Raw genomic sequence first — 72089 nt, 5'->3', positions numbered from 1 at the left:
CAAAAAAAAATCTTCTAAATTAAATACCTCTGTTCCAGGTTTACTGCATCGTGCCTTTAGCGTATTCCTGTTCAACAGTGAGGACAAGCTTCTTTTACAACAGAGGTCGGATGCGAAGATCACCTTTCCAGGTGAGAAAATAACCTCAATTAAAAAAAAAAAGCCGCGATTGTTATCTGAAATATCAACTGTGAAAAGGTAATTTATGACTCGTTTAAGCCTTGGTGGTGAAACGACCTGTGTGTATGTGTGTGTAGGGTGTTTTACCAACACCTGCTGCAGCCATCCTTTACATACAGTAAGTGAATTGGAGGAGCGGGACGCTATTGGGATAAGGAGAGCGGCACAAAGACGACTTGAAGCAGAGCTGGGAATCCCCATGAATCAGGTTAGTAGTGTGCATACATGCTAACTGTATATCTGTGCTGTATCTCCTGTGTATACATTTAGAACGGTTTAAAGTCTGTCTTTATGGCTTGTTTTTATAACGGATATAATTGGGGATTTTGAGGATATGAAAACAAAATGTATTTTAGGTATTTAGCTGTTTGAGTACCTCCCCCACAAGAAGTATAATAGACCAGTAGATGTAGCCTTACTGGTCTATTATACTATGTGGGAGAGGTACTCAAACAGCTAAACACCTAAAATACCTTTTGCATCACAGCAGGATTCAGTTCTTATTTCTTCCCGCCTCCTCTCTCAGGTGCCTCCAGAGGAGATGACCTACCTGACCAGGATCCATTACAAGGCCCAGTCAGACGGGGTCTGGGGCGAGCATGAGATCGACTACATCCTGTTCATGCAGAAGGACGTGGAGGTGAACCCAGACCCCAATGAGATCCAGAGCCACTGTTACGTCACCAAGGAGGAACTGAAGGAGATGCTGGCGAAGGCCAAGAAGGGAGAGTTGCTGATCACACCCTGGTTTAGCCTGATCGCACACACTTTCCTTTTTCAGTGGTGGGACAACCTGCAGAACCTAAAGCAGTTCATGGACCATGACAAGATCCACCGCATGTGATTTTAATAATCATGTTCTCACTGTTAGTGTAGAGCCCTGTTGAAATAATGTCAACATGCATATTTCATCCAACACTTCTATGATATGAACTCACTTCAAGGATGTATTGCAAGACTTCAAACGTAGCCTACCTGTGAAGGTTTCTCTTAGTGTTGCCTCAACGTGGACTATACAGGAGCTCTTAAAAATTCAGTTTGTGTGGAGTTGGTTTTCAGTTGTCCATTAATTGATCATAATACAGGACTAAAAGTGGTTATTATGCTGTATTGGGAGATATGACATTGATAGCTTCTTGTACTATATAGCATATTTTTGTATAAAGGCTGTATAAAGTGCCCGAATCCACAAAACCTGTAAGGAATGCTATTTGTTAGTCAACTGTTAACATTATTTACACCACACTGTATAATAGTTTATATTTATGTAAAGTATTTTGCTTATTAAAACTTCAATGTGATCACATTCCAGCTGTTGCGATGTTATCATTTCTAGGAATCATGAAACACCCTTGATTAAATAAACTAACTTCTCATTGGTATGAACGCTAGGTGGCAGCAAACGCTGCGTCTCGCGTTGCAGCTGTACCAGGAAGTAAACAACAGCTAAATATTAGCGGCTGGGAAACAAGTAGTAGACCAGTTGAGCTGATAGAAGTAGTCGTGCAATCAGTTACCTATCGTTTGATGATTTGCGCTACAGCACTCAGCACATTCGCTTTTCAATAGAACGCATAAAAATGGAAACCAGCTGAGCTGAGCGGCAGTAGGATGATGATGAGGTAAGCTAGCTAGCGGTTAGCATTGTTAGCTCGCGCTGGCATGGCATATTAACTAGCTAGTCTGGTTTACACATTGCACCTATAGGATTTTGTATGTGGGAAGTAGCTAGTCAGACAATATCGCACATTGTGGACATTAGTGATTAGTGGGGAATGTTAAGATTATAAAAAAAAGAGGTAGTAAAGGTTAGAAGTATGGCATTACAGTAGCTTTTTCCACAACAACAGCCAACATCATATAGTAGAGCTATGCTAGGTACTGAACACTCGTTTTGGATCCTGGTCGTCCCACGGTGCATGAGGCGGGTGGTACACCAGTCCTGAATTTGAGTTTTCACCAAAGATTGCTTGCTTACTATGTTAACCGGCTCGTCATTTATAATCCGAGGCAAGTTCTACATGCCTTCTAAAGTTATAAGTAAAACAACATATGTGAAATACCCTACTATTTAAATCTGTTAAGTATGCTTAACACCTGTTTAATTACTGCGTTTAATATCGGTTCATTATATGGTAGTTCTCTGCAGAAACTGTCATACTCTCATCTATGTCTCTACCTCTTTTCTCACCCTGTCTACTCTAAGGCAGTGTGTTCCCCAGGGGTCCTGTGGATCATGCCTCTGATCCTGTTTGCCTTTGTGGTGCGGGTAAGGGACGGACTTCCCCTCTCGGCCTCCACGGACTTTGAGCACAACAAGGAGCTGCAGGAACGGAAACAGCAGTTGAGAACCATCTCCAAGGCTCTGAACCTGTTCCCTGAGAGAGGGGTGGTGAAGGGTCATGACCTCAACATCTAGTAAGGAAACACACACTAGACTAAAACCGTGTATCACTGTTTCAAGAGAGTGTCGAGTTTGTTGAATGGAATCTTCTCTCCAATTCCATCCCCTTCTCTCCTCTATATGCTCTTCCCTCCCCTCTTCCCTCCCCTCTCTCCTCTCCCCTTCTCTCCACTCCCTTTGCTCCCATACAGCTTAATCTCCTGCGAGGGTGTGTCCTATATGACGGTGTGTCACCAAAGCCTGCCTGTAGCCTTGGCCTTCTGCTTCCTGGAGGACCTGCGCTGGGAGTTCACAGCATGCTTCGACTCCGCCAGGGTCGCCCTGGCAGCGAGGCCTTACCCATTCCTGGAGTTTGGCAAGTTACAAAAAAGAGGAGTTGATGTCAAGCGTTTCCATGGGGATATAATGTAGAATAATCCTCTGTACATAGATGGTTGATGTAGTTGGTGTGTCTGTTCAACGTGTCAGATGTGAGCGGTTGTTTGGGAAGATTCCAAGGCTCTGTGAAAGGATGTCCTGTCATCCTCATCTTCTTCATGTGTCTTGTTTGGCAGACGGCACCATCCAGAGGCTGAAGCAACAGTACAACCTGAAGGGCTGTCCCGCCCTGGAGGTCACCCTGGCAGAGGTCCAGGAGGACCTCAGGACTCGACCCCCTCAGGTCCTTTCTCTGGAGGAGTTACAGCTCACCAACGGTGCTGCCAATGGGCACCTGGAACCAGTCCCAGCCTCTGGTGAGAGTCTTCTTGTACTGTCTAAAGACAGTTCATCAGCACGTTGGATTCTCGTCGGGTCCCTTATATTAGCAGAAGTAGTGTTGCAGGACTTGAACTTGTTTGTGTTTCCTTCAGGTCAGAATCAGAGACTGGCACCAGTAACGGCACCAGGCATCCTCTCCCTGGTCTTGAACATCATGTGTGCTTCCCTGAACCTTATCAGGGGCATCCACCTTATCGAGTATACATTTCAGGTATTGTCCTGGACCACCCACCCTTTTATAATGACTTATATTCGTTCTTTCAGGTCTTAGCTACTCCCTAATCTCCAGCTGGCCGTCTTGGTTATGCATTCGTCCTGTGTGTGTGTTCACATCAGGTCAGATTTACTACTTATTTAGAAGTATGTGTTTTTATGTTTGTTTGTTTTTTACAACCAGGATGATTATGAAGGAATATGGAATGTTGTGGCATTTCTCCTGGCATTTGTCTGCTGTGTTTGTCAGGTACGTGTTCCTTCCATGTTCAGAATATCCTCTTTACTACTTTCATCCAGTCATGATCTACGCTTGCCTTGTAAAACTTTTAAAGGTGTGAGTACACACTGTACAGCTAATTCTTTAGGGGAGCCCTTGAGATTGAGCTGGCATATTTCACTTGTCCACAAGTATCGGTGTAATAACAATATTTTTCTTTCTCTGCTGGAACAGTGTCACCTGTACCTGTTCCACTCGTCTCTGAAGAAGTTGAAGACTGTCAGTCTGCTGAGCGTGATCGTCCTATGCAACATTTTCCTGTTCGGCCTGAGGAACGTCTGGCAGCTTCTCTTTCACATGTCCGTGGCCTCCATCTCCACCCTGCTCATCCTCTCCCGCAAACTCCAGGACAGAACCAATGACTGTGGGGTCTGAGGGACAGGGGACAATTAAGGAGGCGGCACCACTTGTCTACAATCCTTCACTCTGCAAAACTAAAGAGGAAGCAGAGGAGGGGTCGATGCGAATGAAGGCTGCTGGAATGTGGGTTTTTAAGAAAGGAAGACATTTGTTTCATTTGTTTTTATATCGTTTGATATGAAGGGTTATTTTCTGACATCTAGTGGTACTTTGTTTACATAGCCTCCAAGACCAATTGGAATAGCAAAGAGTAAACGCAGACATGTTGGATCAAAATTTCAATTTAAATATTAATTCAAAAGCAAAGGCAATAAGAGTCAATGACTGAAGTACTAATGAGCTAAGGAAATTGTAAAGGGAATTTTGTTCGATTTAAGTAAGTGATTGAGCGGTGCCAGGTAGCTTGTTGAAGTATGTCCAGTACATGAAAATGTATCAAAGTTTCTCACCAAAGTTTGGTCTTACAAAAACCTTCAAAGAGGGTAATGCTTGACATACACCATGATAATGTCCTTTAAGTAGAAATGTTCTCTTCAGGTGGATCAGTGTTATGTTTTAACAGTTCAGGGTTTGTAAGAGTTTCTTAGTTAGGGATAATTATTGGTACAGAGTTGACAAGTCATAACATTTAACACTTATACTGTGTTATAAAGTGTGGGTGTTGCATCATTGCTAATTCTTTAGACCTTATGGCAATCGACTTAAAGCTACATGACATTTCATGCCTTACTGTTAATGCCTGCAATTATTATTTGTATTAATTATATGTTAACTATTCAGTTATTTTTTATTGTACTCGTTCACAGGGTGACTACAGATTTACCAGCAAGTGCTTCAGTAGTGATTTTGTAATCTGAGGACTCGATTCCTGTTGCCAGACTTAGGACATCTAGTATGGGTCACAGTAATAAGTAATAAGCACATCATGTGCTTCATTTGAGCAAAAAAGCCATGATCAGATGGACCCAGTTTTTAAAACAACCCATTTGATTGACAGCAACACTGGAGGGGCAGTTTGTGAATATTTCACACCCACTACTGACATTTACACAAGACTCGAGTCTAAGGTAAAGATGTTTTAAGACGTTTTGTTCAGAAGCACTGATTAGTAATGTGTGGGGAAATGAATTTAAAATTTCTATATTAGAATAGGACTACAATCACTTTGCACTACAGGTAGATTTTTTATTTTGTGAGCTACTGAATGAGTTCTGCAGAAATTCATTCAAAGTATTCAAATTTTTTAATTGATTGGAAAGTTATTGGATTGTGAACTTGTTTCTACTATGTACTCCTGAGGTATAGTTTGTATTGTCTGTATACGATGATAGCTGCTATAACTAATAGACATGTTCATACATTTATTTCTATTCTAATTTTTTAGCTGCTTGTGGATTTGAAATATAGGAAAGTAGTATATGTTTTCATTTCAGTGACAAAAGTACAGTATGGAAGTTTTGGTTTTTCAGACATAGCTTATCAAGAGAACAATATAACAGTTTAATACTCAAATCTAGAGTAGTTAGAGATATACTGCTGCTGTGGTTTATTTCTATAAAGAGTAGACAAATGAGAGGTGTGTATGATGTTGACCAAATGAATGACCCATTGTAGGCCGTTGCCATATATTTAGTAATGTGGTGAAGAATTTTAGAGTTCTGTTGAATTTGTGTGGTTATTTATACGATTTACAAAATGTCTTAAAATTAAGAGGTAATGTTTGCTTTATAGTACAGACAGTGTGTGGCAGCAGTAATTAAAATTTGTAAACAATTCCAATGTGTTCTGCAGGTGCACTTGATTTTCCTTTTGCTATGTCTCTCTCCAATGTCTTACTTTAACAAATGAACTACTCGTTTAGTCTACCATCACCATCATCACTTGTTTATCCTTTTCCTGGATTGTTTATGGTTTGGGACAGTTTCTTTCCCAAGTGAGAAAAACAAAAAATTGAATTAAAGCCACTGTTAAGTAAGAAATAATGATTATGAAATAATGCTTGAATACCATATTGTACATTGTACTATAGTGAGGTAACTAGTAATGTTGTACTCTGTAATTTCAAAATACACATAAACTGGTGAAATTGACACAATAAATAGTGTCTTTTTGCACGTGTGATGCATTATTTAAAACAAGGTCCTTGTGTCCACATTGTAATTGTAGTTTTCACTCACATGGCAACAAGCATCAATAATTCAAGCATTCAAACTAACTTGGTTTCATTTTCAATAAACAACAGAGGGAGCTCTAATACTGCAAATATCTGTTGGTGTCACCGTAACGGTTGCTAGAAAACAGGAGCCTGGATTGTCTTCACAACGGCCAGTTGTGCTGATCTGTTCCCATGAAAACTGTATATTGAAAAGGAGTTGTGTACCTAGTATCATGTTGGTATAAAGTCATAATTAAAAATGTAACACTCGTCTACATTATCTACAGTATTTCAGTTTTACATCCACATTTATTTAATGACTATCACTGTTATTAAAGGATGTGGACATGAGTTTTAATCATAATCGTCTTCACAGGTTATGTGGTATGTTGTAACCCATCATGTGTTTATTGTTAACCTGGTACTGCGTAAATGCACCAGCGATACTATTCAGGTTTGATGGTGTGATACAGTATCAGAGCCTTCTGGAGAAATTAAATTACTCTCTAAAGAGTAATATCAGTAACAGAATATTTTTGTTCAACTCAGCAAGTCTCCTTTTCCCCAAATACGTTTCAATAGTTCAATTTCTGGCTTAAACTATGATTTGTATGAAGTAGGTGTTGGAAATGGTTGAGCAAGTTGTTATACAGGTTGAAAAGAATGCTACTGTGTGTGTGTGTGTGTGACATCTTCACGCTCAGAAAGAGAAACCACTGCACCCAAATGTGGTTTAGCATAAGTGGAACACCCAAGGAATGTTCCTGTTTGCCTTAAACTTCAAGCCTTGCTTAAATATGCTGATTGTTGATTTTTTTCAGCGCATGTTTGAGGAGCAGGTGTCAAAAACATGTTGCAAACGAAGCATGAAACTTTCCACAAACTTTAGACTGACTAGCTGACATTCAAAGACCTCCCCCTTCACATGGGGAAGGCGAAAAGTCTTGTCTCCATCCTGTAACTTGTTCAAACCATGTATAAAAGAACTGCCTATTACTGTGAAGCTTTTAGACAACTTTGTACGGCTGACTTGTCTCTATGCTCCATGCGCATGTAAATAAAACTTCCTTGACTTCATCGACTCTGTGAACTACTTGATGAAGAGAAATATACCTAACAGTAGGGTTAGATTTCTTCAAACCTACTTCGTGGTTAACTAGGTTTGTCGTACGGTGCCACGTATTGGAAAAAAGAAAGTGTGGTAAGCTTGTGTTTTGGACTAACCCAGGTGACCACTTCAGTTTCCCTGAGGAGGTTGTACCTAGATGAGCTTGATAATTTCATCAGTTGAAAATAGGTGTATGTGTTCCAGTCAAAGAGATAGCAGTAAGCACAATCTCTCCCCTTTTGTGCTGTGGTCTTTTGAGGTTTTTTAGTGGTAAGTACACTATCAGCTATCAGGAAAAGGCTCTCTTTTATATTAGGAGAACAGCCCTCCACTGTGCAGCTATGGAAGACAGAGAAGAAGACTGACATATGGGAAGACTAAAACACACCCAAGGCTATAATCTGCTAAGGCTTCACCAAGCCTGAATGGAAGACAAGGTCTCATAAGCAAAATATGCCTCAACAAGATAGATTAAGTTCCTGAATCTGAGCCTCTAGTTAAGTCTTGTACAGCATATGTGTTTCATGTTAGTACCAGCGATAAGACATCCTCATCGCTCATCTGACTTGCAGCAAGCAGAAGGAAAGAGGCAAGTATAATCATATGAGGTTCTCTCTCAAAATGCTGTTTGATCCAGTAAGCTTTCCCCAAGTCTCTTCTTTAAAGGGTCAGGCTCTGAGTTTGACAGGATGAAATTATACTTAATGATTATGAAGACCTTTGCACCCTCTCAGGTCTGGCAGTGAGATATGGGCAGTCTGGGTTATGGTGCTGGCGATATTTCCAGAATCAATTTGCAGGTCCTCCAGGCTGTTTGCTCATCTTTTATAGCTCATTCACAATTATTCCTGAAGGGCTTCTGTGAGGTACGGGTGGTAAATGACAGAACCATCTTCATCTCTCTCTAAATTTCTGGAATTTATCCTGAATTTATCCAATTTACTCCCGACCAAAGATCTCCATGGGTCAGTGAACCTTCACTCACACTGACAGCCGCACCACAGCCACTCTCAGGTCTAACTGAGAAAGCAATTTTGAGATTTAATCAGATGAACTTCTTAATATGCTCTACTCTGTCACAAAATCATTTCGTTCCAGCGATTCTCAGTGTAATGAGTTTAGGTTGACAATATACTTGACATGGCACTTGACTGTCAAACAATCCTGTCAAGATGATATAATCATATTGTAGAAAATAACTCTTGATTGGGATCGTTTTTAAACTAATCAGTTAGTTAAATGTCAAATGAGCTTGTTTTTTTTTTTGCTTGGTGGTCTAGGTCGTTGCTATTTATAAAGAAAATAACAATATGAATAGACTTTCCCCTGGCTATAATAACCCTATAATATTTCAGAACTGATTTAGAAACCAGGTTAGATCCCTTTTACGTGATTAGCTGATATAGTTTGCAGCGATAGCAAACCATTTCAAACTGTTCCTCTATCATACATATTAATTCAACACCTGTGAAACCTTTGTCCCAGCTCTACGGCACCCCTGAGGTGTTTCAGAGAGAAACACAGAGTATAGCTGAGAGTAGCTGTCAGAGCTACAGTTAGACGTGACCTTAGTTTTGTTCTTTGAGGACCTCTTGGCCAAACCGGGTAGGTTACAGGACCAGTCTTAAAAAAAGCGTCCCACTTTCATAAAACAAGTTTCTTTGAAATTTTAAATTGGGTGAAAATAATCCCAACTGTATGAATAGTATGATCAGAAGGAGAACAGGCAAAAAATGGAACCTGTGCAGATAGGTCACATAAAACATTGCATGATATCATGAATATTTTATATGGTGCATTGAGAGAAGCCTTAGTACTGGGTAATACTACTAGAGCACTGGAGCCATGGCAAAAAGCTGAATCCTTAACTTTCTCTATAATGACCTCTAGCTGTTCTTTATGGTAGATTTCAGATTCATCCCACCACCATCACCACCACCACCACCACCCAACCTTCCATCTTCCATGTTGTTGTCTGTGTTGTGTTTTTTTTTACTTGCCCACCCACCACTCTCCTTCTACTGGCCACACATCCATTCACTACTGGCCACACATCCATTCACATTTCCATCATTTACATTTAGTCATTTAGCAGACGCTCTTATCCAGAGCGACTTACAGAAAGTACAGGGACATTCCCCCCGAGTGCCTTGCCCAAGGAGACAACGTCATCTGCCATGGCCAGGAATCGAACCAGCAACCTTCTGATTACGAGCCCGATTCCCTAACCGCTCAGCCACCTGACTCCATCACCATCCAGCTAGAGTGTCAGAGTCACTTCTATCAAAAGCCTGATGTCTGGAAGTGCCTATCGGAACAATGGTTCTGTCCTATATTATCCCAAACATACAAAATAGCTGGCTATCTGACGTGATTGCATTTAATTTCACTTCCGAACACTGGAGGAAAGAGGCATTCATTTTGATGTGCCTGTGTATAAAGTATATATTATAGTGAACCAAACTCTCCTCTGAGATCTAATTCAGCACTTTGGGCCAACTTTGGGCCAATTTTGCCTGGATATCAACATTTATCCCCCCCACCTCCGGCGATTCCTATGTTGTAACAGAGTAGGTATCCAGGCCATTCTATTTATAACAATCTATACTCAGATGTGAAATACTCGGATGTTGAATTATTCAGTTGTGAAGCTCATAGAGCCATTGTGTTGAAGCCTCTCTTGATATTGTCTGTCAAGGGACACCATTAGAGTGGATTATTCTCCAGCCAACAGCAGCTATTTAGGACAGGAGTACAGTACAGTACATATCATGAGCACGAATAGACAAAGATAACATGTCAAGTCAAGCTGCTCTTTGTGAAATGAGTTGTTCTATCGTTCATTTGCAATTAATCATTATTATGATTAGATTTGCTGAATGAAGTGGCCATTTCAGTTCGACATTCATTGCCAAAATGAACCCTTGCTGAGTCAATTAGTCACAGCTACAGAGCAGGGTGTAATTGAACAGCTCTGTTGTTTTAGGCACATTTTTGTCATAACTGGCGTGTGCGTGCCTGAGAGTATAGGCTTGACTCTACCACACATCGCCAATGCTACTTTTTACAACTATACTGGCAGAACCAGAACAAGCCTGACTGGTTCCACCCAGGTGCTCGCTGCGGGAGTTGAAGACTTCAGAAGCGGTTAGTGGGACACGATCCGGGTCTTGATGTAGCTAATCAAAGGTGAATCCTGATTGAAGGCCGATTGAATCAAAGTGGAGCACTGCAGTGTTGTCGGACCCATCTTATCCATTTAATATCCTGCTAAGCAACTAGTCGCAGTTTGCACTTTGATGACAGTTTCTAGGGGCTCATTTATCATCCTTCCCCACTGCTTCGAATGCTCCGGGTTCTCTGATGAAGCGTATCAGTCTAGACAGGACACCACCAAGGTATTAACTTCCTTCCCCCGAGCAACATCACGAAAATGTTATTGGAAAGGCTGACTGGCAGAGTTGTAACCAAGCTGAGTTATCTGACGCTGTCATTCAGAAGGACAGGACTTTATTTAAAACTGGTCTGTGCACTCAGTCAAGAGCTACAGTAGGCCTATATGTAAAGTTGATACTTTCATGTCGATGTCTTATGTGCTGGTGAGAATAGGAAAAGTCCAGCTTTTGAACATTGCCGTGGTGTTTGTTTATTCCTGCTTGATTTGTTTTCTCAAGCTATGGGGATGTTTTTACACAAACTTTTAAATCAAAGCCCAGTCCTTAGACATCTATTAAAATTGTAATTTTGAGATGTATCAAGGGCATGCCCTACTATATAGCCTATATAAAAAATAAATATATATTCGATTTATAAAGGGAACTATTAAAATGTAGATAGGAGGTTAGATTTAATAAAGGCCATGCTGGCAGGGTCCAATGTGTATGAGGATGCTTTTCTACCTGAGGGGCTTTACTCATGCCTTTCAGGACGGTCAACAATAATAAGCTGAGCATCTTTGATGTCCCATCCCTCCATACTTTACCAATATAGAAACTGCAGAGAAACCAAACACAAACCTTTCAACAGAACATTTCCCTCGCTTGCTTCTGAAGTCAGCCCTTGACATTACATTAGGAGACTACTAAGATTAATTTATTGTATTGGGAGTATGTTTTGGTTGGTCCTCAGATGTTTAAGGCCAGGAGAGAACAAGATTTAATGGTCCCAAAGACCATTCCCTGATGTAGAAACTGTTTGAAATCCAACTGAAATTAAAGCTGTTGAGGGATCTTCTCACAGAACGATTTTAATTATTCAAAAACTTTACTGCAGAGTTTTAGTGGATTGTAGATAACGAGATGGTTGACTTTGGGGATGTGGGATGATTTGTAAGCTCTCATCTTTTTGTTGCTTCACTCGGGAGATGAGTGGGACCGTTATCAAGGGGCTCCACATTCTTTAGACATACAGTACATGCACAAGCTTCTCTGCGAGGCCTGTTGATGCTCATTTTGAAAGATGTCTTCATATGGTCAAAACAGTAACAGTATCTGACCATCGCTTAGACATCTCAAACGGTACTTCTCCTCTTCTGTCATTCCTAATCAATGTTGTGCTGTCTCAATGCATTTGGATTTCGAGAACGAACTGCGACATTCTTCATGATACAAATGTTGTGAAACAGTGTTTCCTTCAGTACAAGAAGAACTTCCTTCACTTCTTGTTGTGACTACTTGATTTTAGTCATATTGTAGAAAGAACTACATGTCCCAGTTGTGAAAGTTTGATATTTTCTTTTGCCAATTTTATGTGAGGGCATTGGTTGGCCATAAGTTTATTCAATTTACTGCAAGAGGTCAGCTTCCTTTGAAGACAAGTATGTCATGAATGAATTAAATGTTTTCCTTTCATTTCAAACCTATTTTAGGCAACTGTACCTGTTTGGGAAAGCTATCTATAAAGAGGAGGGTGGGAGTGGGGCTGGATCAAAAGCAGAGAAAAGCCAAAGCAATTTCCAAAACCTATGGCTAAATCCAAGGTTTGTTTGGGGGTCTCTATTCAGCATGAATTAAAAGACAAATAATTCATTTGGTGTTAATGACTATATTACAATGTATTGTTTTATATAGCATACTAGTACTAGTAGCATTCTGAAATATGTACCTGCTTAAAAAGAGTAAAATATAGTACCTTCTTAGAGTACCTGCTTAGAAATAGAGAATTTGAAAAACAAAGACTATCGTTTGAAGACAGCAGGCACAGATAAGCAACCCTCTAATACCCACCACCCACAGCTAATCCACTTTGACATGTATCCCAGATGCTGCTATGGTATCATGGGGGGAAACTATAAAGCCTTGCCCAGCGCTGTTCTACCACAGGCATTGATACACACTAGGCACCATATAACACAAGTATATAACCTAAACATGCAGTATGTCTGAGACGGGACAATTTACTCAATATATGTTGTGAAGATTCAGTGAGTACCTGGCACATGAATGTTTAACCAATGATATAAATGTTGAAAGATGCTCTCAGGCGAAACATCTGCCATGCATTTTAGTCTCACTGGGAAACAGCCAATTAGCTGACATTTCTCCCAAAACATTTTTAACACAGAATTACAAATGCCTAATGCTTAAGTAGGCCCTTCCAGGCCCTTACAAACATCAACGTTGTGTGTAAGAAATGTGGTATTGGTGAGACATTTTTATCAGGGTACTATTTTGTTTACCTTCTATTGATGGCTTGGCTCAGTGGACGCCCAGTGGGACTGCAACAAACTTTGCTCATGACTCATTTATTGAGAACCCCAAAACCGTGTCTCTCCTGCATAGCGATCAAACATCAACTGTGGCTACCACAGGATAGAGCGCAGTAGGTTACTGTACCCAGAAATGGCTACTGCCCCTAGTGGTCAGATGTAAGTATCCCACTCTACAACAACAATCAATTAGTAAAATGTACAAACATGTATCGATTCGTTTGCCTTTCGAAACATAGCTTGTGTTGATACTGAAACGTCAAGACTACTTTGAATGTTAGATCGCATTATGTGGTTCCCTATGGGAGCTCATAAAATATCGAACCCAAAGGCATGGGATCAGTGAAGCTTGCTATGGCAGAGTCTGTTTAATTGGTTTACCGTGCAGGGAGTCTCAGCCTCGAGAGGTTTTCTTGTTATTCAAGGTGTTGAGCTCAGCCAGTCCTCGCGATCAGCTGACTTTGGGCGACAGTGTTGTCAGATAATCAGGCGAGCCTGTGACACGACAGCGATTCACATGTTGAGGGTAAATTTCATAAAAACAACGCATCGGATTTATCCAGATTACACCTTAAAACACGTCAACCCTTGAGTAGAGAGAGATTGAAGCAGTCGGAATCATTGAGAGAATGAAACACTGTCTAAAACATGAAAAAACGGTGAAAAAGGTTGTAGTGGGTTAAGTTAAAATATAGTAGGGTATCTGGGCTATTCCTCGTATTTTCTCGAGCAGACTTGGAACTACTGCAGTGAAACCCACTATACCATGTCAACAGTTGGGAGATTAGAAAAAACAAGTATAGGCTATGATGGTTGAACGGCAGGCTAATTGTTTTAAAAGTAGGCTATCCTGTTGTTTATGCTGTCATAATTGCCAACTCGACTGAAAACTGGGGCTACCACATGCAGCTTTCATCAAAAAACAAAAAATCAGCCAAAATACAAAGGGCGAAATTAACAGAGACTTTGGGAATACTTCGAATCTAATTAGACAGCTACTGTATGGATCAGCAAGGGAACATACTAATAACATACATGGATGATTCAGTGTCTCTACTGGGCATGCGATATGAAGAATCACTTAAAAGCCCTCTGCCAGCTGGGTTTAATTAATTACAGCTTCAGTTACTGTTACTGTTGCAACAACTGGATTCCACTTGGGGAAAAAGATCTCTTGTTATAATTAAATTTCAATGTAAGCACATTTTGGAGGTCCGTGGACAGCTTATTAAAGTGCAGTTTCATACCGTGATAAAGTCCACTCTTGTATCTTAATAAGCATGCCTTGAGCTGTTTATTTAACAGAAATTAGGACAGTTTACGCTCTTACCACCGCGATCAATTTCTTTTTTACAGATCTTTTTTTTAACGTCCCCAAATTCCATTATCAAACTATTTCAATGTGGTTCTTAAAATGTTTATTTCTATTGGTTTGAATTGTAAATCATAACAATATAACACAAATATTAACATATTTTGTACATTCAAATGAAAGGAGAAAAATACATGATATAAAAATATATTGGCTTGTTTTGTATGTGGGCATGAGCATTACATTAAGTTACAATAACCACTTCTGGTACACTTCTATTTTCAGTGAGAAACATCTTCATGGCATGTACAGTACATAACACATAATTTTACAGTTGCTGCATGCTTTGAACTGAGTATACATTACCCAGAGTCCTGTATATAAATAGACATATACGTATAAATATATTAAATTACAACATCCAGTTCCTACACAACAAATTGTAAACAACATATCAACATATCACGTGAGAATATATCTACGTAATATTGTACACTGTACATCTTACTACACATTTACAATTATTGATAACTAAATATAGTATTGAATTACGTACAGTCTCATTTTACATATTACACAATAACCATACCAGAGGACATCACTGCAATCCATAAATTGTTTAATAAACAGAGATAAAACATCATTTTTGTTTGAACATTGAAAAACAAGGTACATTCTTCATCATGACACCAGAGGTACTTTGGCTGACACACGACATAAAAGAGAAACCAGCCACCAAACTGTGAATTTTCTCATCATCAATATCCCAAAAAGGAAATGGACATTGTACAACATCCACATCGGAAAATATCACATCTCCGAGTTTCAGAATCGGCAGAAAGACACCTGCTCTGAGTATCCTGGTGGGTCTAGCACGGGGTGGGTAATCCTGGTCTTCAGGGGCCACTGTCCTGCATGTTTTAGATGTTTCCCTGCTCCAACACACCTGATTCAAATGAATGGTCATTACCCGGCTTCCACAGAGCTTGATAACAACCCAAACATCTAAAACATGCAGGAGAGTGGCCCGTGAGGACCAGGATTACCCACCCCTGGTCTAGCACGTCCAACCCCTGAGGATTACACACAGGGTAGGAGTTGACCTCCTTTGAGGAACAAAAGGGAGTTATAGCTACAAGTCTAACCATGTGAGCTGGAAAGCACAACAAGAACATCACCATGACAGGACAGCTAAACACTTTGTCGCTTCTCCACCCTTTACATAACTCCCATCGTCTCTCCTGACTCAGCAGGTTAAAAAGCCAACCCTTATCCTCAGCAGAAATAGACATACTGCCACAGCGCTTTAGCAAAGACACAAACGCTTCCTCTCCTAACAGAGCAAGTCTGACTCCTCATTAACCCTTGTGTTATCTTCGGGTCATTCTGACCCATCAGTCATTGTGACCCACCGTCGTATTGCGACAAATTTACCTCCTACAAAAACAAAGTGAAGCATTTTCTTTTAACTGTCGGGCTGTCTCAGACCCCCCACATTGCAATGGTTAAAAGAAAATAATTGTTATTTGTTTTTGTATTGGGTAAAATTGGGTAAACACAACAGTGGTTCGTTATGAACCTTTGGGTCATGTGACCCGAAGGCAGCACAAGGGTTAAGGAAGTGATGGCTTCAGTAAACCGTGTAGCCCCATGTAGGCATTCTGCTTAGTAAGGACGTGTCAGTCGTGTCCACGTCAGATGACAGCGTGCAGCAACGCATGTCGATGGAAACCCGTACAGCATGTAGAGTTGTCCTATTCGACGGGAAAATCTGCTGCTGTAGGTTAGGGGAAATGTCCAGAATCATAATAGCATCTAGCGTCTACCAGTGTATCAGGAAATCCTGTCAATGCTGTGATTGTTGAGTGTTATTGAAGACTAGTGAAATCCAGGGATAGAAAAAGCGAATCCTTTTGCTTCTAGCTAAAATGACCCAGATTGATGCACCTTGTGAAACCACAAACACTGTTTTTGAACAGTGTTCTGTACTGTACACTTCCTGTACAATATCCAATCAATGTAAGGCATTCTTACAGTAGCGCTTGTCACACCCACAGATAGCAGGCACTCATTAGCAAGACAGTCACGTAGGGTCCAGAGAGCCAGAAATGATGCAAAGTGACACAGATGCACAATCACACAGTAGAAGAGACAGGGAAAGAGAAGTGAAAGGCAAAGGCAATGGTCTTGTACAAGAATTATAGTGCAGAAAAGGGCATTTGAACTTCAAACCAATCATTTTGACTCAGTCACACTGGCTGGTCTAAAGACTCGTCTCTATAAACATTGCTAGAAATACTGCTGGGGTCCCAGGCACACATATGTTCTGTCTCAAGTTTTTTTTTTTTATAACCTCTGATTTTTTACAATCAATTATCGTTTTGTTCTTATTCAATTACTTATGGCAAGGCATATCTTTAACATAATCTTGTTCCAATCTATGACTCAAAATGAAAATGACACTTAACAGTTAATTAAAAATATTTTGGGCTGCAGTGCTGTACCCGAACTTGACTGAGGGAATAAAAAAAGATTATTGGTTTCTGGAAAGTGGTTGAAGATTTTCAGCGTTTTGTGTCTTAGTTTTGTGTGAGCTAAAGAGATTGTGTTCTGGGGTTCAATAAAAAAAATCCCATTTACTAGTTCTTAAATCAATCTATTATTGACTCCAACCACATGGTTTCAAAAACAACGTCCTTGAGACAAATCAGATTTCACAGCTATGTGCCACAACTTGAACAATATTTGATCCCACTTTGTGCTGTCAAACATCATTGTCTCCCTTAAGACATCTTATGACAGATTTGGGGCCATCATAACTGGGGTGTTGAGAAACGCACTGTCACTCAAGTAGGGAATATAACACACAGCCAGAGTTGACCTAGGAATGATCTGGGAGTCAGTTGGCTGAGCGGTGAGGGAGTCGGGCTAGTAATCAGAAGGTTGCCAGTTGACAACTGACGTTGTGTCCTTGGGCAAGGCACTTCACCCTACTTGCCTCGGGGGAATGTCCCTGTACTTACTGTAAGTCGCTCTGGATAAGAGCGACTTACGACTTACAGTACATTTAGTCAGCTAAATGACTAAATGTAAATGTAAATCTGTAGAGGGAAAGCAAAGGGGGAGGGACCATAATAGATAACATACCATAACAGAGCACACTGCATCATGGGGACAGATAATAAGAGCAGATCATTTACATATTTCACAGATTAATATCCTTCCAGACATAAAACAGATATGAGCTCTTGTCCTTGTCCTGGATTGGGTTGGCTTTGTCCTCCGCTCGTTTGTGAATTTCAGCAGTCCTTCTAATGTCCTCCAGCCACGGGCCCAGGGAACCAAAACTGAGAGTGTTCTAGTCCCTTGTTTTCTTGGTATGAAATACCACATTCTAGGTACTCCGACAAGAAGGGTTCCTAAGATGTTACCCTGCCTGCACAGTCAAGTAACCAACTAGCAAGACTTTTAAACAGAGAGAAGATACTCATTGGTTTAGTCTGGAATAGTATCTCTTAGCTCTCTAGTGAAAGCACTAGTTCAGGGAACTAGTGCTTTCACATTCTTTATAAGTCATTCGTGTGTGTGTGTGTGTGTGTGTGTGTGTGTGTGTGTGTGTGAGGAGACAGAGAGAGAGAGTGAACGTGAGATGGAGAAAGAGAGAGATGGTATATCTGCGCGTGTGCTTGTCAGCATTTCTGTGTGCGTGTGAGTCCTGCGTGTGCGTTCAGATGATGGAGGAATCATCCTGGCAGTACGAGGAGGCGTGCTGTGTTTTGGGACTGGAGCGTGTCAGCATGGAGATCTGGGTGCTGAAATTGGTGCCGTTGCTGCCCATGGAAGGATGCTGGTACTTGGTGTCCGAAGAGCTCATGTACCTCTGCAGGTGCCACCTTCTCCACTTCCTCTTGATTTCAGCCTGAACCTGGGAAACGGAAAAAAAGACTCTGCATCATCATCATCATCATCATCAAAGATGTTGTTTGTTGAGGTAGCCAGACATGTTTCAAATCCTATTTGCAAAGACATTCAAGCACTTGTGTACAGTGTAGGCATCTAATAAAGGTCAGGCAGCATGGAGATGCTGGGATCAGATCAAGCTTGGTTTGAAGTTTATGCAGTATCCTCAAGTTATGTAAACCAAACAGGAAAGAACTCTCGATCTGACATAAACTTCCGCTGCAACTCTACACACGGTTTTCACGGTTTATTCATCTGTAGACGTAGAAATATTTTCAAGGACATACTGTACAAGTGCAGTCTTTTCAAGGCTTAGAACACATGTTAGACCTTATATGTCCTTGGAATTGAGTCATGATGAAGGAGCCATGATTTCAGTGCAACCTACACAACACCCAAACATGAACAGACATCTGTACATCATTGACCCTGTCAATACCATACTGCATACGCATATTAACTTGAGCTATGGTTACATAGATTTTTGGAATCTTTTCAGGTCAAACGGGTGACCTTGTACCTTTGAAACAACAAATCATTGGCCATATAAAGGAATCTAGACTTACGACTGCACATTAATATTCAGCCAAGCACACACAACAACTAAGCATGGCATCTCTTGTGATTTAATCTGGGCCAGCGCTAGGCACATAACTCACATCCCCACAGGCAGACTCAGTAGGAATATCGGAGTAAAAGATGGACAAGGAGGAAGTGCTTTTTACAGGCCTCTCATCCTGCAGGGTGTGAGGGGGAAGTATGGAGCAGGGGATGACCATTGAAGAAGGGGGTGAGGAGGATGGGCATTCAAGTCGATGACTCATTCCATTAAGACCTCCTCCCCTCGTGCAATATTAGCAGTGTGTGTGTGTGTGTGTGTGTATGTCTAGGACTCTGCCAGGGGGTGGTCAGAGACAAACCGCAGGGCCCTGTCACCCAGAGTGATGGACGCCAGCGTGCCCGGCCTCCCCTCCCTGATGAAGGAGGTAAAGAGTGTTTCCAGACACGGTGTTGGGGGCAGTGCTGATGTAGCGCTGACGGGGCCTACCTCTCCATTAAGGAAGCAGTACAAGACGGCCACCACGCAGCCCTGGAGACACACGGAGAGAGACATCGGCATTAGGGTTTTTGGCGTTACACCGCTGCAAGAAGAAAATGAAGCAAGACTTGACTAATTAGTCATTTTGGGAGGAAGGATGATAGGAACAATGGGCTGGAGGAGATTGGCTTCCTAGGCTCTGTGTTGTTGGCAGCTAAGCTAGTGGGCCAGTCTGGCTGATTCCCCAATCATTTCTCATTACGTGATGGACCGAAATAACATCAGGGTCTTAAACAGTAACACAGGCTATATTAGCCAGGAAAATGTGCCGGGAGTCCCGGCCATTAGAGTAATGCGATATAGAAACACTCTAACAGCACTGCTGCTGAAAGTGAGCAGAAAACTGGAGATATCAACCAGGAACTAACCCTCTTAAAACTTGTTTAAACAAATTGATCAACACATGAACAAAGTAATTTGTTTCAATTACACCACTTCCACCAAGATAAATTACTACATTTGATGGAGAAAAAGAACACTAGGTAAACTTGAAAAAAATACTAATAATAACACAAGTAGTGGAGGAAACAGTTTATTCAACTTCAAAACGTTGTGTTGAATACTTTGACACTGAAGAAACTCATCTCTCACACACAGTACCTGGAAGGATCCTAGTATCAGGTCAAACACCAGGCGCAGCTCAGTCTTCACCTGCTCTGGGATGAAGGCAAACACGATGAAATTGATCCCAAATAGGGGAATCAACAGAAGAGTTGATTTAGCCAACCGCCTGCGCAAGAGAATGACATAAAAAGAACAGTAAATCATTACATACAAGGCTCTTTCTCTGCACTTAACATTCCATCCAACCTTCCAAGACCACAGCAGGTTTTCCTTAGTCTTACTTCTTCCTGGAGTTAAAACTCCAGGATCCAGGTAGTCAAACCATCAAAAGCGTATGACTGCAAACAAACCAAAAACCTGATGCTGAACCAGTATGGCTGTGTTACTATCACCTCCATTAAAGGGAGGCACTTACAGACGCAGAGCACACAATTAAAGCCTAATATAAAGTCAGTCACCGCCTGAGGTTTCTCTGCGATGGGATTTAGCGTGGCAAGTTGCCTATCAGCGGCCTGAAAGGTTCTGCAGCCGTATTTGCTCTGAGCATAAAAGCCCACCCCCAAGTGTGGTTGGAGGTTGGCACATCTAACAGGGTAGAGAATGTTAATGTAATATTAGATCTGGCTTAAATGGTGCCCAAGAGGTCCAGGTATGTTGCTCAGACTCTGCTATGCTAGAGAGGGAGAGAGTGATTGGACTGACAGAATCATTTAGCTTCAATAGAATGCTGAGAGCACAAAAACTCCATTAGCAAAAACAAAATAAACAAACAGAAATGAAATGAAAGGCACCAAGGCAAGAACAATCTCCCGGCTCGGTTTCTGATGCCACGCGTGTACTCACGAGTACTGGTTAGACTCGTTCCTTCCGATGTCTGGGCAGTTAATCTTCTGGCGAAGTATCCGGATGATGCAGATGAAGAGGATGAAGTTCATCTGTGGGCAGAAGAGCCAGTGTAACCTTTAGCTGAGTGAGTTCTAAATATTTCCAACGATCCCCACTAGTTATTTTTTCCGAAACGGTACTGTAGCTAGCTAGCTTTAGTTAGCTTCCGGGCTAAGTTACCTAGCATGATACTCGTAAGAATGCTACTACCATGCTAGTGTTACTTGTTAGCCTTCTCATTATAGTACGTTTTGAAGCCATACTAAACCGTTTCTCGCATAGTTTTTGTTTATCTGCAAATATTCAATTGAAATAGTTCGAAATCACATATTTAGGAAGTTGTGGAACCCACATTTCAACGATCACATATTTGTGACGCTATTCATTAACGGTTAAGCATGTTTTTGGGATAGATAACATGTTTCAAGGAAAATTAACTAATATTTTCATTATTTAAGTTATATGAATTGACAAATTGTTTAATTTGACACTGAACTAGCCTGAATTACTGTAGTAGAAGTACCTGCCATAGCAATATGAGTTCATACATTTAGTTTATACTTGTTATTTCTACTGCCGCATAGCTGTTTAGCTGCTTCAAAAGCTCTTCAACACCCCCTTAGCCAGGCCCAACAGAGAACCTGGGACTTGGTAATCCCAGCTCATCTCTAAGCTCTGTAGTAACCCCAAAGGCAGCAGCCAGCAAGCAGGTATGTAACAACACTGAAAGAAAACCGTAGTGCTTTTTCGACATTTTGCAGCCCTGTCGGTGCCAAGGAAACAACAGCACACATCAATAATGGAGTGCTGGACTACACTTTTTCTCTGATATGTCGTTGCTCAACAACGACTTAAGAGAAATGCTACCAACCTTCATTACAAATGAAAGTGCCAAGCTTAAGAAGACAGTTCATTCACAGTAGGTGCAGGCCTGGGAAACCTTCATCGTCTACGCCTGAGGTCTCTCGTTTTCATAATTTTTTCATAGTCCAACACCTCTTATCCTTCCTTGTCCTCTCTCCCTCTCTCTCTGTCACATCTGCCAACGCCAATCGCTCGGTGACTTTCTCAGTCGCTGTGTCTGGATATAAAAGGCTGCTGATGTGTGATCTTGAGTGAAAGTGTTCTTCACACCTTCGACTTTATTGATATTTTGTTCCTGATCTGCGCCACAGAGAGGAAAATTCATCTTGCTCACATGTGGGGAGTCAGGTGGTTGAGCGGTGAGGGAATCGGGCTAGTAATCCGAAGGTTGCCAGTTCGATTCCCGGTCATGCCAACTGACGTTGTGTCCTTGGGCAAGGCATTTCACCCTACTTGCCTCGGGGGAATGTCCCTGTACTTACTGTAAGTCGCTCTGGATAAGAGCGTCTGCTAAATGACTAAATGTAAATGTAAATGTGGGAGGGAGAGAGAGAGGCGACTGTTTGTACGACAACAAAGACGTTTCTAAGGTGCTACACAGAAAACCACAACCTCCCACGATCTCCTGGGGTTTTAATCCACAAACATACACCAAGGTGCACAAAGATGTATTATTAAGAAAACATTTTCATCTCTGTGTTATGATCAAACTGATTTCAATGTTTAAACAGAGGTGTTTCCATTAAAAGCTTCAACTATCGTATCAAAACTCGATGAAAAGAACAAATAGTCAGCCAGTGATGAACCTGACAAGTTATGAGTCAGTAGACCGTAGATTATCATACATAGGTATCATCCATTCTTACTCTAATCAAACACTAATATTAGGAAGAGCTCTCGTGTCTGGGTGCACTAGGATGGAGGTCGCTGTAACCTACAGCAGGTTCCAGGGTAACACAGAGTTCAATCACCCTCCAAGTGAAGATAACTGACACCGGGCTGTGATCGGCTGTCTGACCTGACAGCCAACTACCTTGAGAAAAAATTCATATTGACAGATAGATCTGCTTTCCTTTTGGGGAATTTCAATTTCAAATCACACTGTGTCAATCTATCACTGCCTATCAAGATACTGAAGTCATGAAATTCGAATCACACTTTGATTCTAGGGCCAGAAACTTACCAGAATTGATGCCAGTATGGGCGTTTTAATGATCCACCAGAACATATCGGTATTCTCAATGATATCCCAGCACCTGCCAAGGAGAATCAATCACGATTAGAATGCATTAGACTTGCAAAGTCTGCTGTACTCATAGAAAGGTTTTTCCTTACCCGACATCATTATAGTAAGCCTTGGCAAAGCTCCAAGCCGTGATAAAAATCATTGGTCCTCCTGCAGACAAATGGGGAAAAAATAAAGGGGTTAATAAAAACACAGAATACCTGCCACAGACCATCACGTTTCTGTCAGTACTCACCCCAGCCAATCAGAATGTAGCACCAGAAGTACTTCCTCTCCGAGAAGAAAGACACAGCCAACAGGGCGTGGAGATAAAGGCCCTCAACCAGGAGCCAGAAAAAGCTGGCCATGATGCAGTACTGGAAGAAGACTATCACTGCCTTGCAGCCCATCTGACAAAATAGGACACAAAAACAAAATGTCCTCTGGGTGTACAGGAAAATGGATATGTCACAACGGATTCTGAAGAGTAGCTAGAACAGTGTGCCCCTGTTGTATTATGTTCAAACATTGCATATCGCTGTCAAAGTCACTCCCATTTGAGGCTTAGGACAGGAAGGATGAAGTTGTTAATTGCACAAAGAACGGTTTAAAGACGGTCGCAATTATTTGTTATACTCCAGACAAATACAGAGTGAAATAAACACACATTACACATCACCCAGGAAAAATGAGCAAGGGCATGTCTTTGGTTTGGTGACAAGGCTCAGCTGGGTTTTGTGTAGAGGTTTTAATAATGTCTTGGCCTTGTCTTATCCCAATGTGAGTCAGCATTAATTACAATATTATTAGCTGATAAGAGAGCACTGAATTTGACATAGTCAAAAAGCAATTATGTGAACTGTCTACAAGTAATAGCTTCATAATTGCCAACATCATTTTCAAACATATTTAGCTTTCCTAGATGATGAGGATGTCATATTTGAGGCAAATGCATTCTTTTTATGTTGAATGTCATGGATAGATGTTCAAGGCCATGCGTAAACAGACCCTCCAATAGACAGAGACATGACAGCAAAGGCTGGTATTGCAAGACCATATCACAAGCATTAAACGCTTCAGTGAATCTGCGTGTGACAAGTGGCTGTGATGTCGAGCAAACAGCACAGAGAGGGCTCTGTCAGTGTCTCCGTCATGTGGAGGGGGGGGGGGGGGGTGGAGACAGCCATGCAGGATAACATGATCATGTCAGTTCTTGGTGGCTTGGTTGAGAACACTCCAGTACTTCTTTTTATCCATTTCATTCACTCCCTGTTTATGCATTTCAACCAAATAAACGTGCTCTGCTCCCACAGAGGAAAACAGTGGAGAGGCTGATGTAGCTTTCTAACCCAGTGTGCGGCTGCACTCAGTTAATGCTGCCACGGACATGGGATAATGGATAGCGGTCTGTTTATTTCTCATATAGTTCTTTCCTAGAAAGATATAACAGGCATTGATGGTTGCACTCGTATTAACAGAGCCTGGGACGCTTAGGGACACGCTCCTGGGCTGTCGTGGACAGTGTCACAGAGTATAAATAGCTCGATGCACGGCCTCCGTTTGCCTCCAATACCTCCCAGGCTGTGATGATGGACTCTCTGGCAGCAGCAGCAGGCTGGGAATATGCTGCTCAGCTGCTCTGCTCCACGAACCAGGGACGAGCAAGCCATGAAGATGATGAGGATGAACAGAGAGAGAGAGAGAGAGATGGAGAGAGAGAGTGAGTGAAAGAGCAAGAAAGACAGCAAGAAAGACAGGCGGGAAGAAAGTAAGACACGGCAGAAAAGGATGAAGGGAATGCTGAGCATGAAAGGGACAGAGAGTGAGTGGGAACAAACCCTTTGTTAAGAGAGGCCAGGGAGAAGTGGAGGGAGAGGTGGAGAGAGATGGAGAGGTGGAGAGAGAGGGAGTAACAGGAGTTCAAGGTGATGACAGGAGAAGCAGCAGAGGAGAAGAGGAGGAGAGAAGAGGAAGAGATGGTGATGTAAGGAAGGACTACAACCAAATAACATTTTCAAAGACTCTCAGTTCCAGTCACTCAGACGGGAGCAGACCACCACTACCAAACAAAACAGTGCCACTGTCGAGACGTGACATTATGGTGGAAATGCCATCCACCCCAGTCTCCCCACGGCTTTGAGCGCTGAATCATTGATGGACTTGAAAGATTTCACATCCAATATTAACAGCACAACAAAGTCTGTAAGGAAGGTTCTCCTCTTAAAAACCATTCTCTGAATGAGTATCATGTCCTTACCATCTCCTCACCCTGCCACTGGTAAGGTCAAACAATTCCAAAAGAGTTAAATATCCACTAAAGTAATTTCACGTCCTCAAGTCTCACAGCTCTGCCGTTAGACTACACGGATTTACAGTTAAGATTGACAAATTACATCAAGTATTCTTCAAATCCACCCTTTAAGACATAAACCCTGTAAGATTCATGTGCAATACAGCATGATGCTCAACAAACGTTGAGGTTTTAGAGATTTTAGTGGAGAAATCGATTTCTGCTCAGCCATGTGAGGGACTAAAATAGGTCTGGATGGCCAGACTGGATATTCCCGCAGTTCTAATCCGTAAAAATCATCATAAATTGCTAGCAGGAGCTTTACCTGACACAAAATCCTTGAAGCCATCGCTGCTGTCAAAGAAATTGATTCAAGGTTTTTGGAGGGGGTTCAGAATCAGGGTTAGTAATGGTGCGGACACATACACACAAACACATGCAACCCACTTCAGCAGTACATGAGCCATATGTTTTCCTGAAAGCTACATTAACAGCTGCCTCTTCTCAGCACACACAGGAACACACACACCATACAGACACACACACACCATTCAGACACAACCACAGAGACACACACCAGGCAAAGAATTTACGAAATACTAAGTGCAGATGAACTCAGGACACCTCTGTTGGCACGGCCACTCACAAAAACATCAACATTCTACTTACAGCCCCAATTCTGACCTTCAACCTTCTGAACTGGATACGTATTAATGTGTCAGTGATGGAGTATTTGAAAACTGCAGGGATGTTGAAAGAGCTGTAAGCGGAGAGAGAGTGTGTTTATCTACATTTTGTTCTGCTGTGTTCCGTAGTGACCCTAGCCTTTAAATGTAACATACAATAAAGTGACCTAGAAGTTAGCAGAACCAACATTTCATACTAGTCTAACAATAATGACTTCAGGTTAGCTTCACCAGATTGTGAGTGTTTCAGAAAAGCCTGGCACAAATAATTAGACAGTGACCAAAGACCAGCCAATACTGCAAACCGATCTTAAAATCACTATCCAAAATACAACGTACAAAATTGGAATCCTGTCTGATATGAAAGTGCTGGGGAAACACTGATAGGAGGTGCCAGAGCAAGAGGCTTTATACAGGACTTCCAAGGATCTGATTAAGCACTCTAATGGGGGTAGTTACTCAGACGACCCTGTGTGTATGTTAAGTGGAGGACTGGGGCCTTGTTGTGCACTGCTACGCTCTTGTGATAAAACTCTACATCAAACTCATTCTCCAACTGGGTAACCCTTTCACCCTCTCCACGACGTCCACAAAGACAGGCGCACACACACACTTCAGAATCCCAAAACATGGACTCATGAATCAACAAACACACACACACACGCACACACTTACGGATCCGGGGGAACAGTTGTCGACCTCTCCGACTTCATAGAGGATGACGTCCTTGATGAAAACAGCAATGGCTTTCAGGATGAACGACACGAAAAGATGCATGTGGATGTAGTTCCTGGTGCAGTGGAGCTTCCTGGGAGACACGAACACACAAAAACAGCACATAGATTATGTTTACACAACACTGCTTGATGAAAGGATTTTCACACTAATCATCCTCCGCCCTTGGAATTAATGAGCACTAAGTGGACACTAATCGCAGCGTGAATTGAGGCCTAATTGAACTCTTTGCTCCCTTTGTCCCATTATAGATGTATAAGGAGCCCCGAGCATTCTCACACCCCACAGAAAATTAGCAATAAGGCCAAGAATTTCAACAAGGGTAATCTAAAACTATTCGAGATATTCCAACGTGGAGTGAAATGTCTTCTTTTTTTTTGACAGATTCATTTTTAACATCCTAACTAGATTTTCTCAAGACTGTTAAACGCTTAGTGCTTTGTACAGTATACAGTATGTAGTTGTTACTTCAGTGATAAGGCAGCCTGGCGTCTACATATATATACACAAGTGTCAGGTCAGGTTACATCATACGTTCCATTACCAACATCCTCATCCTGTGTATTCAAGAGGCCTCCAGCTTTCTGAAGTGTTCAGCTTTATAGAGCGCCACATGTTTACTTAGTGTGTGTAAATGTGTGTGTGAGAGTATGGGTATGTGCATAGGTGTGTGTTTCACAATGGAAGGGTGTAAACACACAGTTTAATGCTTGAGTTGTTTGAACATTAGTTTTATGGGCAGAGCAGGATGTACAAGCCTGGCTGTCAGTCAGGACTGAGTATGTGGCCTTTGCTCAGCCATAAGTGATTACTGTGCCTGACATCAGCGATATAGGCAGCCAAGGGTAAACTACTTTGTCCTATTAAGTCAACACTCTTTCAAAGTTTTAGACCTTAAGATCTTTTTTTTCCATATCACTTAAAGTGTGAAAAGCTTGCCCAGGTTTAGTTAAAGCATTCATCTATTTATACTATTGGAATCTAAAGTGGACATTGCATAAGGTCTGTCTGGGGCCGATGTCACTCTGACACCATTCTGTCCTGGACGGCCTGTTGCTTAAGTTTTTGTTCATTTAAATCCACAAAACCTCCAGCAGAAATAAAACTAAATAGACAGCACATGTCAGACCATGAAAGAGTATCAAAAGGCTGAATGTTTAGATAATCCACTGTATGGTAGAAAAATATCAGTACGGATTGTTTTCGACTCGAGAAGTTTTGCTTCTGTTGTAAAGGTTGTCTTACTGAAAGCTGGAACCTACTTTGACTCATCACCTGTGTCACCTTTAAAAGCAGGTGAGACTCCACCCCCTTTAAGAGCAGGCGAGAATCCTCCCCCTTTAAGAGCAAGCGAGAATCCTTCCCCTTTAAGAGCAGGTGAGAATCCTCCCCCTTTAAGAGCAGGCGAGACTCCTCCCCCTTTAAGAGCAGGCAAGAATCCTCCCCCTTTAAGAGCAGGCGAGACTCCTCCCCCTTTAAGAGCAGGCGAGACTCCTCCCCCTTTAAGAGCAGGCGAGACTCCACCCCCTTCTATTCTGCTTCTAACTCTCCCAGTGCCCCTATGGTAAAGTGTTTTATAAACAATGCTTGGTGTGTATTAATAACTTTACAGTTTCCCCTGTGCTCCCGGTTGTCCATAGTAGGTCCTGGCTGAAGCAAGGCATGAGTGTCTCAACAAAGAGAAGGAAACCCGATGCCAGAAACTCTCACACGGCATACAGTGAGGACATAACCATGACTATAAATGTGAGGACCAAATGGACTCAATTGGCTATGGCATTTTTGCATGTATGAACAGCAAATGTTTACTCCTCCAGACACAAAGCGTTTGCTGACCTGTCGAGGACTAAACATTTGGTTTCTTATATACTACAACAATACGTGGGAAGATCACAAATCAAACACGTCGAATCTGGAGCAGACGCCACTTGCACTTGCACTGGTGACGTAACTACACCTCCAAGGCAACATATCAACAACATCAATTCGTCTTCTGTCTGCTTCAGATACTTCTTTAAAACGGGAAGCGATTGCTGGGGGTTTGCGGACCTGTGCAGAAACCATATTTGGTTGTTTTAGTTTCTTTTGGGGCAATTTAGGCTACATTTAGTCATTTAGGCAACTTTGTTGCCGAGCAGATGCCACATTGTTAAGGTCAATGGCTACATCTCCAAGGCAACAGCTTGTTGCTAGGTCCATAAAACCGTTTATTTACGTCTGCGAACTTTCAGGAGGTATATAAACGGTATTATTAACTTTTGAGAACGTCTTCTGGACCAATAGGAACAGCGTATTGGTCCAATTATTACACTAGTATATAAGAAACACATTTAAGGACCTTCAAAGACCTTTAAGGATCGTAAAAGTCAAATCATGAAACATCTTTGATTAAATATTTAAACTGCTGTTCCATTTATTTTTCCTAAAGGGTTTATAAAAGAGTTAGGACAATTTTACCGTCAAATATTTACATATTAAGCACATGATAAATTACAGTTTAAACTATGAAGACAGGACAGGTCTTGTCTATAGAGAGTTATTACGTAGTGCCACATAGGGTGGCAGTTCATTTCTATTTGGTGTGAACCACCTGAGTCAATTTTCAGTGGGCCTAAGTCTTCCAAAGTCATTGGCTGTAGAGTACTGTTGTGCAGTCATCCTTGCAGGGTTCTAAATTAACACCCGCCAACCCGCCAAATGCGGGTTAAAATTCATTTTGGCGGGTGTTAATAAAAACTCACTAGCCAGTTTGGCCGGTGATACATGAGGCATTAGATGAATGATACATAAGGCTCTGTTCTCGGCATGGTTCTCGGTCATTTATCCCCCTGGCAGTACTTCCTAAGTTTCCCATGAACACTGTGCCGTAATGCTACGTGATAACGTTTTATACGCCCATTGGCTGCGCGCAGTTGAAGTAAAACCGGCGCGAGAAACCGTGGAAATGAACGGAGCGTCCACCAGAAAACACAAGGAAGAAGTCAAACGAAGCATAGCGGATCATAGGAGGTAATAAGAGCTAGCTCGAGTAGTAAAGTAAAAAGTAAACTTAATGCGGCGGTGGTTAGGACAAACCTCTGGGGGCGAGAAGAGGAACGAGGCAGGGGATGAGGATATTGATAGCACTAGAGAAACGAAGAAAAGAAAATGTAATGCCAAATGGCTGACGGGTCGGGAATGGCTTGTGTTTGACAATGAAAATGTTGTCATGTTTTGTAAGGATTGCCGCATATAGTCTACGCATAAGAAAAATTATGTTGCTTACTGACACAGTCTAGTGTCATGTAAATACACTGTTCTTAATAAAGAGTATATTAGGTCAGTTTAATTAATGCCTGCTTAGGACAAAACGTTACTGTAAATGCATGGGCAGGAGTCAATCTCATCATGACGCGAATGGACGTTTTAGCCATTTACAATAAATCGTGTCCTTACTTAGTCACGTGTTGGTGATTTCACATACCCTTGCATCATACTTATGTGCTTCATTTTATTTCATTTTCTGTGTTTTTCATGCCAACAATGTTAATAAAATGATCAAATTCATTCAGTGAAACTCATAATTGTTCTTATTTTCACCGGAAAGAATTTGGCTAGTGGAAATTCTGATTGGCTGGTAACTTTAGAAAGTTACCAGCCAAATTGGCTGGTGAACAAAAAAGTTAATTTAGAACCCTGCATCCTTGATATTAGAATGTAATTATTTTTGTGAAGTCTTCAATAAATCATGTAGGTGTCAAGCGAGTGCAATATCTGTTCATTTAGTCAGACCTCCAGGAGAAGAAAAAAAAGAAATATATATGAAACCATCTGAATGATTTTAAAGAGCCCTCTTTAAAAAAGGAAGTGATATCATTGGTACTGAAAGACTAATATTAAACATTTAGATAAGAACATGGCCACTTCAGATGACCCAGTCAAGAATAATAAAGTAAAAAATATATAAATGTCTAACTCACAGTCACACATACTCCCATAATGTGAAATATTATAACACTTATCCAATAGGGACACACAGGAGGAACTTCAGTCAAATGCTTTACAAGCGAGCTATTCCAATATCTGGGGACCCTCATGTCAGGAAGTAAGCTTTTCTCCTCATATCAACTAGCTTTGTCTTTGCAGAGAACCACTCTGGAGGTGGTGCTATTAGAACAACAGGTTGGGCTCAGAACGCTCTCCCCAGGGACATCCCTGGCTGTCTACAGCTGTCTCCATTAGATACTGAACCAGCCGTTAAATAAGTTGTTCAATCCGATTAATTCAGTAAAACAAATCCTGTTTGAAGTAAAGCATCAATGAAGCGTAAAGGACAGAGAGGGGAGAGATGCTCCAGCCAGCCCTGGGCTATTCATTAAGGTTTTAGCAGGGACTAAATAAGATCACTGGTGTTTTGCTGAACGATGGCTTTGCTGGTAACTGAAAGCTGGATCTTTTTAACATACGTTTACAAAGAAAATAACCTTGTTATTTTCAAATGGGTGTTCTGGCACTAGGAAGTGTGACAGACTTACCTGAATATACACAGTATGATGATAGCTGTGATGAGGGAGATTAAAGAAACACTGTGGCCAATAGTATAACCAATCTTCACTTGCGAGAAGAATTTTCCCTGCGGAAAAAAACAACAGCAATAGGTTATCCCACTACCTTAACATTTTATGAACAACTCAAGGATTTTAAATATAGAAATCACATTGGCTTCGTGAATTGGATTCATATTTGTATGATATAACCTGAAATAATAAACATGTTACATTAAGTGTGCCTTCAAACAAACAAAAAACAAAAGAAACTACAAAGAAATCATGATTTTTTGAAGCCTGTTTTAACACAAGTGCGGATCAATTGTTATAGGTCACACCCCCTAATTAGATAGTATTGATCTTTGTCTCAAAGCAAAAAGACTAAGAGGAGTAGGTCAAAACAAGGTCGTTCAGAAGAAGATTGGGGATATGCATGAATCTGTCTCCAGTATTGTTTTGCAGCTGGATCTCTTTCAGGGCCACAGAGGAACACAAGCATACAGAACGGGATTGGCATCAGACCACAGCAGCTTGATTCATATTTTTTACTCTAGACGGATCGGAGGAGTGCATGTACTACATGAATCACAACAGGGTCGATCTTTTCATTTATGGACCTTAAAAGGATTTACCATGAACATACGGCTGAACAATAGTTGTTTTTCTCAAAGTTCTTCCATTTCTGCAAGGCTGAATGCCTTCGGGCGGTTTTCATCGCTGGCCTTCAAACCACCAGCCTTCTCCCGTAGCTCAGAACCTGACAACCCATTCAATTTACCTAACATTGTGTTTTCCCTCCAGAACCTCCTTATTTTATCACCATCTATGCCTTTGGACGTTTGGGAGAAATAAAATGCTTTAACGTTGGGTAACCCTAATCCTTATGGGTAGTTCAAGTCTCACCTTCTATTACCTGATTAATACATCACATTTGAATTCCCTTTGTTATTTTTACATTACTATTATTCTTTGATATGGATTATTGTATTGCATTGTCTTGTAGGTATTCCTTAATTTCCCCAATGTGTGTTCCCCATGTTCTGTGCTTAGACTAGGACGATCAGGACCAAGTATAAAACAAGAACTGACTTTATTCATCCACCTGCTTTGCTGTACATCAGCTTATGTTTCTTATCAATGTGTTCTTTTCTGGATTCCCTATAAACACGAGCTCTCTGACCTTCTTTTCATCGTTCCTCTTTCTGTGATCTATTCCTGAGTCCTACTTCTTGTCTCAAGTTACTCTCTCTCTCTCTCTATGTCTCTCTCTCTCCACTCACCAGACTGACCTGTTTTACTTCCACAACGTTTCAGACACTTGGATCAACAGGAAGAGCAGTGCCATGTCTTCAACTTGAGGTGGTGTTGCACAGACTGGGAGGGAGAGTTCAACATCAAATTCCTTTTAAAAGTCCAGGAAGATCCCTCTGGACTCTGCCAGGCATACTAATGAGGTGTTGTGGGTGACTTTGGGGATGGGAGTGCCCAACTGAGAAAGCTCTTACCACCCCGTAGAGCTCGTTCAATCTTCAGCTAGCTAGCCGTGTTGTAAACCGCCCCACAGATTAGCTGCCTCATACAGTATGCAAAGCCAGCATGCAAAGCCTTTCAAACATATACACACAAAACAACAAGCATGCTTTAATTCATTGGGACAGGTCCCGGAAAAAAGGAACTTCATCGTAAAGACCCACAGAACGATGGAAACAGAGAATTATGAAAAAGGGACCCTGTCTTGTCTATCTGAATCAGAAGGGATTTGCTTCAATAAACAGATGTGTGCTGACAGGCTTGTAGGCTTGGCATCTCAGGTCATTCAGAGGCTTTTTGATGCCCTTGTTGAAGCCATGAATATTTCATCAGCACTTAATCACCTATTGCTGAAACAAAGTGAATTCCTTCTGTGTAAATATTCAGTACTTTGGCCTCTGGTTCAAATTCATGTTGACATCTGTAAAGAGGTCCATACCATCAGTCTTGAAATAATTTCAGTTTTATAGTCATTCTTTTTGCAAAGACTGTTACAATATACAAATCTCATGTTCAGACAATTACCTTCTGCACTGGCTTTGGAAGCCATTTTCTAAATGCCACACATGAAAAGTTAATAGAAACATTACATTCAGCCCTGTGACCTGCACAGTTGAATCATTAAGTCAATAATGGTATTTGAAACAAGAGGAAGTGTTTGGTTGTAAATGGCTGACAACAGAGTAAAAAGGCAGCCATATTCAAGGTCATTTTTACTTACATTGGACAAATCACCCACTGAGAAATAGAGATACCTTCTGTCTTTGCATATGGCTATCATTTCACTGACTGTGAAATGATAGCCCGTCTGTGTAAAAGGAAGGCAGTGGAGGCAGCGTACTCACGTCATCGCCCGTGTTGTTCATGTCGTACCCACAGTTCAGAGCAATGTCAATGGGGTGCATCTCTGTCCAGCCAGCTGTGGTGCAGGTCTTAGATAGATTCACTGGGGAGGACAGAGGGAGGAAAGTTGAGGGCCAGAGCTGCCTTTCACGCGCTCCTCCCTTCAGCCCTGTCCAAAGCCCTGTCTCCATTCAGACCTCCAACAGTCAGATTGTCACTCCAGCTAAGGTTTGTATCGAAGTATACTGAGCGGTTAAGGAATCGGGCTATTAATCAGAAGTTTGCCGGTTTGATTCCCGGCCGTGCAAAATTACGTTGTGTCCTTGGGCAAGGCACTTCACCCTACTTGCCTCGGGGAGAATGTCCCTGTACTTACTGTAAGTCGCTCTGGATAAGAGCGTCTACTAAATGACTAAATGTAATGTATATTCCTATCAACTATACTTGATGATGACTCTCCTCAATGATGATGACTCTCAATCAATCATGCCATGTAGGGTGCCATAAATCACAGGTATCGCTGTTGATTCAACGAGGCTTATCTATTCTTTCGAATTTGCATGACCCCGAATCACATTCACACGCTACATGAGTGTAGCGTGTGAATTTACATTTACATTTACATTTAGTCATTTAGCAGACGCTCTTATCCAGAGCGACTTACAGTAAGTACAGGGACATTCCCCCGAGGCAAGTAGGGTGAAGTGCCTTGCCCAAGGACACAACGTCAGTTGGCATGAATCGAACTGGCAACCTTCGGATTACTAGCCCGATTCCCTAACCGCTCAGCCACCTGACTCCCTGAATGTGAGTGCCATCAGCATAGCCAAGACCTGTGTGAGGAGTCGTCAGTGAGTCATGCTGCGATGTTGCCTGTGATTGAAGGCTGTTTTGTGTTGTAGGTAGGGAGGTTGGCACCTTGGAGGAACACACAGGGATGCTAATTAAAAGGGAGAGTTTCATATAAAACGCATCAGAGGCGTTTTTGTTAGGCAGGTTGTTTAGGTGCATTTCTCTCAGTCTAAACAGGTGCCTGGATGGAACTCAGCAATGAAGAGGCACTCACAATCACTCACAGAGCTTTAGACTGAAGGCCACTGTAAAAAGCATTAATCAATGACAAACCCTGGCAATGCTTTTAGCCCTGCACTAAGATATGGTAAGAATATTTCCAATTCAATACTAACAATCTGGTCGGTGCCTTTTATAGATCACCGATGGAGACATGAAGGACGTGCATTTAGTTTTAAAATTTGTTTTTTTCATTTGCAATTGTTGTGAAAAAAATACCAATTTGTGAATTTGAAGATATTGGAAAAGGTAAGTACGTATATCTGTAAAACCTCTATCAGTGTGGCTACTCACAGACCACAATTTAGATTAACCTGAAAATAAAGCGAAGTCTATTTCAGTAACATGTCTATTGTCTTCTGGCTCCAACACGGATGAAGGATGGATGAAGGCGCAAGAGAATAGTGTGAGTGTGTCTCAGGATAAAAGGTCTCTGCTGGAGGCTCATTGCTAAACATGAGAAAGTTCCAGGGCCAATTACAGATGGTGAGATTCTCTGTTCTGTCCTCTAGTCACAGAACTCAAAGCTATTCCCCTGTCCACATGCATCACGCAAACGCAAAATCAGGCTCTTCAGCACATGCAGTGCTGTATGGAGCTGACGGAAGACATCAATTATAACGCGAGTTCACTTCTAACGGGATGGGTGAAGCAAAGCATGAAGGAACAAGGAGCCGTTGTCAGGATTGGACACTTTGCTGCCGGAATAAATCACTCTAATGTGGGCCACTTTGAAAAACTTTGCTTGAAACCAACCAAATGAGAAAATCCCAATTTCTTTTCTATTTTTTAAATGACAAAAGTTTAATTACATCTCAAGTGTGGTTAGCAAGCCATTTGTTTTTTCAAATGAACTGCAGAGAATCTGCAATCAATTTAGCTATTTAGCACAGTCCCTTGATGTAAAATGACTCTCCAGGCACAGTGTTGCATGTCTCTTGTCCCCAGCAAACCGCCCATCCCTACTCTTCCACCACATGCCTCTGGACACTCATGAAGCGCTGACTGCTGGGCTGAATATAGACTCTGTACCCTGACAGTGAAATGATGTATGAATAAAACAAGATCGATCTATGCATAGTACAACTGACATGAGAAAACCAGAAAAAAGTGAGACAAAATCAGTTTGCAGTAAATCCCTGGGTTTCCCACTTCAGTGTGATAGATCACCTTCATGATGGACACCACAGGAAACATTGGTTGAAGAAAAGCAACGTTAAATCAACTTGTTTATTGGGACTGCGCTAAAACTGGAGTGTCAAATAAATCAATGTTCACCTGGTTTTGTTTCCTGTGGTAAATTTAGAGAAGATGGTTCCTGTCAATATGCTCCAGGTGGCTTAACCAAAATACATCTAATTAACAAGTAGCCGTTTCTGAGGATGCATGCAATCACAAACAGACACAAACAGACACAAATACACCCCTATCTTGTTTTGCCGCAAAAAAACGACAAATATTTAATTGAATCTGACAAATAAATTGCCATCAAAGCCAACCAAAGAAGGCTTAGAGATCCATCAATGATAATAACTAATAAACTGATAAACTGAACTGGTTGAAAGGGCACTGACAGGAACGAGTCATTTGGGACGACACCATCTGAGGGTATTTTAGTCTGTCAACACCCCAAAAATCCAATTTACTTTCTGTATATCCTACAGCAGTATCATCATCCTGAAAAAGATGTCAGACAAGTGCTCTGGACAGTAGGTACAGTGGGGGTCAAATGGCTGAGCGGTTAGGGAATCGGGCTATTACGTAATCAGAAGGTTGCCGGTTCGATTCCTGGCCGTGCCAAATGACGTTGTGTCCTTGTGCAAGGCACTTCACCCTACTTGCCTCGGGGGAATGTCCCTGTTCTTACTGTAAGTCGCTCTGGATAAGAGCGTCTGCTGCATGACCACATGTAAATGTACTTGCATCCACCATGGACTGTAGATGAAAATAGGCCTTAGCAACACAAGGCATTAGTAAGAACCAAACCAAGAGTTCAATTCAGGAAGTCAAATCCCCTGATGCTTCAACAATTGTTTATAGTTAATAATTATATAATTACTGTTGGTAAACATTAGATGGTAAACATTACTAAAGAGATAAGCCTGTAGGATATGACAGACCTGTGCACCATATTTGCTTATGGCCTCTTGGTTTTGCTTGTGACAGTGTTTGCTTTTAGACCAACAGGACCCTCTTTGTCTGCAGCCTTAGATCTACCTCATATACTTCCACATTTTTATGCAAAAACACACACCTATTCATCCTCAATAACTGCACCCTCCAAAGCTATTTTTCTGGGCCAAACTAGCTGTCAAAATGCCACAGAGACCATTTGGAGCATAGCGCCCTACTAATCCCGAACATTCAACAGCCCGTTATCAATCTTAATAGCGTAATCTGTCCATTCTCATGCAGCGACAGCATGAGAATCTATAATAAATCTATAGGTGCCTGTTGTCAAGGCGTCCGGTTGCATAGCACACCAGAGCATTAACAGAGCCAGGAGCGTAGGCTGACTTCAATAAGCCCATACTTAGTAAATTCTACCAATTTTTTATAGAAACAAACTGACATAAATATAGCCTTCTAACTTGACATGCACAGTAGGATACACACAGCCAAGTATAAGGGTAGATAGTCAGATGCAAAGAGACCAAAGTTCTGTTATCTTCAAAAAAATAAAATCAACATTTATTTGTATAGCCCTTTTTATAAGACGTTACAGAGGGCTTCACATACGCCCACAGAACTGTACCTCAACCAACCTAAATCTTATTTTCACTCCAACTGTTAATTCAGGACCTCCTACTGGTCTATCCATTAGGTGGAGCAACATTTTCCAACCCTATTGACATCCACTTTTAGAAGAGAACCAAGAACAACAGTGCGCAGAGATGAGTGATTTCAACTGGCATCACAACAGGGATTCACCCACCCTACATAGAGAAAGGCTACTGTAAAGGGTTTAAGATGGTTTCAGCTGTGAAGAGTGTAATGGTTACACTCTCCACTCTCCACTAAACACTAACCACCTCTGCTACCTCACAGGTTCGAAGGTGTGGAGTGGAAAGCATGCCTTTGCTTTGTTTCAACTACAAGCCCCGTTGCTGTCTCGACAAACCCACATCACTCGTAACAGGACAAGCGGCAGCCTCTTCGCGCCCGGCTCAAACATAGTCTGCCTAATGACGGTTCAGCCTGACATCCGAGAGCAAAAACCTTTGAAAAAGCAATATAACAATCTTGTTTTTAGTGGCATGCAGCCCTTTCATCATCTAGTGCTATTGATATAGAATAGTATTAGTTGACATGTTGTTCCTGTTCCTCTGGGGCTACACTACAGTAGGCAGTGATGAAAGAAAGGTAAACCATGTTCCACTAGAATCCTGCGAGTCTCCTTGGTTTAAATGACCGGTCATCCAACCTGTGACTCATTCTCTATTCCTCCTCTCTCAACCTGCAGTGAATCACCTACATTCTTGAACCAAGCAGCTCACCGATATCCTTTAAATGGAAATAGCATACTTGTGAAAGCTTACTGTACTCTAAGGAAGCAGTGTGGCTCATTATTAAGCTTCAAGATGTCCAGAGGACCACTGGTGGAACGAGGTAATCTATCAACAGAATCTGAAGGACATCTGGGTAAATACCAGTCAAGCAATATTCTTTACAACAAAAAGTTTTTTTCCCCTTGCGGTTCCACAAGTAATTTATTTTCTTGCTCATGAAGATCCATATCTAAGATGAGGTCAGACACATAATAGCTAAAGATGCATCTTCACTTCCCATTATTATTATTATTTAATTTGCACACAATCATTGGTGTAACTTGCCAGAAAATGTGATGGATGATCATTCCAATACAGTTTATACTATCTTAACTTTTAATGAGCTAAAAAAGAAAGTTTTAGGCCAGAGAGATGGTTGTCTTTTGTCGCACACAGGAAAGATACTTCCTTCCCTTCACGTGGCAAGAACATCTTGCAAAATCAGGTCACGTAACAAGGGTGTGTGTGTGCACGTGCTTGTGTGAGGGTGTCTAGTCGCCATTGTACAAGTTTATATCTTGTAGCTGTGTGCGTCTATGAGTGAATGTGTGTCTATGTGCGTACATCTATGTGTGTGAATCTACGAATTAATATGTGTCTGTGTGTGCGTGTCTATGAGTGAATGTGTGTGTGTGCACGTGCGTCTACGAGTGAATGTGTGTCTATGTGCGTGCATCTGTGTGTGTGAATCTACGAATGAATATGTGTCTGTGTGTGCGTGTCTATAAGTGAATGTGTGTGTGTGCGTTGGGTGAGTGTGTGTGTGTGTTGGGTGAGTGTGTGTGTGTGTTGGGTGAGTGTGTGTGTGTGTTGGGTGTGTGTGTGTGTGTGTTGGGTGTGTGTGTGTGTGTTGGGTGTGTGTGTGTGTGTTGGGTGTGTGTGTGTGTGTGTTGGGTGAATGTGTGTGTGTTGGGTGTGTTGGGTGTGTGTGTGTGTTGGGTGTGTGTGTTGGGTGTGTGTGTGTGTGTGTTGGGTGTGTTGGGTGAAAGTGTGTGTGTTGGGTGTGTTGGGTGTGTGTGTGTGTTGGGTGTGTGTGTTGTGTGAGTTGGGTGAATGTGTGTGTGTTGGGTGTGTGTGTGTTGGGTGTGTTGGGTGTGTGTGTGTGTGTGTGTTGGGTGTGTGTGTGAGTGTGTGTGTGTGTTGGGTGAGTGTGTGTGTGTGTTGGGTGTGTGTGTGTTGGGTGTGTGTGTGTATGTGAGGTCTGAGTGTGGCCGTGTGTGGACGGGCGCTCCAGTGGAACACGGCTCCCGAGTCTGAGCAGTCTGCTGTCTCCTGTCTGTCTCCCCCCCGCTGAGCAGTCTGCTGTCTCCTGTCTGTCTCCCCCACTGGGGGGGGGGGGGGGGGGCGCTGCCGTCGGCAACAGCGCTAAGGACGCTCCACCCGGTCGGTCCAGCCATGGCACCGTGAAGTGTGAAAGAGAGAGGCCCTGAATTTGTTTCCAGTCGGCATGGCAACGTCAAAGTGGCTGCTGTGTGGGGCACCAGGTTGGGAGGGCCACGCTAAACTTATCTCTAGCTGTGGCTGGCATTGTCCTTTTGTACATGTTTGCTGTCGTTTTAAAACGGCCAATAATAAGCGCAGCTAGTTCAGGCAGGGCAATCGGGCAGCGGGCGTCATCCATTTATCAGGGACGTAAGGCGTCTTACTCCACCTTCCTTTCCTCCGCCCACTACCACACCCATGTTAGCAGCGCATATCCATTGGGCCACGTCCGATAAGTCGTCTTTAAAAGACGCGCGGATACGCACACACACGCACACACTCAGCCCATTTGTTGTATGATCAGTGCTGCTGCCGCCCTCCACCATCCCCTTCTCCCCCATGCTGTCTGTATGTTCTATCCATCAGGGGGATTATATCTCTATTGTTCCCTGCCTCATATGTCATGTATGTATGTGTTGCATCGAGGAGGCAGGGAGTGCTTCCCTTAGATCATCCACTCCGCCAAAGTTAATCTACATGTCCATGTCATGTAACAATAAATACTCAAATCTAATACATGATTGTCTTGACTGAACTACAATGTTATTCCGTTTAAACCAAGGACGTTAAAGACAGATACATTTCCTATAGGATTTCTTCAATCCTTGACATTTAGTGTTCAGACCTCTAAAAGGACAGAAAACTTAACTGGACCCTGGCAGTAACCGAAATCCCATAGTTCCCATACCACTGTCGTTTCTACACAAGTGGCGGACATTTTGTTGAGTTTACCAATTACATTTACATTACGTCATTTAGCAGACGCTCTTATCCAGAGCGACTTACAGTAAGTACAGGGACATTCCCCCTGAGGCAAGTAGGGTGAAGTGCCTTGCCCAAGGACACAACGTCATTTTGCACGGCCGGGAATCGAACTGGCAACCTTCTGATTACTAGCCCGCTTCCCTAACCGCTCAACCACCTGACTCCCCTGACAATTACACGAGGAACAATACTCTGCACCACTGCGTTCTTAGTGAGTGTGAAGTCAGTCTGAATCAGTCAAGCTCTGAGGAATCACTTAGGCATAACTCAACCTACCAGATAGTGCTCTCCAGCCAAATACCTTAAAACGGTTAAACAGTCCTTCTGATTGATCACTTAAAAACAACCATTTCATTTCAACATCTAAGTGTGAGATTTTCCCACCTACCACCACAGTATCGAGTGTGTGTCTGTCAATAATACACTGCCAGAACTGCGTTCCTGAGGGGGTGAATCCCCCAGACTGGAGTATCAGTCTTGCTGATAAACGGGTTCGGTGCCAGGATCTGTGGAAAGACTGTCTCCGGAGAGACAGAATCCCACAGAGAACAACTGAAGCAGGCCTGAGTTGTCCTGTCATCTGTCACGACTGCGGAATACTCAGACAGGCACTGGCACTGCGAAGTTCCAATGCAGAGGTGGAGGGTTTGCCCAGGTCTCACCACCTTCTCTCTCCTGGTCAGTGAGGGAAAGAGGAATGAGACAGGCAGCTGGCTACATTACAGGGCATCCCATGACTGTGAACGCAAATGATTCGATATAGCAAAGCTTGAAGCCTCTATTTAACTTGTGTGAGTTGTAAAAGATTGACGTTTAATTGCTTATTATCTACGATGGACATTAGAATACTTTGCTGAGCCATCGTCTCACAAAAGGAGACTAAAAACAAGTCAAAGGTGTGTAATGTTTCACAGACTACAGATAAAAACACAGCTTACACACACTTAATATGATTTGGGTGCATCAATGGATGTGTATCTTACACTGACCGTGGCAGTAATTTCTCACTATTCTATTAGCTCTCTCACTTCTTACTGCAGGGGGTTTCTGTGTGTTTGAATACAGATTCATGTGTGAAATAAATTTCAATCTCAAGCGACAAGATTCCCAATCAAGAGAATATGCCAAAGAGTGAAAAGCTAATTGTAAGTCTTTGCTGCAAATCTCCACAATTGAGGTGTCTGATTACTTTCTTTGCTCCAAAATCTATCTTCATTCTAATAAATATATAAAATCATCAGGGAAAACCAATTTAACCAACAGTGATCGACTACAAACAGACATGGAATAGCATCTATTCATTTCAGTATGAGACAGCAAACTGTAGGTTTTTAGTTTTAGAGGAATGTTTTCACTCATAGATGCTCTGGTCCACATGTTGTGAGGGCCTACAACCGCCTCTGGCAGCTTTTAGACCACCCACTCCCGTGAAAGCATCATTTAAACCCTTAAAACATGCAGAGTCCTATTTTAGCTTTTAGACCTGACACTTTGGCTCAACACAGCATCATGAGGGGTTTGGAATGCATTCAGGGCCCTCTTGATGCTTTCTTGTGAACCAAGCACACCGTTTAACTGGGATGTGATAATGACTATGAGTGCCATCTGGACACATCCTCTGTGGTAGAGTTTCTGTGTTAGCATGCAGCTTAGCATACGTAGCTTAGCATACGCACACCTCATTATTGGGGCCACTCTGTAGGGGGGATACATAAATGATTTATAGTGTACTGCCTTGGCTTAATGTTTCTTGGATTTTGTGTTATCCATTTAAAATACATTTTCAACAAACTTTACAAAATACCTTGAAAACATCCAAACAGTCGCGAAATGGATGAATACTGTTTCAGAGGTGTGTATCAGCTGTGTCATGTGGCTGAGCAGTTAGGGAATCGAGCTAGTAATCTGGTTCGATTCCCCGCCGTGCAAAATGACATTGTGTCCTTGGGCAAGGCACTTCACCCTACTTGCCTCGGGGGAATGTCCCTGTACTTACTGTAAGTCGCTCTGGATAAGAGTGTCTGCTAAATGTATGTAGTTACTTCATTTTCTAGGTGCAGTGTATAAGCATGTTATTCTGAAAATAAATCCTTTGACTGTGAAATGCAACACCTTTAATTTGATTTAAGTCACGTATTCTGCCAAAACAAGACATTTAACGGACATGATCCTTAAAACATTTTTTTTTTTTTCATCTCTACACTTAAGACATGACAATTTGTCTTTTATGCCAAGTTATACATAAATACACCAGCAGTGAGACCGGATTATTTATGCAAATCAGGGCTGGTATGAGTAATCACAAGATGATATACAATAAGCTCATCTTTCAATAATTCACTGAAAATGTGCTGTTCCTAAACCAGGAATCTCCGATTGCTAATCCATCTGTTCTGCTACCAATAGAATTAAACAGGGGTAAGTATTCTATGTATTCATATGACATAATATCTACCTTTATCTGTCTTATGCTCCATCAGAACGTTCCCTAACCCCCACCTTTGAACAGTTTAGAGTGTATATTGCTGATGTATTTCAGCTAAAAAACACTATCGGTTTGAAATTACTATCTTTTCACTCTCTTTTCTCTCACTGATAATAATACCAACCAGCTACAGTTTTGATGGAAGTCTGTACTGTTGTCTTCTGTCCTGAAGGGACCAGAAAATAACTCAAAGGCAAAATACTGCTACCAAGACTGTGACCACTACAGGACCTCAGAAGCCTGCAGCCTTTGTCTATGATTGTTTTATGAAAGATGACACCGTTTTTCTTGTGTGAAACAGTTCTCTGTTTCTCAATGTTGAGAGCTGAAAATACTCAAGGTGACAACGTTTACAATCACTTCACACCTAGACCTAAATTTGACAATGTGTCGATTTGTGTCTATCTTTAAGAGCCCAATACAACAACTTGCATCATGTTTACATACTTCTTTTGCCACAAAGCTACTTGAAGTTAGCCTACCTTAACCTACTTTGAGGTTAATGGACTGTGTCAAGTGTTGAACGAAATGTTTTACCTTTATGCTGATCACTAAAGTAACTGAAGTAAGTAGGGCAGAATATTGTGACGACTTCTCCAAACTTGGCTGATGGCCAACAGGCGATCGAGTCCCACATCCCTTTGCAACCTGCAAAGAAAAAAGATCGATACAGACATCAAAAAGGGGAGTTCAAATTATAAAATCTTTTAACGAGCTAGTAATCAGAAGGTTGCCGGTTCGATTCCCGGCCATGCCGAATTACGTTGTGTCCTTGGGCAAGGCACTTCACCCTACTTTCCTTGGGGAAAGTAGGGTGATAATGGGAGATAAGAGCGTCTGCTAAATGACTAAATATAACATGGCTGTCTTGCTTGCTGCCATTAAGAGGTATAACAAGTAGTTGTTATTATTTGACTCATTGGAAATACCAAGATTCACAGGTTTACACTTAACATCAAGATCAACATCCTGTTTTACAAATTATCATTAATCAGTCAGAGCATATTCATGTCACGACCAGCACACACGGACATCTTCTACCGATATCATTCAACACCATCTCCAACAAGTACTGAAGTACTGTCTGTTTAGATGTCTATTTGGAGGCATACACAATTCTTCCAGATGCAATCATTTGTGAGTTTCCTAGGTATATAGTCTGTGTCAATAAATGTTAAGTTGAATGATCCTTAGTAGAGCACCTTACTTCTTTCAAAAACACATGACCTGAAAAATAATATCTGTCCCACTTATGCTTCTGATACAAAGTCATAAGTCTGAATGTTATTAAGTCTGAATGTTACTAAGTCTGAATGTTATTAAGTCTGAATGTTATTAAGTCTGAATGTTATTAAGTCTGATTGTTATTAAGTCTGAATGTTATGAAGTCTGAATGTTATCAAGCTATGAAGGTGTGCAGCATAGAATATTAACACACCTAAACCTATGCTATAAATCTGCTTCCTAATCCCAGAGTGCATTTTTCTGTTTGTCAGGAATACAGCTTTTGGCCAACTAGGTTTGTATCAATTAAAATGCTAATTAAAATGGTGCCAAAGAGAGAATGTTAAACAGTTTCATTAAGACAGGTTTATTTCAGGTACTTCAAGATGGAAATGTTGACCGAATGAATTGGCCTGCTTTAACACTTTCAACAAATAAATAAACAAGCAAAACAAGTAGCAGTAAACGTAGAAACCTCGTCAAATTTAAAATAAGTTTGTTTCCTGATCCCCTGAACTTGGAAGGTCACTGAAGACTCGTCAACACTAAATTCATAGCTAAGAATCCTCTTCATAGCTGAGATAGCCCAGTCTACCATACATTATGATTAACGCCGATATATGCAAGTCTGACATATGGAAATGTGGTCTAGGCAGCATGAAGATTAAACTAAGAATTGAAAAATGATCTATGTGTTTGTCATGAGTAATCCCATTGAATCTGGAGCAGTAGAGAATGGAATAGACCTCAGCAACCATCCTCAACACCTCCCACTTCCCCTACAAGTGATTTACTCTACATCCAACCAATATCATGCAAGACTTCGCTGTTATCTTTCCTCACACATTAAAAGGCACGGCATGTAAAATCACTTTTCCACTTCAAGACATAATAGGCTACATTGAGAGTGTGACATTTACATTACATTTAGTCATTTAGCAGACATTAAAAAGGATGCCACCACTGTAAGCAAAATGCTATAAACAACACAGAAAGTCGTTATTTTCAACAACAAATTATTCACCAAAACAAAGACTAAAATACTCCTGCGGATTGTAGCTTTTTCTAGAGGACCATAGAAACCTGTACTGTGTCAGTGGCCACACAATCCTTATCTCCTTAATCACCATTATTTACATAAATCTGCAACTTTATCTACTTCCTCGACAGGAAAATTGGTAGACTGGAAAGGTCACATATCTTCTAATTGGATTTACATAGCCATGGAGCCATGTAATAGAGTATGTTTTTCACTAAGCTCAAAGACTTCTGTGGATGTCACGTTTGCACATCAGATGAAATCTTCCTAATGTTTATGACTTCATAGAACTGACTATATACCGTGGGAAGTGGATAAGATTGTACATGTCTGACGTTCTATGTCATTTATAACGCTAACATTTCTTTCAGAGCATGACACGCACGGCTACAAAAGGTCTAACACGAAATATAGATGTTTACAAAGGGATGTATAGCAGAAGCCAAATGAATCACGTTTATTGTGTGGATTTTTTAAACAGCATACATATTTTCAGCACGTTTTCTAATACTTCACTTTCTCAAAAAAGAAATAATGAGAGATTTTGTTGCTATACGTGACAACAATCACGTTCCCTGGGAAAATCACTGGCGCGTTATAGATACCATTGGGTTGCATGAAAGGACAACATACGGAATTGAAATGGATGGCCTTCACTACAAACGTGAGAGTAAACTGTCATTTGAGTTAACCAGCCATGTTCACTGAGGGTTCTAGAATTGGCATGAGTTTCACTCTGACAGTCCTAACATACTTGAAAGAACCAGCCTACTTTTTCTTCCGTTGGTTCAGTGTGACAGGACGGTCCAACAAGGACAACCTATTTCACACTTCACTGAGTCGAAACAGAAAAGCTCATGTGTGATCACAGGCCTAACGTGCCACAGAGGCAAAACATAAATAAGATTTCTAAAATACGTTAACTCCCAGAACAATAGCTTCCGAGCGATGAGACTAATGTGCTCAATAGGGGCGCCTTTGTTTACATTCAGAACTGGGCTGGAAGCACCAGAATAAAACAACTGAGGTGTCCATGTGCAATAATAGTGACGCGGCAACAGGGATGCAATTTCAGATTGGTGCGTTTGGGTCATAACACTGTTGGGGTCCTAGTCCAGCATCATCTTGGTTTTCACACCTATTTTCTGTAAATTGCCTTCTATGAATAAATACCATGAGAGAGGAAAGCAATGCATTGTGGGGGGAAAACAGACCTGCTGTGACATTTCCTGAGGTTCTGTTCTCGCAGTGCTCTTTCTCCTGCTCAATCTCGTTCACCACGTCACACATCTGCATGGAGGACACCTGAGGGACACACAGAACAGAAGTTTGGTCATTTCGCAAAAACAAACACTGAACCAGACTGCATGTGATGCAGCGCTCTCGTCAAGGTCTCCTGAGAGGTCATGTCAATCAGGCAGATAGGCAGTGTAGGGAGACGTAGCGGTTCCGATCAACTATTTTTCATAGTTTTCACCCTTGTCATATTTCACCCTTACAAAACCAACTGTGTGGAAATGCATTCATTGTTATTTCTGATGTAGGGTTTGTGTCAACGCAAAATAAAAGTCTGTCAACGTTTTCTCCCTTCAGGGTGAACATAAGAGTTCTGCAGGCGAGTTGAGACTGAACAGACCCTTACAGACCCTTAGTGTTAACACACCGTGTCTGACGCCAGAACTCCCCTGACCCCCGACCCCCCCAGCCCTGACCCGGAGTCCTCCACCTTGCTAATGGATGATATCATACTGATAAAAGTGGAAGTGAGGAGAGAGGTCCAGTTAGAAAGAGCACGACTGTTCATCTGTGTCAAAAGCCGCTGACAAACTCGAGCTGACGCTGGCTGGCGTGCTGCCGTGGGTCACTGAAGATGTGTAAGACCACAAAGCGGCTCGAGAAGGTCAGCGAGAAGGGGCGGGTGGGCGGACGGGAGAGACATGGACGCAGGGAGGAGGAGAGGGTAAATAAGATTGGGGGAAAGTAAAAAAGGGAAAAAGACAGAGGGAGAGAGAAAAAAAGAGTGAGGAAGGGAGAAAGAAAAAGAAAAGAAAACACGAAATAAGTAAAATGTAGGAAGGGGAGGAGGAAAGCCAGTCACCTCCTCCTGCTCTGGACAAGGGAAGGAGTCAGGTGGCTGAGCGGTGAGGGAATCGGGCTAGTAATCCGAAGGTTGCCAGTTCGATTCCCGGTCATGCCATCTGACGTTGTGTCCTTGGGCAAGGCACTTCACCCTACTTGCCTCGGGGGAATGTCCCTGTACTTACTGTAAGTCGCTCTGGATAAGAGCGTCTGCTAAATGACTAAATGTAAATGTAAGGAGTTCTAGGCAGACAGCTGCCACACAGACCTATCTGCTTATTCATGGCTTCCCCGACAGGATTACACAGGCAAGACAAGGCAGCTTCCCAGCACAACCCACTGCGGTACCATGGACACAATATTAAACACAGGGGGTCAGGATTACTGGCTTTAACATCACAACAACAAAGACAAATCCCTGGTACCATAACAGGTTTTTGAGGTGAACTTGTTTTCACATTCTCAAACCACATCCCATATCCTCACCAGTGGCGGCCTCACAAACACACGCAGGCTGTGGAGAGTGACGCATTCACGGGCACGAACCGTAGTGATCCTCATGAATGCATGGATGATACGCTGAATTAGGATGTGTGGTTCCCAGGGATGTGTACCCTGAATGGGCTACACAGATGTCGGGCTTCTGCCAGAATCATCAAGGTCCCTCCACCCAGCTCAGCTGACATCTCCAGGCCATTAGCAGACCTCTCCCCGGGCATCCGCATGCTTCGGAGTCTTAATGCCTTCAACAACCCCGTACCAACAGCACACTCCTAACTGCGTACTGATGACTGTCATCACTTCAGAATCAAGCTGGGAAGGACAGAATGTTCTGCTACAGTGTAGAATCCCTACTGGTCTGAATGGAGGAAGGGATCTGTTGGTATGTGTGTTTGCTGAATTTAACTACCGTTGATGAAGATACAGATTCAATTCATCAATAGATTTCGTACTGTAAGTGGTGTAAGATGACAACCCTGCCGACACGGACGCACACAGTGTAAACACGGAATTTGACATCAAAGTGTGGCTTCTGAGCTTTTGTCATTCCATCAAAGACGTGTCACACCGCACTTTTTCTATTTCATATTTCCAAAGTCCAGAAAAATGATAAATTTGTATAGCCTCTCCATACACAGGCTGTCAAACCATAAGGAGAAAAGGGAGAGGTAACACTGACTGCTCTGAAAGCCACCAGGATACCCAGCATTAGATGCAATCAAGATAATCAGGACACACAATTATACCCCCCCAGCCTGTCCATCTCTCTCCATGTCTTCTTGTCTCTCGCTCTCTCTCGCTCTCTCTCTCGCCTGTCTCCAAAACATGACCATCACTGTCATTATTCTTCCACACACTGTTGTCACCAAGCACAATAGATTCTATTCAAAGAGCTCTCACCACAGCACAACATCGCACATATACTTGGTTCAGCGCCACAACAATCGAAAGTATGTATGTATGTCCATACATACAAAGTGGTGTAGGTCTATGCACACACTACAGCTCACGTTTAGAGGCAAAGAGAAAGTAACCAGCACAGCATACTAAGCCCCCTGTTGTGTATCAGGAAGCGAAAGTATGAGGTTCTCCTAGGACATAAGCTATCAGATGACTTCGTCAAAAGGTTGTTCTAACAAAGAAGATCGACTGGGCTGTGTGCCTAGTCTGTGGACAATCCCCCATCATCACAGCAGCACAGCTGCACAGCTGAGCAACAGACCACCAGGATGCCCCCTACAGACCACCCAGATGCCCCCTACAGACCACCAAGATTCCCCCTACAGACCACCAGGATGCCCCCTACAGACCACCAGGATGCCCCCTACAGACCACCAAGATGCCCCCTACAGACCACCAAGATGCCCCCTACAGACCACCAGGATGCCCCCTACAGGCCACCCAGATGCCCCCTACAGACCACCAAGATGCCCCCTACAGAACACCCAGATACTTCCTCATCTGTTTCCCATCTCCCGGTCGGGGCTTATCTGGGTCTGAATCATCATCATCATCATCATCCCCACATCATCCCCACAGCTCTCGGTGGATGAGTGGCCATTGTACCCTCATCCACCCTGGAACGTAGAAGCCTCTGCTATCTGAAATGTCAATCAACATAGAATTCCACACATTCTACAGCAATATCACATTGTGTTTTTACCCTGGAGGCCATTGACTCCCCCCAACAAGTCCACAGCAATATTTACAGTAATAATATAGGACTGTGTAAAGAAGACCAACCAAACAAACCTTTTTTTTTGACAACCCTGAAATTGATTGTTTATGTGACGGGTATGTAACAGACGTAGCCACGCTCCAACATCATAACAAGGTATCGTTCGCCACTCGCTGGGTTCGAACGCTCGCTGGGTTCGAACTTGCCAAGCGCCACCACTACCAACTACGCCAAAGAAAAGCTAGCTCTTCTTTGACGCGGGTGGCCTTGCTACATACCTGAGGAGAGAGTTTCACGGTTTTCACGCCGTTACATTTAGCATTACGAAGACTTGGGCTGCTAAAGACTGTGTGACTGCAAATTAGGGAGTCAGGTGGCTGAGCGGTTAGGGAATTGGGCTAGTAATCTGAAGGTTGCCAGTTCGATTCCCGGCCGTGCAAAATGACGTTGTGTCCTTGGGAAAGGCACTTCACCCTACTTGCCTCGGGGAGAATGTCCCTGTACTTACTGTAAGTCGCTCTGGATAAGAGCGTCTGCTAAATGACTTAATGTAAATGTAAATTCTGGAGCCGAAACTCCAGGATCATGAGTTGTGCTGTCAATGGGAGGCCAACTTCTGCTCCTCTGTCTAACCACAAAATAATCACTTTTTTTTGTTGACAAAGTCAATATCAGTGAGTAGTGTTCCACAGCACTTGTATAAATGAGAATATTGTTGAAAGACAATTCTTATGTTCTTATTTAAGTTACAAGAAAAAGACACGGTTAGCACCATGAGGTCAGAGCATATGCTTCTCAAAGATACTAGAGAGGCTTTCTGCTATTACTGGAACGAAATCAAACATATTAGGATATTAATGTAATCCTCTTTTAAATGTGTTGCAGAAGAACATGTTTGAGCTCCTGCATAACAATCTCTTATCTCTCCTGAGAAGAATATACCGATGCTATATCTTCAGGACGGCACTAATGCTGGGTAAATACTGAAAGAATGTAGACAGATTTCTTAATCAGGAGGAAAAACAGACAGGATAGCAGGCAACAAGCTAGGCCGTGGGATAGCGGCGTCCAAGTGTACTTGACTGGATGGGGATTAATAGTTCATTTATCATCCTATACAGATTTTAACCAGGGCATATATGCAAAGCCATGTCACAACAAAACTGAGTTTTTGGCTTGACACACAGTTATGATTGAAGAGGTGGATGAGACAGAGTAGCGTTTCCTGCTGTCTGGCTGTTTGTGTTGGAGAAAAGTGGATGATCTGGTTCGATCGCGTCCTGTCAGCATGGACTGTAAAGTAAAGCATCAGGCGTCAGAAAGCTGCAAACTCTCAGCTAATTATCACGTTAAACTGCTGCAGACAAAACTCAGCCCAGACACATTGTGACGGGACACGCGTGCGCTCTACTTTCTCAATGGCCTCCTCCAGGCAAATACAGGACTAACACTTATCTGTCTGCCTCTGGAGAGCGGAGGATGCACGCATGTGTGTGCCAAGTTGACGGTTTGTTAGCACACCTCATCACGTTGGTTGCCAGGTTGATGTTATTCCTATGTGTTCTCTTGTCTATCGGTCACGTGAAGATTACAATCTAGTAAAACAAAGAACGTAGCCAACAGAGGATTATAAAATAAAACAACAGATGTGCAGTGGGAAAATAGAAGTGTAGTGACTAAAGTGTTACTATTTCAGTCTTCAGAGGACATCTTATCCTAAATATGCACCCAGAGGAATTGCTTTGCGCAATGGATGTTTTGATTTGCAGGCAAACATATGAACGTGTCCAATTTGATTTCAGGCCGGACGTTTCACCGAGTGGCGAAGATAAATACAGGAAACATGTCTGTCCCTATGTTCCAAAAACTGTTTACAAAGACAGAGGGTGACAGTTATATCTGCATTCAAAGTCTGAAAGTATGCTGAGCAATTTGTCAAAATGAAATGTTGTTTCTATTTGGTTTGAAGCACAGTTAGGATATAGGAACGTGAGGAGGACATAAGCACCGATATCGGCCACCGGGGACGAGACCCCCTCCCTTCTCCTCCAGTCTCCTCTGCACTGTGTCACACAAATAACTCTGACATGCAACCCACTCTCACACATTTCTGGCACTTCAGGGGTCTGGTCAGCCTTCCTAATACTACCCAATCTCAGCCTGTACATCGTAGGACATGTCAGGGTGTTATTGTAAAGCAGCGTCTGAGGATTGTAGAGAAAGGGGACAGATGTTTTAAGAGCTGGGCAGGCAGATGTTTAAAAAACGTTCACACAAATGCTTGTGATAGCCTCTGAAAATATGTCAACAAAAGCTTTCCATGCAGCAGCCCAGCAGGCCGCAGGGTGGGCCAGACATCTGAGGGCTGTCAGGGGGAAAGGGAATCCATTTTTCAGAGCACCTTGGAAATTCGCACTTCGAGTCCACTCTGTGTTCCCCCCGCTGGGAAAAGATAGCCACCCTTAGCAGGACACATTCAAACACAGCCAGACTGTGTGATGCTCTGTGCTGAATTGTGTAAAAAAATACAAATACAATTTATACCATCATCACATTCTTTTCTTTCCCCACAAAGATTGTGGGGACACACATTTTAAACCACAACAATTGATACCCATTCATATGCTCTTCTAGTTTTCACGAATGTATTTTCCTTTTAATGAGTTTCCTTTTCTCCACCTTTTCACATCTTCCAAACGTTCTCATTATTGAAAATTGTGAGGCTACAGGCTGTTGTCTCAGTCACGCCAAATCAACTGGCATCAGGTTTTTCATACAACCCCCAGTCATAAATCATAGCCTTATTTAACAGCAGAAATATGATTTCAAACGTGTGCTGTGAGATAAAATGAATGACTGATAGATACTGAAGTCAAGGGCTCAGTGAAAAGCCTCCTTGGCCAAGTCAATGGTGTCAAAAATATGAATGGTTTGGTGGAGACAGGAAGTGAAAAAGCAAGCTTTGAAGTAAACACAGAAGTCTCTTGGGTTAATGGACAGGTATATAGTTTGCTATTGAAAATATTTTAATTAGACTCAAACCTTGCATAATGTATTTTCCAAATTAGTCTCAAGCCAATTGTGCTATTAATACTGCAATAATTATTTTATAAATGTTTTACATTTAAAGTAGCATTTTCCACAAGAATCCTTTAAATTGGCCCTCTTTCCAGAACCATTAATTACACTAATTAGTATTTAATAATGTTCAATTAAGGTAATATCAAGGATGAGCATAGTTACCTGGGCCAGCTTTAAGTAAGAGTGAAAAACACATTTAAATCACACATCATTAATCCCTGTTTTATTTACTCTGCAAGAAAATAAATGCTAGCAGTTGTTCGATGATGATTAGGTCATACTAACACATGGTCGATGCCTGTTTTGCCTCCACTTGCACTGTAAATGCTTTCCGCTGCCACAACAATTTATATTTCAAGTGTGTTATGTATCCTGAATGGTACTCTTAAACACACCTACTTTCCACAGAAAAATAGTGTTATTCCCATTAAACAACAACAGTGTCTGTCTGTCATTGCAGTCAAAAACATCTTCAAACAGAACCACTTTCCTTGTGAAAAGGATGACACATCTCCAGTAAGAGCTGCAACAACTTCATATTATTGTTTTTTTCCCTGCGAAACCACTTATCTAAAGCACAGTTAGGTGTAGAACTCCTCTGCTTATCTTATGATCTGCCTTCAGATATGAAACTGGCAGCTCAGTTAAGTAACCACACAGAGGCTACTGTACTTCAAACTCAAACTGCCACCCATGCTCATAGTCCAAGCAAAAAGACATCTCAAATCTCCCCCTGAATTATACTGTACATCCTTTGTAATCATAGTGGACAGTTTCACATAGGTGACATAAGTGTCACTACAGATTAGTTATCATAATCAGTGTGCTTTTGAGGTGGCATCCTATTGGACTAATAAGGCTATTCTGCGTAGGAGACAACATACACCTAAATTAAACCCCAACACTGACATTCAGTTAACTGTGAGGCCAATTGTCAAACTTTGGTAGAATTAAGTGAGAAAGATTGTGTATTGGAGATGCCACTGAAGTATGATGATATTTATATTTATATTAGTAATTACATGTGTGTCGTAAAAAATGTAAGGCTGTGTGTACCATGGAGTGACTAATTCACCTCGTGGGTGCCCGGAGAAGAGGCTCTATCGAAGGCGTTAATCACAATAAAAGGTCATCTTGGTTTGACGTGGATATACGAGCCTACAAAATCTACATGCGGAAGCTAGCCAATTAGTTTATATCATTAAGTTTGAGATACAACCACTTAAAGGTTGGACAACGTTGCGTATTTACGCAAAACATGTCCAAATGTAAGAATGTATAGACTAAGCGACTCTGGTATCAATGCAATTTCGTAACTTTAAATTGATTTCATCCGAGTGACGCCTTTGTATATTAATGAAGTACGGTACAGTACGTATGATACAGTTCGCAGGATGACAAACAGCAGGCACGGCACCTTCCGACGGTGAAACATTTTAGTCGTGGGAAGAGATGGTAAACGACTTACCACAGACAGCACGAGGTGTATTGAAAGTAGAAGAATCGCGCATTTAGAGGCATCCATCATGTTATTTGAGTTCTGACAAAGAAACTGTTAAAGTCCCTTGAATTTGTCCGTTTTCTGGAGTTTGTATTTCAATAAATAAAAAAATCGTCTTCAAACTAGATTGAACTACTTTAAGATTTTCCAAATACTTTTCATCAGCACAGTAGTCAGTGTATAGCGTGAAGCCGTCAACACTAGCAGGTCTAACTTCGCCAGTGGCTGCAGTGCGCGTTCACCTTAACTTGCGCACGCCCTTTGGTCGTTGGATCCTCTTTAATTGTAGCGGTCGATTCTCCATTCAGAATTCTGCTAGTAAACTGGTCTAGCACAGCAGCCAATGATCACTGCTAGTGACTCATCGTGACAGATAAATGTATATGAGGTGTCAGAGAACGGTCAGGGACTGAATTTGCTCTAATGGCATAATGCTCTTAGCATTTTTATGGCTGCCTCGCGTTCGACAAACTGTCATCTACTTTATCTTTTATTACATTCGTCTGTAAACCATGTACAATTTACATTGTGGATTGTGGTGTGGTACCAACAATATTGTGAATGGCTAATAGATGTAGTGGGCGTTATCAGGCAATATGAGAATACAGCCTCAACTCTTCACCATAGCCAGGATAAGGGACCAACTGAATAGCCAAGTGATGGTGAGTATTTGAAGCTTACACTCCAAAGTAAACCTCATAGTGACAAAACAAGATTTACCTTGGACTCTGAACTTTTTAGGTGTGGTTACAGCGTCACTCCAAAGTTTCCATCCAGCTCTCAATTAGGAACTTTTGCAATCATAATCATCCAAGTAGGCATCTTAGTTTCTCACAGTTTACACACTGAAGCTTGAAATTCATAAATAAAATCGTAATTCAAAGACCGCCGAAGGACTGCTGCTTATAAGAAATGTCCTGTTGATTATTCATGCATAGACAGCTCACAATAAAATGGTTTGGAGCTCCCGTCAAAGCCTATCAGAATATCGTCAAAGCATTGTGGAAAATGATTACGTTGAAGGAGAAGTGCGCGTAGCAGTACAGTAGCTTTGCATTGTAAACAAGCATGACCTTCGGTATCAGTGGAGGGAAGGTGAACAATTCCAAACCATGAAGTGTAAAGTTTAGATGACTGTACTTCATAAGTGCTGAAGCCCTCTCGGACGACTTGATATTGAATTAAGGTGTTTCTCCATTAGATTAATCTCTAACCATCATGATGCAAAGCAAATCCCTGTTGCAATCACATTAAATATATTATGACTATGGGTGATTCTGACTGAGTTTATCACTGTTCCAAGTTAAGATACAGTAGATCAAAGACAGAGTAAGAGAAGGTGTGAGAAAGGGGTTTACAAGACTGTTTTCTATGCTTAAACAATTTATTGTACTCATGTTTTTGGCCAAAGTCAACAGGCGTAACTTGAGCAATTTATACTACAGTATCGCAAAGCAGCTGTGAAGTTAGCCAGTAAGAGTATGCTCATAGCAAAAGTGTTTACAGATACATGTGAACACTGTGGCTTTAAACATGATTAAAAGTCTGAAAAATAAGTACATCTATTTCAGATTTGAAAATCTATAACAGTTTTTCATGATTGCTAAAACACATTTCTTGAAGCAGTCACCCATTTTCTCAAAACTGTAAACACAAAACCTCATCTTCAAGCACTATTTACAAAACTTCTGAATCCTCTTGCAAAATGAAACTTTAGCCTCCAAACAGTTTTACCTGTGCTCAAAATCAAACTTCTGCCTCAAAACAGATTTACCTGTGCTCAAAATCAAACACTGCTCTCAAATCATAAACAAAGTGATCAAAATCATATACACTATCAAGCAGTCAGTAAACAATACACCAAAAATAGAAAACACATTGTTCAAAACATATAGTTCTCAGGGAGATGTACATTTCTAATCTCAAAACAAATTTCATATTTATCCGTCATTGTCTTTTGATGAACGAAAACATGTTCTATCATAGTAGCTCAAAATTAAATTGCATCTCACAACTCACTGTTGTTCTTTGTTGATATGAACCTGCAACCAGTCAAAATCTATTGAGCAGTCAGTACTGTAACAAATGGAAAGCACTATGCTCAGGGCCATACAATTTGTTCATTGTACAGTATACAGCCTACAATGCACTGTACTACAGAATACAATACTATGAAAAGGGACAAAAATCAAAGGAGTAAACATGTGATCAATGTGCTTCTTCTTGTCTTTGGGCTGAGTCAGGCCAGAGCACTTTGTCAACATAAACAATTCTGAAAAGTCTAAGTGAGATCTGCAAATTGTGTTTTACCATGTGAAATGGTTTAGTAAGGTATTGACAACAGACTGCACAATTAGCTACATGAGCACGTGTGGCAGGGAAAAGGGATTTGAATGTTTCCCTATCTTCCACCTTGGGCTTCAACTACCAGTTGGAAGTTAGCCAGCCATACCTCTGCTGGAACCAGTGAATGGCCGAACCATGTAGCGGATATAAAGAGGAAATTGACAATGCTTTTCAATACCTGGGCTTTAGTCCCTGCACGGTCAATTTGCAGGATTCTCATTACATTTAGACTTACATTTAGTCATTTAGCAGACGCTCTTATCCAGAGCGACTTACAGTAAGTACAGGGACATTCCCCCGAGGCAAGTAGGGTGAAGTGCCTTGCCCAAGGACACAACATAATTGGCACAGCCGGGAATCGAACAACAACCTTCTGATTACTAGCCCGATTCCCAACCGCTCAGCCACCTGACTCCCTTTTCAATACCTGGGCTTTAGTCCCTGCACGGTCAATTTGCAGGATTCTCATTGTGTTAAAGACATTATAGTCCACTGCTCCAGTGGGAGATCCTAAAACAGATAAAAGTAAAGTAGATGATAACTAGAACGCTCTGTCTTTATTTGGTGGAGTCACACCATACACACCACTAGGGGAAGTGCCTCATATAATTGGTTTTCCAATTAGAAAATCTGGAAATGGAAACAAGCAAAGACCAACACATGATATCAAACTTACATTGAGAAATGTTTGTGCAGCTGAAAAGGTTTGTCTCATTAGGTGTTGATTCTTTCAATTGAAACCTAGGTCCAATATAAGACATTGTATACATGTAATGTCATCAATAATGTCTGCGTTTTGCCGAAAGTTTCATTTTTGTTTTCATGTCACTGTTGTGAATTAATGCTGCGGTGTTGCACATATCATCATTTTTTTTTTTTTTAGCAATGCAGTGTTTCTTAAATGTTTACTTTCAGTTTTTGTTGTTGTGGTATGTGTTAACGTAATTATGTGGTCAGCTTTTGTTTACTTTGCTAATGTTGTGTTATGCACCTTAGGGCAGTTACTGTGGGGGGAATTGTGACTTTTTAGTCATTTAGCAGACGCTCTTATCCAGAGCGACTTACAGTAAGTACAGGGACATTCCCCCCGAGGCAAGTAGGGTGAAGTGCCTTTCCCAAGGACACAACGTCAGTTGGCACGGCCGGGAATCGAACTGGCAACCTTCGGATTACTAGCCCGCTTCCCTAACCGCTCGGCCACCTGACACCATCCAGTTTCCAGCCACAATTGCTGCAGTCACTGGCGTCTCAGTTTCTTATCAGTCCTAAATTCAGATATACAGACACCACAGCAAGTGGGGGACATCACAGGACTGAAAACAGGAAGAAGGAAGATACAGTGAGATTTACAGAGCCCTACAGAGGCCCAAGGCTAAGATTAATCAATATGATTTCTTCATCCCCATTATCATCAATTCTGCCATGTAGTGACAACATTTCTATCACATGGCTCTTGCACACAGGAGTCACTGGTGTCACAGTATCAGTGTTATTACCCACAATCAGAGGTCGACGCTCAACCAGGAAATCTGATTGAGAGAAAGTGGCTATTATGGTCTCCTTAAAAGGTTAATGGTTACAATTTTATGTCACTGTTCCAGAATGCCCTATATGTCTCTTTGGTACCGTAAATTTGCACCAATAGACGTGTTGCCCTATAAGATTAGCTGGGATGGTTGCCTCAGATTAGCTGGTGTAACTGTGTTACAGGTGCTTCAATGTGGAATCACCAGCCCTTCAAAATACGTGCTCTATCTTTCCCTCTGCTAACATAAACTGAGACATTTACTTCTTCTCTGTGACTCATTTTCTAAAGAATATTCCCCTACAAGGACAGCTGAGTTACAGTAAAAAGAAAAATGAATAAAAAAAACTGAAAGGAGTCTGCATCTGTAACCTCTCTTCCAACCCATCATTGTATTTTTTGTTCAAGAAATACCGTAGGCAATACTGTTGAGTCTGTTATTAAATCAGAGTTACAATGAATGAGCCCTTTTTTACCATGTATAGTGTTTGTGTGTTAGTAACTGGAACCAAATAATTTGCTGCAGCAGGTTGACAGATCATAAATAACCAAAATCCATCTGCCAAACTACTGTATATTCTTTGGTGTTAATTTAATTGCCTGGCAGTCAACTCTTTTGCGTATAATAGTCTCTGTTGTGTGAGTTTGAATTGGTTGAAGTATAGCCACAGCAGGCAGGTTGTTTTCAAAGTTTTTCAACATAGTAAACGATGAGAACCTGTGAAAATCACTCCTTATAAATAAACCGAAGCCCTGATGGATCTAGCTATAACACATAGAGCTACAGCTATAACACATAGAGCTACAGTGTTCACAAAGGCAGCCAAATTATCTCTTCACTCTTCGGTGAGTCAACAGAACCCTCAACGGGTGCCCAGTACACCAACACCACATGCCAGATCTGTCAGCTTCGCCCCGCTCTGAGTCTGTGTGTCTTTCCTGCCAGCACTGCCCCTCAATCACCATAGTGACACACACACACTCCCCAAGTGCAAAGGATCGGACGTGATTTTCAACGTGACCGACCAACACAAACACAATCAACAGGGCCCTGGTGAGATATCGCGAGGAACAACTGGTGCATTCCCCCACTGCCCTCCAAGACCGTACACTGTGCCTATTTTTAGGGCCACTGTTTCATTTGCGCACAATTTAGAGCTTAGCAGGCAATCAGGTAACCATAATAGGGTGAGTTTATTTATACATGATGGACCATACAGGGCTTCGTGAGTCATAGGTAGTCAAACATGGGGCCGAGAGATGGAAAAAATTACATTCTCCCATGGCTATCCAGCTAATGGTGTAGCTGGTTGAGAACGCACTACAAGCTGCTGCACTGTGAAAGAAAACTGATTTCTTAACGGTGAGCTGTTTTTTATTTAATGTTGCCCTGCTTTTACACTCACACACACAAAGCTGCTGTATTATACTTGTACTGTCGTGCTGTAGTATGAGCGCACGGTCTTCGGGCAGTTGGCTCAAGGAGAGCCTGAGGGTCAGGGCGTTGGCAGCGGATGGAGGTGCTGGAAGCAGGAGGCAGGAACCCAGAGCGGGAGGAACAGGTTAGGCACAGTGTGACAGATTCTTTTTGGCCACCGTTCCGTCTCAGGGACTAAGGAGCACCTGACACATTGGTTTACACCTCCGTGCAGAGATTACCCAGGCGGCTCGTGATGTCGTGCCGAGATCTCACTCTGAAAGTCTGGAGATGTGATTTAAACCTTGACGAGGGACCTCTGCTGACCGTGATGATGTGCCCCCCTGACATACTGAAGGGTTAAATGTCTCCTCCGCTTTGATTTAAAGATAATGGGATTTCCAGTTTGAACTTCAATTTTCTACTTTGTGACACTATGACACTATTCCCTTGCAGGAAAAAATATATACATTGGTAGTTCTGTCACTCTCCTTTATAAAGGAACACTAGATACCTGCTGTAGGTGTTTGTTATTTCTGATTTGCCTTTATTAAGAACAACAGTGTAGTGTTTGAGGAGAGGATTCTGGTCAAGCTCAGACAGCACAGCTACCTCTGACCACATACTCACCACCTGAATCAACAATGTCATTTAATTTAGGGTAGGCATATTCTTGCGACCTACATCGAGCTCCACAGAGTAAATGAACCCTGTGGCTTCATTAAAATATCAACGTCCTCTTTATTTTACCCTTGCTCTAAGGCGTGTGTGTGTGCTGTCGTTAAACAGCTTTGGGTAACACGTCTCAGGTAACTGTACAAGGACAGACAGTTGTCATGGGGATCTGGCTGAAAGTGCCAGTACACGAGTTTCTGATCAACCCAACAGGAGGTGTTCCAGTGCTCTGTTCTCCAGGCTATGCTTAAAGTCTATAAGATAGTCACACCGCAGCTGTTATGAGAACAGTTATAACCCACCAGCTGCCTCTGATTTCCCAAAAGCATCCACCAGTACCAGGTACATACTGTACCAATTTAGCTAATGTTACGACCTCATGTTCCAAGACCTTAATATCAATTTTTACTTAATGGCCTTTTACTATGTCTAGGTATTCTGCACAGGGGCTGGAGAGAAATAAAGAACAGAAAGAAGACAGAAATAGAGAATGTGAGGGCGAAAAGTACATTTACATTTAGTCATTTAGCGGACGCTCTTATCCAGAGAGACTTACAGTAAGTACAGGGACATTCCCCGAGGCAAGTAGGGTGAAGTGCCTTGCCCAAGGACACAACGTCATTTTTCACAGCCGGGGATTGGACCGGCAACCTTCTGATTACTAGCCCGATTCCCTAACCGCTCAGCCACCTGACACCCTGAAAGGAAAATGGAGAAAAAAGAAATCGAGTTGTGGAATGGGCTCCAACCATGTTTAGATGGACTCATCAACTAACAGTCAACTGTTTCAAAAACACAAGTAGTTTGTCTTTCTTTAAATGAATCCCCTACAACGAGGTCTCCCCAACACAGGAGTGATGCCTAAAACATAACATGGAGCTAGATAAATAACAGATTTCACAGGAGGATAGCCTCTGAGTATTGTAAAACATATCCAGTTAAAGTGTTTGAACTTTCCTACAAATCATAGATTTCTCCTTGACAAACACAACACCTGGGGAGTCATCGTATCGTTGGATCGTCCTCATCTATCATGTTGTTTGGTTTTTAGCTTGGTGGAACTGTTGCACACCTTCGCTTAAGGGGGAGGAGGAATTACCTCCTGTCACGAGTGGTGAGTGGGTGATGGTAGTTCAAACCGAATGTAATATAGATTGACTGCGGGTCACAAATAAATGTTGGGGTCAAGAGCCCATGGTGTCACTGATAATCCATTTCCGAACTGAACAATTGAATTTCATGGCACATACAGGTTTAACCACAAACCTGAGGATCAATTTGACATCCATAACGAGATGTCTCTTTATTACGGGCACAGTCTGCTAAGGGGCCAACGCAGACTTCATGTATTTCATCCCTTGTTTCATGACCATCATGGACATAGCTTAACCTTGTCAGACAAGGACCGACATGCAGATGCTCTGTACATGGAAATGAATTGTCCTTGACAACACTGTTTACTGTTGTGTGAATTTGTGGTTTGAAAATAAGAAAAACAAATTTTCAGGAATCATTGTTGGCAGAAGAAATTAAAAGTTATTCATAAAATGTACTAACTTTTCAGAACATGGACAAAAAGTCAACATCTGACTCATTTTTTGTTTTTTTAGCTAATTGGTCATCATGATTCAGTCTATGTAAGAATTACCATCTCCCTTTGGAGGTGAATGCCTTCAACACAAGTCACATGCAAAAAAAAAAGTGGAGATAGCACAATAGTTGTGACACAACTGATTAGGATCAATGGTTGTCCATCTAAAATTAGCCTGCGAGCATCTCACAGAACTCATTCTGTAATTTATATTTTAACACTGAGATTCTCTGACTACACGCACTGCAATCATTGCTGAGTGTGTTTACATTCAAGCTATAGGCAAACTGATGTACCCTGAAGTTGGTGTACTTATCTGTGACCACAACAACAGGCAAACAATGGATGCTATATCATTTCTTGCTTAGGTTGTCTAACATAATTACATTACAGCTGGGAGTAGTAGTATGACCAGCACATTCTCAGCATTGGCAACATTTATAATTCAGACTGCAGGCATTGTGTATCGTACCCAGAGAAGAACCAGCAGTTAAGAACTATTCGGAAAAGCCGCGGGCTTAGTGGAATTATGTGTTGCATTTAAACGGAGACCTTTTGATTCTCTGAACTGGGCATATGCTCTGCAGGACTGAGCTACTGGGTGTGGAGATACCGGCAGCCCACCGGGAACAGGCACCAAAGACAGAGTACGTGTACCCAAAACTCACAGAAAATGTCTTGTTTCCCCGGCCTTCTGCTACCAATGACTAGAAACTAGCATCAAGCGATCACATCCAGAAGCTGTGACTGTTTAAGGGGAAACTCAGTTTGAGTTTGGGCGAGTTTACTCTTCCTTTCTAAAAGAGATGCAACCTAATTAATCATCACAGCTAAGTAATAACATTTCAAGACGTCCTGCCCAGGCAAGTATATTGAATTGGTCTCCACTGTGCCTGGTGACAGTTTATTTAGGTAAATAATTAGAGTGGCAAAGGCTGAGATGAGCTTGTCTGGACAACTGCACCAACCCAGTATGAAACTGGTCTACAGGTCAAGAAATGCATGCCTCAAAATTCTCACCAGAATGATAAAAGCCCAATGTATTCACAATGGCATTCAAACCAGGACTCTCGTTATGTTTACTAAATATACCGTCATAGGCTATAGCCGGATTCATTAAAGAATCATGATGTTGCAATATCCAAAACCTGTAAACAATAGAGGAATACAGATAAACTTGAATATGCATGAGTTTTTTTGCATCATTTTTCAAATGAACCACTGCTAGACACCGTCAAGTCCTGAGGGCTGTCAAAGTTCATTTCAGTTCCAGATAGTTTGAACGTGCATTCCTACTGGGAAGCACCACCAGAAGGATCATCTGAGGGGCGGAACAACAGCGGCTTTATCACAAGACGCATGAAATATGTCTTTCCAATCCAAGCTTGATTTAAGAGTTGGTAGGCTATAGTCTGCTTTAGAGACAGATCAATTTATGACACAGAGTTTTCCTCACCAAGTTCTCTATTATGCTGTTGTCTGCATCAGTGATTACAAAGAAAGTAATGGGCTCCCTTGCTTCAAACAGGACCTAGAAAGAATGACACGGAATAGATTAATTTAGAAAATGAAAGTCAATTAAAATTTGAGGGTTGCACTTGTATGCCTTTAATAGTTGCACCAAAATATGTCAGATGAGTCAATATACTTCAAATCAAAAGGTCATAAATAATTAACAGCTCTGTTGCCGGGACAGGTAAGCAAATGTATCAGAATTCTGACCTCAGTGCTGATTATGTGGAAAAGATTATATTCAATCATGTAGACATTCAATCATGTAGACGCTTTAACCAAGTGCCAAAAGAAGCTTTTAGGCAAATCGGTTTTTGTGTGAGGCAATCCATTACACTTTTAAAGGGTTCTAATATCAAATTCTTTGCTCCTACTGTCCACAAACATTGAGGTGAAGGATTAATAAGTGGCACACTGGATGCTAGCCAATACGAAAGTTGCCAAGTCATGAGGTAAGACGATTCAGTCAGGGTATTTTGGGTAAAAAACACTTTGTGGTTAGAAAATCAATGGTAAGCCTTGAATTGGTTGGGTGGAAAAGTTACGAAAAAAGCAAAAAACAGGATCAATAACAGCTCAAGCAGAAACAGGGCTCCCTCAGTTGCATTTCAAATGGCTGTAGAAGACCTTAAAACCTTAATTAGGACGTGTTTACCTGCATATACTGCTCTCACCTTTAGATGTAAGACACGGCGAGTTCCTCTGGGTAATCTCCAACACTTCAGTTAAGCACTCTGCTCTATTAAATGTGCTTTACTGTTTCCTGTAATGTATTCCTTTAGGAAGGAAGAAACACCATCGGGATACTTGATACTGGCCAATTAGTGGAGATTGATATCCACACGCTGAATTTCCTCATGGCAACTTTCACCCGTCATGGAAAACTTTCAAACAAAATGTGGTTTATTTCTGTAGTCCTGTGTGTGAAAGCATTATGTTTTAAACCAAACACCTCGGTAGTCAATCGAGGTAATTAAATGCATGAGATGCAAAGGTGTACATTACTCCTCTTTCACACAGTATGGCTGTCAACTCCAATAAAGAATGATTCAAATAGGACTACAAGGGAGAAGACATGGAATTGTCAGTTCCTTTGAAAATGACCTTACAAAGTTGTGGGTGGATGGATAATTGACCTTTCTCCTTGGTCTTCGATAATGTTCCAGTACATGGCAGAGAATGCAGAAGGGGACTGAATAATAAATACCAGCTTTTGATCCCTGCCACTTGGGAAAACTGCCTCTATCGGAACCAAGGGCAGGCTATATGAAATTCACAATTTCACTAAGTCACAACTTAGCATGTGACAAATATCTGCCTCCAGGCCAGCCGACAGCGCACGTATGTGCCCACATCTGCTGGAATACAGATAGGAGAGCACAAGGCTGACTATTGAGCCAACACCACAGGATGACGTTGGCACTAAAGCACAGCTCAATGCGTCTGTCCAATACACCTGTGTCTCCTCAGCCACAAACATCCACCTGGCTAAACATTACATTCAGTGACCATTCCCCCTGGTCTACCTGGAAGTCAGGGAGATTGCTCAAACTATCTGTCACAGAAATGATCTCTGATGCCAGGAAAGAAGCACATGCTTTCACATCCACTGCTGTGCATCAAGAGTGCATCAAGAGTGCACGGAAATAAGCATCAGAGGAAATAAGATTCTGACGATGGCTCTCACGCAGTCAGGCCTACCGGGGAGTCTGGAACGTTTGTGTCAGGACAGTCTGACCTCATGCTCTCATTGAGTTAGTTGAAGACAAAATAAGTTGAATAGAAAAAGATGATGGGTGTTCCAATCTCTAGCGGTAGAACATGCACATCTGACACTCACAGGAAAATGTTCTACAAAAACATAGATGCTGATGTGGTCACTGCTACTTAAGTTTGTTTCACTATAGATTATCAAGCCCCTGACCCCTGCAATTATCTCTGATAGACAGTATTGTTGCAAGTGACTCAGAGATGGACAATGTAAGTAAGTACATTTTATTTGTAAAGCACACTAACACAGCAAGGCTGACCGAGGTGCCGCACAAAAAAAGACACCATAAAATACATATAAAAACAAAATACAAACAGTCAATAACAGTAAAATAAGTAACAATACAACTCAAGAGGTAGTGGGAAACGCTAGGGCAGATAAGTGCGTTTTAAGTTTGGATTTAAAAACAGACAATGTGACAATGCAGTGTTGACACAAGGACACGATGAGACACTGGACTTGTACCAACATGTTCAGTTTTCTTATCTTCTCCAGCAGGAGAGAAGAAAACCTTCTAAAGCCATTATTCTGATTCAGCTCATTTATTTATTTTTCACAACAGCTCTCAGAAATATTTCCTGGTACCATGTGTTTCTTAAGTCTGCTGTGTCATTAAATGTGTAGGCTGTCTTTCTTTCACATATGCATAGAATTCCCTTGGTCTGTTTTCTGGATTACAACTGTTCAGAATCCATTTGATACACTTTCCAAGAAAACGCAAACCGAGATATTTATAACGTCGCTTTCTGTAACATCCCTCCACCCGGCACCGCAGCACTCTGGCCAAGTATCCTTACCGTTCAAAGTTGGTCCTGTGCGTGACAGAACAGAAAGTAACTGGAGCAACACAACAAAAGCCTTTCATGAACTTCAACCGCCAAAATATTATCTCAATGGTGCATATATCTAAATTTCAGTACCACTCCTGTAAACCGAGATAAAGTCGTGGCCCTTGAGATAGCAGGTGACAGAAAAGTATCACCGCCTAGAGCTCACCCAAAAAACGCCCTTCAGATAACACAGTGCCTCTAATCCTGAGTAGTGGTGTGACTGCAGAACAGGTCCTGTGCTACATTTGAGAGTAACTCTACAAATTGTTTTAGGACTAAATTTAGCCAGTTATGCGGAGCCAGAGCCAGGCTCCAGGACAGTAGCATAATTGCTGGCTCACGTCACTGTCACAATGTGGACCCGCTGTGCTTTTACGTTAATTGTTTGGTTTACTATCAAGCCTCAAGGGCAGCGGGCATTTCTTCTTCTGCTGCTGCGTGGACTGCACTGCTAGAAAGAGCATCAAGGTTTGGCGGCAAGCCATCTGTGACGAAGAGACCGTATACCTCTCTAAACCCATCTATTACAATGCGTGAGCAACAAGCCAGAATAGATATTAAAACTGAAAGTAGGTAAACATTAAAGCAAAGTCACTTACTGACTCTTCTAGTTTTGAGTGAGAGCGTGCGGGGCGAATTAAAAGCTAAGTGCTATTGGGGATATTGATAGTATATTAATTCTGTATAGAATACATGAATACATACAATAAATGTGCATATTAGCTGACCTTGTTTGACACTTGAAGTAGATGTCTGAAACTGAAGACATCTGGAGCACTCATTAGAGCATTCATTAGCATTGTGGAGGCTCACGCTTGCACTGATTGGCACAAGACCTAAAGTTTGTATCTTAACATCGCAGTAACTGTGAATGGCAAACATAGTGGTAGTTCAGAAATCTTGACTAAACACATTCTGCTGGACAAAACAAACCTTTTACTCGAGAGTACATTTCTGAACATTCATTAAAAAGCTTGACAGGAAGCTTATCTAAAACAAGGCGGGCAAAAGGCTTTGAAAAGGTGACAGGTCACGTCTGCTGCTGTGAGCTGGGGAGAGAGATGAACAACTCAGGTGGTGTTAACACATTCCTAAAGGTAAAATATCTTATCTTGTATGATGCCCAGTGATCAGAACCCACCAGGAGCCACAAACATTTCTCACATCCCTTCTCGTTTCAGATCATGAAAGGTTATCCTTCATTTACATAATTAAGGAAACGAATGCTGCTCATTTATTCCTGCTGAGACAGAAAAGGCTTTATCAACCTCGACTAGACTTTATTTTAAGTGTTTGGTTTTCTGAATTCCGTCTTTTCTGCTATATAGAAATGCGCTCTCAAAGATGGAGATAGTGCCAGCCAAATGCCAGCCAATTACTACATGAATAATGAAAGGAGAAATCTAACTTTCTGGTGTTAAATTAAAACACATTCTCAAAATAAACATGGTGATCATGGTCTACACACCTCTCTATACTTTCTCACTCACTCACTCCTCGCATATTACTATTGAACCGAAATGTTGCCCGAGCATCTGTTTGTGTTATCTATTGATTCATTCTGCAACAAAACACAGCACTGCTCAATCGTAGAATTACTTTTTACTTCTTTCAAAGGGTCCCTGCATGTGGCCAAGTCAAAGGGCAGTAATTGACAATTCCTGGCCTGGAATCCTGGGTGGTAGAGCACCTCAGTGTCACTCAGAAGAGCCAAATCCAACGAAATGTCTTAGATTTTGATCAGCTGACGATATACATGTGCACATCCCAATAGGAAGAAGCATCGGAAATCAACTCCAATTTACATACCTTCGAAACAGAGGGAGCTGAGGTTCTTTCCATGGCTGTTTGTGTCAAGGGGATCAGAATAATTAGCTGTTTCCAAATACATCATAGGAAATCCATTGCTGTCATCTCAAGCAAAAAAAAAAAGAATACTTAACTTTAAAGTACAAAAGTACTTACATGTGAACATACAAAATATGTTCATTTTAAGTAAACTTCCAATTGTGTAGAAAAATATACATATCTGAAGAAAGTATGAAGCTCTCATTTAATCCATTAAAGTATGCTTTTTTCAGTTTGGGATAAAGCTTGTTAAAAAAAGTTTAGAAGTCTCTTAGTACTGCATAACATTGTTTTCCACCAATTTAATAAAAAACTAACCAAAACTCAATCTCAGCATATTCTGTCTTTATTGAAGGGTTTGTTTATTCCTTGACAAATGCTCTTTCTGATTCTTATCGAGCCAATTACCCCCATGCTTACACAAATCCTAAAGGGCCTGATTACGGCAAAACTGAGTAGATGAAAAGAGTGAGCTGAGCAGTGGATTTAGCCCTGATGCTTCATTAGGGTCTTAATCCTGAACACAGGGCAAACTACTTCTTATGTCAACATATGCTACATGAATTACAAATATGGGGTCCTCCTCTTCCCCTAAAGAACCATGAAGTCCTGATTAGAACAGTGAGAGGAGAATTATATAGAAGGGTTCTGGAATAAATGATCAATAAATGAATTCCAAAACCACACTCCATGTCATTATGCAGTGCTGCTGAGAATGACATTACTGTTGGAGGAGATGGAAGACCTTAATGCTACAATACCCTGACTCCAGTTTTTCATGGCGCAAAGTACTGCAGACTGACAAAGGAGAACAAACAACTTGCTCAACACAGAAAAATTAACTGTTTATCTGTTTGCTTTTTATGTACAGGTGCATTTGATCTTAGTTTTCTTTCTCGCAGATGATGATGTGAATGCAAGAATTGTTATTGCAAAGGTTTTGAAAGCAAATTCACAATTGCTTTGTTTTCATACAAAACAAGGGCAATCACAATTTTAATAAATACGTTGCCGTTGGTCGTTGTTGCTTATAATTATAAATCATTGCCAAAGGACAGTTTTCTAGCTTTGTTCCAATATGATTATGCTAACTGGCTTCTCTAAAAAAAAAGAAAAAATGTTATGTTTTTTTTTGTTGTGTCCTATTGTTGTCCTAAAGGCAAAATTGTCCTTGTTTCAGGTCTGTGGTGATGACTCTCAAACATTATGACCCATAATTCCAACATATATTGTGAATAGAACAATAACTCATGTTACAGACACCATGTAAAATCACCCAGAAATCTCCACACTGAATTTATTATCAATTCCCCCTCCCACCCCCCCAACACACACACACTTCACCCCTCACATCCCACAGTCAGTTTATAGCACCTTACACAAGACTGATCAATTATATACTGTACCTTCCATTTCAACTCCCAGACTCTGCCCTTTTTCCAGTCTGTTTCAACGCCAAACGAACAGAATGGCCTCATTGTCTACGTCTGATTAATGGAGCAATCCAGCGCCACAGAAGAAAGTAAGACCAGCTTCATTGTAGGGGCTGATACCATTTTAATGGGTTTATTCCTGAGCAATGGCAGAGGTTCGTAGTCACAATGTGTAGTGGCCACAACAACAATTGCAGGAAACTATACATATTCCAGGGTGCCAACACCTAGACCTTAAGCATAAAGTAATCATGTCAAACAGCCTTGGTTTTCTGGCAAAGCAGCTTCATATAACTCATAAAAGCAAGTCATATTTTCCACCTGAAAGAATTCTCTCGAGCAGTCTAAATGCAAAGCATAAATAAACTGTAATACTGACTTATACTGTCCTAAAAACTACATTATTAAACTAGAGGGTATGATTTCTTGGGAAATTGTGAGGTGTGCTTGCGGCCACTGTAGCTGGAAGAAAAAAAATCCCATTGTTTAAACAATTGCATCAAAACTAAGTAATAAAGGGCAATCGTGTGTACAAATGGTCCAAAACTATATTGTGAATACTCCCCTTCTACTGATATTTTAAGCATTTACTAGTAGCTACTCATATTGCATTTCATGAATAAAGAAACCCCTTTGAAACAAGCTGATTCAAACAACATTGTCCCTCTGGCAGTTTCAAACGCAGGGCTGCCAACTTTTCAAAAAAACTTGGAGTGAAATTTGGTGGGGCCAACCAAAATCTTGCTGCGTACGAAGCAAACGGCGTAAACATTAATACATTACATCCACGGGTGGAAGCTGTATGATTATTCGCGGTTTGTTACTGCTTCCTAAGGAGAAAGAGTAAACCGCTGGTGACCATATTACAGTAACCACCTCAGGCATAGTAACATACGTTTATCTGAAAGTAAATCAAATATATTAAGGTACATTTTCTCTGAAATGTTTCTAGACATGTATTTCTTTGTGACCGCATGCACGAGTTACATTTGTAATAACCTACCTAAAACCTTACACTAGACCTACATTTCAAACTTTAAATAATCTGTAAAGAAAAGAAAGAACTAAATATGGAATGGACCAGCACATTGGGTAAGTAGTCAGAATATGTGACCCCACTGTAACTGCTGAATAAAGGAGTTAAACTTCAAAATATGGTTTGGGGTACTTATGTAATCCCTTCACACTAATCTGGACACACGTTTTCTTAGTTGGAGTCAACACAGAGCCAGTACCAGAGGTCACCATATCTGACAGCCGTCAGAATATGTGACCCCCACTGTTAACTGCTTAATAATGGAGTTAAACTTCAAAATATTGTTTGGAGTAGTTATGTCATCCCTTTACACTAATCTGGACACATGTTTTCTTATTTGGAGTCATCACAGAGCCAGTACCACAGAGGTCACCATATTTGACGATGTGCAGCAGCGCCCTCTGAGGTCACAGTTTCTGATGGGTCACAGCTTTCGGTGCAACACCTGTTGTAATCGTTGTCCACCGCTCCATGTCGGGGTAGCTATAACCATAGACATAATAAAGATCTTTATTCTATGGCTAGAACTACTACAGTAGGCTACTACTGTGGGGGATTGCTAACCAGAAGAACGAAGCCATATCAAGCTACAGAAACTACTTACGAGACATTCTCACCCTGGCCTGTGCCTGTCCTTTTTGTTGTGTAGCTACTAGCTAGTATAGTAAAAAATAAAAATAAAAAATAAGTAGCCTTTTGCCTTGCTCGGGTCACCAGCTATCCCACGCTGCCTTGCGGGGCCTTTTACGTGACGTCTATTGAAAATTATTGGGAGACGACATTTTGGTCGCAAATGTTGTCATTTTTCTTCAGTGTACTTTGATTGCGGTGCCACTGAAGGATGGGGGGAGGGGGGTAAAATGAAACAGGAGAATGAGTGCTACAGTTTTGGTCCGTTGGGTGACAGACTTTCAAGTACATTATTTACCCGCTCAGAATTGATGACCCTCTATCACCACTTAAACCAATTTAGGAGAGCCCGGCATTATGCATTTTGCTCTCTGCCTCTGGGCAACTAGATAGAGGGAAATAGCCCATCATGACTCCATCACTTTTCTGCTCCTGCTTCAGACTTTTGGAATGTAGTTGTGGAGATGGGATCGAAGTTAGTCAAAGCCCAGTGTATTTATTTTATGTAGCCTAGGCTATTTGTCAAGGATATCTAAATCATTATTATAAACAGCGAAGTAATTTTAGCGCCAGTTGACTCGTCTGTATTAGGGGCCGTTCAGGAAATAATATGTAGGCCTATATGTTCAGTATTATGAATGTGTGCAAACATTTCACGTGAATGCGTTTCATGTGTCGATGCGAGCATTTCACATTTGTGGATGTAGTACATAATGTGTGTGAACGTTTCATATGTGAATCTGTGCTCACACAAACACATCGAAACAGTCTGAATCATTTCCTAAACGGCGCCTCGCAAACGTATGTGCAGCTAACGATCCGTTATGTGAAACGCACGCACACAGGTACTTTTTCTAATCAACAGTCACTGCCTTCAGGTAATGTAATACATTGCATCACAGATAAAAAAACAAACAAAGGGGTCTGCGCTTTGCAAGCTTTGAGGAGGAAATATTTTCGACTACATTAACACAGTAACCCCCCAAGCTCTGGGACCTACAGCTCTGGGATCAGCAAGAGACAGCAGACCGGTAGACCTGTCTGAGTGCTTCTACAACAGCTGTAATTGGGTCTTCCCAGTGTTTGTGTTCTAGTGCTAAATAAAAACTAGCTAAAGGCATGCTTTAGGCTGTGTTGGTGAGCTGATGGTATTAGGGAAAGTCCAAATCATTAAAAGGTGAGAAAATTAGATTGGATTTGTCTGTGATGAGGAAATCACTCATCCCAAAAATTGTGGGTGCTTTTCTACATATTTTGGGGAGTTAATACCCATTTTTTGATCTACAGTTTACATGTAACTGTATACAGACCAGCTATATGAGAAAAACAAAACAAT

General features: G+C 41.6%; 3 protein-coding genes and 1 long non-coding RNA gene across 5 annotated transcripts in view; 3 read left to right on the top strand and 1 right to left on the bottom strand.

Annotated features, from left to right (window-relative positions):
- Positions 1–1486, top strand: part of idi1 (isopentenyl-diphosphate delta isomerase 1) — a 2520-nt gene extending 1034 nt beyond the window's left edge. For both annotated transcript variants that reach the window (XM_062479390.1, XM_062479391.1), the window contains 3 exons: positions 39–131; positions 258–388; positions 707–1486. In XM_062479390.1, the coding sequence (XP_062335374.1) occupies positions 39–131; positions 258–388; positions 707–1024 (542 nt within the window). In that variant the 3' untranslated portion in view covers positions 1025–1486. The remainder of the gene's footprint in view (positions 1–38; positions 132–257; positions 389–706) is intronic.
- A 111-nt stretch (positions 1487–1597) lies between these two features.
- On the top strand, positions 1598–6548 carry sec22c (SEC22 homolog C, vesicle trafficking protein). The gene is made up of 7 exons (XM_062479389.1): positions 1598–1802; positions 2387–2598; positions 2776–2939; positions 3139–3318; positions 3436–3554; positions 3741–3806; positions 4011–6548. The coding sequence occupies exons 2-7, from the start codon at positions 2417–2419 to the stop codon at positions 4209–4211; spliced, it is 912 nt and encodes a 303-aa protein (XP_062335373.1). The 5' UTR covers positions 1598–1802; positions 2387–2416; the 3' UTR covers positions 4212–6548.
- An 11039-nt stretch (positions 6549–17587) lies between these two features.
- vipr1b (vasoactive intestinal peptide receptor 1b) lies at positions 17588–54403 on the bottom strand. Its single transcript, XM_062479856.1, has 13 exons — positions 54107–54403; positions 46514–46604; positions 43574–43684; positions 33688–33788; positions 31301–31398; positions 26727–26859; positions 23332–23485; positions 23186–23246; positions 23034–23106; positions 20945–21036; positions 20138–20267; positions 19487–19528; positions 17588–18403 (listed from the first exon to the last, which is right to left on the bottom strand). Exons 1-13 carry the CDS (start codon positions 54164–54166, stop codon positions 18206–18208), a joined length of 1344 nt encoding a protein of 447 aa, XP_062335840.1. The 5' UTR covers positions 54167–54403; the 3' UTR covers positions 17588–18205.
- A 4718-nt stretch (positions 54404–59121) lies between these two features.
- LOC134034774 (uncharacterized) lies at positions 59122–59566 on the top strand. Its single transcript, XR_009932272.1, has 3 exons — positions 59122–59198; positions 59305–59373; positions 59460–59566. It is a non-coding gene; the product is annotated as an uncharacterized LOC134034774 (long non-coding RNA).
- Positions 59567–72089: the final 12523 nt, after the last annotated feature.

Source organism: Osmerus eperlanus, chromosome 15 (assembly GCF_963692335.1).
Source record: "Osmerus eperlanus chromosome 15, fOsmEpe2.1, whole genome shotgun sequence".
Lineage (NCBI taxonomy): Eukaryota > Metazoa > Chordata > Actinopteri > Osmeriformes > Osmeridae > Osmerus > Osmerus eperlanus.
Note: the sequence above shows the minus strand (reverse complement) of the source record. Positions and strands in the feature narration are given on the sequence as shown.

Excerpts from the sequence above, each read along its gene's own strand:
- sec22c (XM_062479389.1), top strand. The coding sequence starts at position 2,417 with ATGCCTCTGATCCTGTTTGCCTTTGTGGTGCGGGTAAGGGACGGACTT. Across the intron at positions 2,599-2,775 it reads GGTCATGACCTCAACATCTA|CTTAATCTCCTGCGAGGGTG; the intron begins GTAAGGAAACAC and ends GCTCCCATACAG. Across the intron at positions 2,940-3,138 it reads TTACCCATTCCTGGAGTTTG|ACGGCACCATCCAGAGGCTG; the intron begins GCAAGTTACAAA and ends CTTGTTTGGCAG.
- vipr1b (XM_062479856.1), bottom strand. The coding sequence starts at position 54,166 with ATGATGGATGCCTCTAAATGCGCGATTCTTCTACTTTCAATACACCTC. Across the intron at positions 43,685-46,513 it reads CTCAGGAAATGTCACAGCAG|GTTGCAAAGGGATGTGGGAC; the intron begins GTCTGTTTTCCC and ends TTTTCTTTGCAG. Across the intron at positions 21,037-23,033 it reads CCATACTGGCATCAATTCTG|ATGAACTTCATCCTCTTCAT; the intron begins GTAAGTTTCTGG and ends TTCTGCCCACAG.